Genomic DNA, 71090 nt, shown 5'->3' on the forward strand with positions numbered 1-71090 from the left:
GAGAGATGGAAAGTGACTGGACCTGAGTGCCACCTCTAAGAGCAACCAGGCAAGGAGTGGGGAGATGGGCGAGTGCTGAAGTCACTCAGATCCTGGGAGCTAAATGCCATGGAGGTGCAGCAGATTTCTGGGACGCTACAGTCCTGTTGACTTCCCTGAAACCCATCAAGGTAAAAAGATCCAAAAAGGAAATCCACTGACAATTAATTTGCCACTAACACTGGAGAGTACTGCCACGTTCCTGTGTCTGGGATCAGATGGGAGACTTGGGGGAACCTGCCCCACACGCCCTGGGCCAGGGGTGCGGTGCCAGTGAGGAAAGCAGGTGCAGAACATTACTCTTGGGGACGGCCTGGGTCTGACCCATCTCTCCGCCCACAGCTGTGAACACAGATTCTGGCCCCATTGGGGGCTGATGGATGTCGGGAAGGAAATGACTTGGAAAATATCTCTTGGTCACTCCTGGGTCAGACCCAGTGCAGAGACCCAGAAATGCATGGGTCCTGCTTGGCAGAACAGCTGAGCAAAGCTACAAGGCTGTGGTTCGAGGGACCTTGGTTATTGGTCATTTTGTCTCTGGGGGCCACACACAATTTGGCACATAGTAGGTCTACAAGAAATACCTGCGAGACAAAGGAAAGCATGGTGCCCATAGTTCAAGAAAAACTGAGGCTCAGGGAGGCCAAGCCACTTGTCCAGAGTTACAGCAGCCCCTCCAGGCAGGGCTGCAAGATGCAGCTGAGCTGAGACCTTGGGCTCCTCTCCATCTCCTGGCTTGGTATTGACCCCCTCCTGTGACCTTAGCCTAAAACCCTGACCTCTCTGGGCACCCAGAAGCAGCAACAAATGATATTTCTCCTTGTCCTGAATTCATTCCTTGGTTGGACGTCCATTTCTCTGAATGTCGTTTCCTGATTTGCATGGTGCCAGGAAACCCCCAGATTGCCCCCACATTCTGGGTCTTCTGCTGGCCCTGTCTGACTTTCCAGCCTCCTCGGACCCCATTCTGGACACTTCTCCATGCGTTTGCTCATGCCGGTTCCACTGCCTGCCAGTCCCTCCCTGATGCCTGATGCCGTGTGCAGATCCTGTTCATCCTTCAGAGTTCAGCTCAGATGCCACTTCCCTCCTTTCCTGCTTGCACTGTAGGGTCTCGCAGCACAATGCATGTCCTTCCTCCACTTTTTTCTTTAATGTATTGTTATTGAATATTTAATTTTCCATTTAATATTTACCATTCCAGGTGCTGGGAACATGGCATGCGACCAGTGAGATGCCATCTCTGCCCTCAGGAGGTCTGTAGAAGTCCAGTGGGAAACACAAACCCACAACCTGGTGATGGCAGCACCATGTGATGGGGGACTTCAGGGCAAGCTAGGAGTTAGAGAGGCACCTGGCCAAGTCAAGGGTGCAGGATGCAGAATAGGTTCCTGGAGGTGATGGCATATGACCTGAGACTGGTTGGTTGGAGCAGATGGGAGTGGGGCATGAGGGATGCAGTGGAACCTGGGGATGAGAGGTCTGGTACACTCACAAAATTGAAAATGTTCACATCTCATTTTACCCTAGAGAGACAAAGTGAGGGTTTGTTGTTGGAATAGGGAGAGGGAGCCAAGAAAGAAAACTGGAGAAGCTAATAAGGACCAGACTTTTGGCTGCAGCGAGGCATCTGGGACTAGGGAACTGGTTCTAAGCATGTGGGGAGGAAGTAATTTGGTTTGTTTAGCAGGATCCCTCTGATGTTGTGTAGGAAGCAGGTGGAGAGCTCAGAACAGAAGCAGAGAACGAAATCAGAAGAGATGTTGTAGTGGATTAAAATAGTGTCACTCAGAAATGCATGTCCACTTGGAACCTCAGAACATAACCTTGTTTGGAAATAGGGTCTTTATAGGTGTAATCAGATAAGGATGTCAAGATGAAATCACCCTGGGTGTTGCGCTCCTAAATGCTCGTGTCTAATGACTGGTGTCCTTATAAGGAGAGGAGAACACATACAGACACAAGGAGAAGTTAGTGTGAAGACACAAGAAGAGATTTGAATGATGCAGTCAAGGGAATTGGCAGCCACTAGAAGCTGGGACAGTGGGCACTGAGCTGCATTGTGGCCCTAGAACAAGACAAGCCTGGCTGCCGATGGCTGTGATGGGTTGGCACTGCCTCCTCCATCCCTCCTCAGTCCTCAGCCTGGTGCAGCCTGGGCCCAGAGCAGGGCCATGTTTTTGACATCCCATCTCTGGCGGGGCATCTCTGTTTCTGCAGAGGCGGGACATCAGCCCCTCTTCTGGACCCACTCCCAGGGGCTGGGACCCAGGGTTTCCCCCACCAAAACTCTGGGAACCTTTGCTGTCCTCTCTGGGATGGCCCAGGGGAGCCTGTTTGTGGGGTGTGGATGGAGCTTGAGCTTTGGGAACGGAGTGTCCATAATCCACCCTGGGTAAGAGCAAAGAAGTATGCTCAGAGAGTAAGGGGAGGGGCACCAGCCTCCTTTTGTATCCCTTCCCCTGCCCAGTTAGAGGCAGTCCTGTCACCTCTGTCTTCTGACTTAACCATCCTCTACAGCCCAGCTGGGAGGCCTCAGGGAAGATTTGGAGGCTGCATGTATTGCTGTGGGCTAATCTCAGAGAAGTTTCTGGAAGTCTCCCTAAGGCCGCTGCCTGACTCGGCCCCTGAGGATGGCCCCGCCTGCAACCTCCGCCCGCCCGCCTCCTCTGGGAAGCCTTTGGAATGCCACTGGAGTAGAGCTAGATAAAGTGCAGGTGCACCTCCCGCCCTGCCCACCCCACTTCTGAGCTCCCGGTGTTGAGTGTGAGTGAGGGGACCCAGGGCTTCCTCTGCGACGCCCCAAGAGCGCTCCTCGCAGCCGCCAACAGAGGCGAGTGTGAGCCCCTGGCTGCCTTCCTGGAGGAGGTGATGCGCGCGCGCGCGGGATGTGGGGAAGGACTGTAGGTAATAGTATTGGGGTGGATCTTGGGACCCAGAACCCGGCCCGAAGGAAGTGTGAAGCAAACAATGCCTGAGCAGAGGCCTCTAATTCCGGAATCGGGAATCGTGCCCTCGGGCTCCTGGTCCACGCGCCTCCCGTGCGCTTCCTGGCTGTCGCCGCAGATCTTAGGGTGAAGGTTGTCTGTCTGGGACACAGGCGTTATTCGTGGTCTTCCCGCTTCTGCTGCGTCCTGCTGTGAGAGCTACGTCTGCGTGCGCCTGCAGATGTGGCTGTGGTCGAGTGAGTCTGTCCCCGCGGCGGGGTCTCTGCATCTGTGTGAGCGCGCGGGCCCTAAGGCGGCCGCAGGTGCACGCCGGCCTCTGTGTGCATCGCTGGTGTGGGAGCTCTAGGCCGCTGCGCGCGTGGGGGCGGGGGGGGGGGAGCGGAATGCAGGGATGTAGAAGTGTGGAAACACATCCATATGCAGGTGTCTGTGAGACAAAGGGGCCCCCAGGTCCCAGTCTGCAAGAACTGGAGGCCGCCCACCCCAGAATGGAGCAGTGCTGAGGTGCCTCCTCTTCTGCTCTCACACACGCCTGGGCGGAGGCTCGGCGGCTGCCCTGGAAGCAGCGGGAAGGGTTAAGAGCAGGTGTCGGGGTTGCTCTTCCTCCCGGACCTCCCCTCTGGCACTGGGCACTCACTCTCTCCCTTTCTGGGGACAGGCTGGGCTGCATGCGAACCAGGGGAAGAGACATCGCAGAGGGAGAGAGGCCCGAGGACAGGCTCATTTCGCTTTCTAAAAAAAGGGAGGAGGCAATATTCACATAGCATAGAATTAACCATTTTGAAGTGTACAAATCAATGGCGTTTAGTGCTTTCACAATACTGTGCAACCATCACCCTTTCTAGTTGGAAAATATGTTCATCACCCTAAAAGGAAACACTGCCTTCATTAGTAGTCACTTCCCCATCACCACCAACACCCCCATCCATACCCAACCCCTCCCCCACCCCTAGTCTGCTTGTTGTGCCTATGAATTTGCATATTTTAGGTATTTCATGTTGATGGAGTCAGACCCTTTGGTTCAGACGACCTTTCGTGCCTGGCTTCCCCCCCCCTGCCCCCACATAGCATAATATTTTCAAGGTTCACTCATGTTGTAGCACATCTTCATACTTTGTTGTGCAAAAAACACATGACATAAAATTTATTATCTTCACCATTTTTAAGTATGCAGTTCAGTGGTTTCAAGTATACTCACAGTGTTGTGTAATAGATTTCAAGAACTCTTTCAGTCTTGCAAAACAGAAACTCTATACCCATTAAACGAAACTCCCCATTTCTCACTCCCTGTAGTCCTTGGCAGCCTTCATTCTACTTTCTGTTTCTATGAACTTGACTACTTTAGATACCTCACATAAGTGGGATCATACAAGATTCCTCCTCTTTGGGGACTGGCTGGTTCCACATAGCATAATGTTCTCAAGGTTCATGTGCTGTAGCATGTGACAGGATTGCCTTCCTTTTAAGGCTGAATGATATTCCATTGTATGGATATATCACATCTTGTTTATCCATTCATCCATCAGTGGCTATTTGGGTTGTTTCTATCTCTTGGGCTATTGTGACTCTTGATGTTGTGACCAGTGTGCAAATATGTCTTTGAGGCCCTGCTTTCGCCACTTTTGCATATAGATCCAGAAGTAGGATGGCTGAGTCATAGGTTGTTCTATTTTTAATTTTGGGGGGACCATTCATACTATTTTCCGTAACTGTTGCACCACTGTACAATCACTAGAGTTGTAATTGCACTAGAGTTCCAATTTCTCTACATCCTTGCCATTTTAAATGGCACAATGCAGTGTCATTTAAACATTCATAATGTTGTGCCACCAACACCTCTGTTTAGTTCCAAGATATTTCACCACCCTAGAAGGAAATCTGCTAACCCATTAATAGTTACTCTCCATTCTACCCTACTCCTATTCCCTGGCAACTGCTGATCTGCTTCCTGTTTTTTTAAAAAGACTTATTAAAATGAAGATTTTATTTATTTATTCATGAGAGACACATAGAGAGAGGCAGAGAGCCTCTGCATCAAGCCTGATGCAGGACTTGACCCCAGGACCCTGGGAACACACCCTGAGCTAAAGGCAGATGCTCAAACACTGAGCCACCCCAGTGTCCCCTGCTTTCTGCTTTGATCCATTTATCTATTCTGGATATTTCAAATAAATGAAATCATACATTACGTGGTCTTTGTGGCTAGCTTCTTTCACTCAGCTTAATCTCTTTAAGGTTTATCTGTGTCGTAGCGTGTGTCAGTACTTCATGATCTTGTATACCTAAATGATATTCTATTATATGATTATACCACTTTTTGTTTATCCATTCATCTGTTGACCCATTCCGCATTTTATTTTATTTTTTTAAATTTATTTTTTATTGGTGTTCAATTTACTAACATACAGAATAACCCCCAGTGCCCGTCACCCATTCACTCCCACCCCCCGCCCTCCTCCCCTTCTACCACCCCTAGTTCGTTTCCCAGAGTTAGCAGTCTTTACGTTCTGTCTCCCTTTCTGATATTTTAAAAGAAGATGTTGCATTTTAAAAAATATTTTATTTATTTATTTGAGAGAGAGAGAGAGAACATGAGTAGAGAGAGGAAGAGGGAGACGGGGAAGCCAACTCCTTGCTGAGCAAGAAACCTGGACACAGGGCTCAATCCCCAGGATCCTGAGATCATGACAGATGCAGGGCTTAATCCCAGGATCCTGGGCCTGAAGGCAGATGCTTAACGACGACGAAGCCACCCAGGTGCCCCAAGGTGTTGCTTTTTTGCAAGTCTGTTGGTGGCAGAGAGAGGAAGACAGAGAGACAGAGAAGCAACACCTGATGAAGCAGATGCTTAGGAGAGCTGTCCTCACAGGGAGCCAGGGCAGATGTGAGTCTGTTGCCCCTTAGGGAAGAACATGAGAGAACCCACAGCTGCGAGCCTTGGTTGCTCCACGAAGGAGGAGTTTGGGGATAGGAGAGTAGGTAGGGCTCAGGGAGAGGGAAGGAGATTCAGAGAATGGCACTGGTAAATACCAGAGATAGAGTGCCCAGCTGGGGTCAGACTCTGGTGATGCCTGTCACTGCCACATCCTTGTGAGCGACTCACTCATGTTAGACCACACAACAGCAAGAGTAGCTAAGAGCTGAATGTGCGTCACCTCACCTAGTGCCACGACAGCCCTGTGGAATAAGCATTATTATCCCATGTTCCCAGTGAGCTAGTAAGGGGTAATGCTGAAAATTAACCAGAGCCTGTATCCTCTCTACGTCACGCAAGAGAGGTGACCAACAGCTGAAGATAGCAATTAGGGAGTAGCTCGGACTTAAAATTCAGGAAGGATTTGGAATCACAGAGATGGAGAGAAACATGGAGTGATTAACATGCTCAAAGGCAGGAAAGCCAGGTGGTTGTATATGGAATCAATAATAGTAATAACAGTAGTTGTAATTCTTATCACCAGTATTATTTTTTACCGCGTTCTTGCTAATCACCAGGGCTACACTGTGCCCTTGAAGCGCATAATCTTCCCTGAACCTCAAGCAGCTCTGAGGAGCGCTGACAGTCATCATGAGCAGCGAGTGGCAGAGGAACTGGCCCAGAGTGGGGACCCCCCCACCCCAGGAAGTCCTCCAGGGCTGGGCTCAGCGCAGACCCGGAGCTCCTGCCCACCGGGCCACCTTCACTCTCTCCCCACTCAGGGATGGCTGCCACCTTGGGCCTAAACCACAGCTCTGTGTCTGAATTCATCCTCGTGGGCTTCTCCACCTTCCCGCCCCATCTCCTGCCTGCCTTCTTCCTGCTGTTCCTGCTCATGTACCTGTTCACGCTGCTGGGGAACCTGCTCATCATGGCCACTGTCTGGAGCGAGCGCGGCCTGCACACGCCCATGTACCTCTTCCTGTGCGCCCTGTCCATCTCCGAGATCCTCTACACTTTGGCCATCACCCCGCGCCTGCTGGCTGACCTGCTCTCCACCCGCCGCACCATCGCCTTTGCAGCCTGTACCAGCCAGATGTTCTTCTCTTTCACGTTCGGCTTCACCCACTCCTTCCTGCTCACGGTCATGGGCTACGACCGCTATGTGGCCATCTGCCACCCTCTGCGCTACAATGTGCTCATGAGCCCCCGTGGCTGCACCTACCTGGTGGCCTGGTCCTGGGCTGGTGGCTCGATCATAGGGCTGGTGGTGGCCACAGCTGTTTTCCACCTCACTTTCTGTGGACCCAATGAGATCCACCATTTTTTATGTCATGTGCCCCCTCTCTTGAAGCTGGCCTGTGGAACTGATGTACCAATAGTGGCCCTGGGCGTGGGGCTGGTGTGCATCACCGCCCTGCTGGGCTGCTTTCTCCTCATCCTCCTCTCCTATGCCTTTATCGTGGCTGCCATCTTGAGGATCCCCTCTGCTGAGGGCAGGCACAAAGCCTTCTCCACCTGTGCGTCCCACCTTATAGTGGTCATTGTGCACTATGGCTTTGCCTCTGTTATCTACCTCAAGCCCAAGGGTCTGCACTCCCAGGAAGGCAACACCTTGATGGCCATCACCTATACGGTCCTCACGCCCTTCCTCAGCCCCATCATCTTCAGTCTCAGGAATAAGGAGCTGAAGATCGCCATGAAGAAGACCTTCCTCAGTAAACTCTATCCCTCCAGCATCTAAGTGGCCAGTGTGGGGGTGGTCTTAGAATAAGGTAGAAGGATGACCATACCCTCATCTGTACAATGGGGTGAACAATGACTACCTAGTAAGATTGGTAAAAAGTGAACGAACAAGGGATGGTGGAAAGGGAGGTGTGCGGGGAGTGGGGGTGACTGGGTGACAAGCACTGAGGGGGGCACTTGATGGGATGAGCACTGGGTGTTATGCTATATGTTGGCAAATTGAACACCAATAAAAAAAAAAGTTTTTGAAACAACACCCATGACATAGCAGGTGCTCAATAAATGTGAACTTTACTTCTTTTTTCTCCCTTGGTTTGTGTCTTGGATATTAGTTTTATTTATAATCAAACAGTTTTATCAAGATATAATCCACATGCCATATAATTTCATATAATTTGCCTGTTTAAAGTACACAATTCGGGATCCCTGGGTGGCGCAGCGGTTTGGCGCCTGCCTTTGGCCCAGGGCGCGATCCTGGAGACCCGGGATCAAATCCCACACCGGGCTCCCGGTGCATGGAGCCTGCTTCTCCCTCTGCCTGTGTCTCTGCGTCTCTCTCTCTCTCTGTGACTATCATAAATAAATAAAAATTAAAAAAAAATAAAGTACACAATTCAGGTGGTCTTTAGTATATTCAGAGTTATGTGATCATCATCACAATCAATTTGAAACATTTTTGTCACCCAAAAAAGTAACCTCTACCCATTCAGTCCCCATTTCTTCCCCAACTCCCATAACCCCCAGCCCTAGGAAACCACTTTTTTTCTCAGAAAATATTGTTTAAAAATTTTTTAATTGAAGTATTGTTGCCACACGATGTTAGATTAGTTTCAATTATACAATATAGTGATTTGACCCCACACAATACTATTACAAATACCATTGACTACATTCCCTATGCTGTACGTTTCATCATTCCTGTGACTTACTCATTTCACTTTGCTTGTTCTGGATATTTCACATAAATGTAATTATACATCAGGTTGTCTTTTTGACTGAGTTCTTTCACTTAGCACAATGTGTTCAAGGTTCCATCATGTTGTAGATGTGTGAGGCCCATTCATTTTTATTGTCAAATACTATTCCATTGTATGGACATATTGTATTTCTTTTTTTTTAATTTAAATTCTAGTTAGTTAAGATTCAGTGTAATATTGGTTTCTGGAATAGAATTCAGAGGTTCATTGCTTAAATACGACACCCAGTGCCCATCACAAGTACGCTCCTTAATATTCATCACCTATCTAGCCCACTTCTCACTCACTTCCCTCCATCAACCTTCAGTTTGTTCTCCATCATTAAGAGTCTCTTATGGCAGTTTCCCTCTCTCCTTTATCCCCCCCTTCCATATGTTCATCTGTTTTGTTTCTTAAATTCCATATATGAGTGAAATCATATGGCATCAGTCTTTCTCTGAGTGATTTATTTTGCTTAGCACAATACCCTCTGGCTCCATCTACACTGTTACAAATAACAAGATTTCATTTTTTTTAAAGATTTATTTATTTATTCATTCATTCATGGTAGACATAGAGAGAGAGAGAGAGAGAGAGAGAGAGGCAGAGACACAGGCAGAGAGAGAAGCAGGCTCCACCAAGGGAGCCCGATGCGGGACCCGATCCTGGGATCATGCCCCGGGCCAAAGGCAGGCGCCGAACTGCTGAGCCACCCAGGGATTCCCCAAGATTTCATTTTTTTGATGGCTGAGTAATGATGTGATATATATATATATATATATATATCCATTCATCACTCGATGGACATTGGGGCTCTCTCCATAGTTTGGCTATTGATAATGGGACATACTGTATTTCATCTGTCTATTACTGAACTTCTCAGTGTTTCTACTTTTTGCTATGTTGAATAATGCCACTAGAAACATTTTGAGTACACATTTGAGTACACATTTTTCTTGAATATATGATTTCATACTGTTGCATGTATACTAAGGAGTGGATTTTTTGGATTCAAGGGTAACTTTATGTTCAATTTTTTTTTTTTTTTGCAAACACACAAGGGTTTATTACAAGCTCGAGCTTGGGTCCAAGTATACCCAACACAGCGGAGCAGGGACTTGGACCCCGAGACTAAGAGGCGTAGCAGCTTTATAGGGACCAGTGGCCAATGGGATACGCAGAAAGTTGCACAGTCATGATGGTCCACACGCAGGTGGCCGATTGAATTACTTTTTACCCTAAAGTATCCATTTGAACTGGCCTATCATTTAAAGAAAGTTCCATACTCTTTTCCAAAGTGGCTGCACCCTTATATATCCCCACTAGCAGTGTAGTAGGGTTCAAATTTCTCCACATCTTTGCCAACATTTGTTATTACCTGTCCTGTATCTTAGTGGTAAGAAGTGGCATCTCATGGTAGTTTTGATTTGAATTTCTCTAATAAGAAATGATATTGTGCATCTCATCACATGCTTGTTGGCCATTTCTATGTGTTCTTGGAGAAGTGCTGTTGAAACATTTCACCAATTTTTTTTAATAAATTTATTTTTTATTGGGGTTCAATTTACCAACATACAGAATAACACCCAGTGCTCATCCCGTCAAGTGCCCCCTCAGTGCCCGTCACCCATTCACCCCCACCCCCACACTCCTCCCCTTCCACCACCCCTAGTTCGTTTCCCAGAGTTAGGAGTCTTCCATGTTCTGTCTCCCTTTCTGATATTTCCCACACATTTCTTCTGCCTTCCCTTATATTCCCTTTCACTATTATTTATATTCCCCAAATGAATGAGAACATACACTGTTTGTACTTCTCCGATTGACTTACTTCACTCAGCATAATACCCTCCAGTTCCATCCATGTTGAAGCAAATGGTGGGTATTTGTCGTTTCTAATGGCTGAGTAATATTCCATTGTATACATAAACCACATCTTCTTTATCCATTCATCTTTCGATGGACACCGAGGCTCCTTCCACAGTTCGGCTATTGTGGACATTGCTGCTAGAAACATCGGGGTGCAGGTGTCCCGGCGTTTCATTGCATCTGTATCTTTGGGGTAAAACCCCAACAGTGCAATTGCTGGGTCATAGGGCAGGTCTATTTTTAACTCTTTGAGGAACCTCCACACAGTTTTCCAGAGTGGCTGCACCAGTTCACATTCCCACGAACAGTGTAAGAGGGTTCCCTTTTCTCCGCATCCTCTCCAACATTTGTTGTTTCCTGCCTTGTTAATTTTCCCCATTCTCACTGGTGTGAGGTGGTATCTCATTGTGGTTTTGATTTGTATTTCCCTGATGGCAAATTCCATGCTCATGGATTGGTAGAATTAATATTGTGAAAATGTCAATGTTACCCAGGGCAATTTACACGTTTAATGCAATCCCTATCAAAATACCATGGACTTTCTTCAGAGAGTTAGAACAAATTATTTTAAGATTTGTGTGGAATCAGAAAAGACCCCGAATAGCCAGGGGAATTTTGAAAAAGAAAACCATAGCTGGGGGCATCACAATGCCAGATTTCAGGTTGTACTACAAAGCTGTGGTCATCAAGACAGTGTGGTACTGGCACAAAAACAGACACATAGATCAATGGAACAGAATAGAGAACCCAGAAGTGGACCCTCAACTTTATGGTCAACTAATATTCGATAAAGGAGGAAAGACTATCCACTGGAGGAAAGACAGTCTCTTCAATAAATGGTGCTGGGAAAATTGGACATCCACCTGCAGAAGAATGAAACTAGACCACTCTCTTTCACCATACACAAAGATAAACTCAAAATGGATGAAAGATCTAAATGTGAGACAAGATTCCATCAAAATCCTAGAGGAGAATAGAGGCAACACCCTTTTTGAACTCGACCACAGTAACTTCTTGCAAGATACATCCACGAAGGCAAAAGAAACAAAAACAAAAGCAAAAATGAACTATTGGGACTTCATCAAGATAAGAAGATTTTGTGCAGCAAAGGATACAGTCAACAAAACTAAAAGACAACCTACAGAATGGGAGAAGATATTTGCAAATGACGTATCAGATAAAGGGCTAGTTTCCAAGATCTATAAAGAACTTATTAAACTCAACACCAAAGAAACAAACAATCCAATAATGAAATGGGCAAAAGACATGAAGAGAAATCTCACAGAGGAAGACATAGACATGGCCAACATGCACATGAGAAAATGCTCTGCATTTCACCAATTTTTTGTTTGTCTTTTTGCTAAGTTGAAATTATTCTTTATAGTTTCTAGTTACAAGGCCCTTATCAGATATGTGAGTCTCATATATTATCTCACGTTCTATGAGTTGTCTTTTCACTCTCTTGCTGTTATTCTTTGCAGTACAGAAGATTTTAGTTCTGATGACATCCAATTTATGTATTGGATTCTTTTGTTGCTAATGGTTTGGGTGTAATGTGTAAGAAATGATTACTTAATCCAAGGTGATGGAGATTCCTAGCAATGTTTTCCTCTAAGAACATGATAGTTTTAGCTCTTACATTTAGGTCTTTGATGGATTTTGAATTAATTTTGGTACATAGCATGGACTAGGGATCACGCCCTGAGCTGAAGGCAGACACTCCGTCACTGAGCCACACAGGTGTCCCTGGATGATTTCTTTATGACATTTTTGAGCTCCTTATACTGAAGGCTGAAAATGATTGGGCTGAGAAAGGGGGTGAAGACTGTAGGTGGTGGCCATCAGAGTGTTACTGTCCATAGAAATGGGTCCACGGGCTGAAACTAGATAGTGGAGGCAAAAACATATTGCACAATGACCACAGTGAGGTGGGAGACACAAGTGGAGATGGTCTTATGCCTGCCCTCAGCAGACGAGATCCTCAATACCATGGAGGCAATGAGGCATAAACAGCCCATCAGAGCTGTGACACACACCAGGACCCCTCTCAAGGTGACAGATGATGTCTCCTTCCCACAGGCCAAGCATGAGGCTGGAAAAATGGTGGATCACATTAGACCCACAGAAGGTGAGGTGAAAACCTGTCACGGTCACCATCTTCCCCATGATTGAGCCACCAGCCCAACATCAGAACACACAATGGCACAGCCATAGGGACTCATGAGCATGTTGTGGTGCTCTGGGTGGCAGATGGCCACATGCTGATCATTGCCCATGGTTATGAACAGAAAGGAGTGTTATATGTCCTCACAGCACTTTGCCTTCATTTACTCATTCATATAGTCAAGAAATGTTTTTGAAGACTTATTTTATATGGAAGTATTCTAGGTGCTGGGATCCAGCAATACCAAAGGCTAGATCTCTGTCCTCTCCTATCTATGCTATGGTCCACTGAGGGAAGCTGTCATATAACCAAGATGATAGCAGAGTGGTCACAGGTGTTTGGGGACAGCCTAGGGATCTGGAAAAGCTAAGTGTGGGTCACAGACACAACCTGGGAATTAGGAGACTTTGAAATTGGTGGTGTCTGCAGGAAAATCTGGAGGGTGAGTAGGTATGCTTCAGGTGAGACAGGCAGGTGGAAGAGACATTTGCAGACAGGCAGGAGAGTAGAACAAAGGCTCAGGGTGACAGAGATATGGTGCATTTGGCACAATGGTATGTTCAGTGTGCCCCAGAGAGTGTAGGTGGTTGGGGGAGGTCTGTAATGTGAAGGCAGACAAGTAGGAAGGGCAAGAGCATGCAAGACCATTGTGTCCACTTGAGGAGTTTGTTCTTTTTTTTTTTTTTTTTTTTTTTTTTGAGGAGTTTGTTCTAAGGGCCATGGGGACCCCCAAATTTTTTTTAAGATTTTATTTATTTATTCATGATAAAGAGAGAGAGAAGGAGAGGCAGAGACACAGGCAGAGGGAGAAGCAGGCTCCATGCAGGGAGCCCGACGCAGGACTCGATCCCAGGACTCCAGGATCACGCCCTGGGCGAAAGGCAGGCGCTAAACTGCTGAGCCACCAAGGGATCCCCCCTAAATGTTTTTTAAATGCATAGAAGAAAGATCTGTATTCCATTATATGAACATAGTCAAGAATGTTTCCTGGTGGGGCTTCCTGTGAACAGTGTTCTAATGACATATAGTACATGTCTTTTAGTAGATTAATACTTATGTGTTATGTTGGGACTGTAGTTAGCTGTGTAAATACCAACTCATAGGGCATACCTATGTTCAGCTTGAATAAATACCTCCACACAGTTTTCCAAAGTGTTTGTACCAAGAGGTACATTTTAGTCATAATCAGCATGGTCAGACTCCTGTTTGTAGAGACACCCCCTCCCCCGGTCTGGTGAGGGATGCAGGCTGCTGAGAGCAGATAAGGTGGGCAGATGCAGGAAGAGATGGGGAGAGGTGTTGGGGCACCCTGGATGGCATCCTGAGGTTGACTTCAGAGGTAGAATGAACAGTGTTGTTGACTGGACAGAGGGAGACAGGAAGTGAGCTGTGTCTACTTCTAACTCTCAAAACACCAAATGGGTGAGTTCTTTCCAAAGCAATGACCAAATCTCCAGCTACCCAGACACCACCTTGGTGTCCTATAATTCTGTTCAATACTGACACTTACTACCTCGAGATGCCAGTCGCAAGTATTGGGTGCCCAGGGTACTTGCACTTCTGTCTGAAATGGATACAAATGTGAGGATTTCCAAATTCCCCCTTTAAGTTTGGATACTTGACTAGAATGAGTTATAGAAATCAGGAAAATGCCACACTCACTCTCTCAGGTTTATTATGAAAGACACAACTCAGGAGCAGCCAAAAAGAGATGTATCCTGCAAGGTATAGAGGAAGGAGTGAGGAATCTCCATGCCCTCTCTGGACTTGCCACCCTCCTAGTACCTTCATGGGTTCATCAACTGCTAAGATCTCTGAATTCCATCATTCCGGAAGTTTTTATGGAGGTTAATACATGGACATGATTGATTAAATAATTGATTATCACTACCAGAGTATCAGTCTGTAACCCCTCTCTCGCCCCTGATGGTTCCAAGTCTCTAAACACTGCTTGGTAGCTCTGGTGAGCAGCCTCCTTCCTATAATTATCCTGTGCTACCAGCCACCACCCAATTCACTAGCAATCAAAAGCCACTCTATAAAACATACTGAAAGGGATTTTAGGGGAAAGGAGAGAAAATGGGTGGGAAAAATTAGAGAAAAAAATTAGAGACAAAACATGAGAGACTCCTAATTCTGGGAAATGAACAAGGGGTGGTGGAAGGGGAGGTGGGCGGAGAGATGGGGTGACAGCGTGACAGGCACTGAGGGGGGCACTTACGAGATGAGCACTGGGTGTTAAACTATATGTTGGCAAATCAAATATATATATATATAACTGACCACAAGGAGGGGTGGGGCTGGCTAATTGGCCAGAAGACACTGAACACTTCCATTGACCAAAAGACACCACTCTCTGAGACCCAGCTCTAAACTGCCCTTATTGAATATAAACAATAGTGAAAGGGAATATAAGGGAAGGGAGAAGAAATGTGTGGGAAATATCAGAAAGGGAGACAGAACATAAAGACTCCTAACTCTGGAAAACGAACTAGGGGTGGTGGAAGGGGAGGAGGGCGGGGGGTGGGGGGACTGGGTGGCGGGCACTGAGGAGGGCACTTGACGGGATGAACACTGGGTGTTATTCTGCATGTTGGTAAATTGAACACCAATAAAAAATAAATTTATTAAAAAAATAAAATAAAAATAAACTGCCCTTATTGTGAGAAGCCTCCACCTGCTTTGACCCCAAGACAAGGCCCTGGATTCTCACTCTGGGATGCTCAGCTCCTGTGTTCCCTCTGACCCTGTCTTGACCCAAGGGGGACTAATCCAGCATCTAATCAATTCAGTCCTGTCTCCACTAAGACTGGGAGTCCCTAGTCCCTAGTCCTCTGGGCAGAGAAAGATAGCAGGGAGCCTTGGTTGTGTTGGAGTGTTGGAGGAAGGTGTACAGGCAGCAGGCCCTGGAGGGCTTGTGATGATCCTTCTTGCCTCTCCAGACCCTGAGGGCAGCCCTTGCAGGTTGGTGTCCCAGGGAGCCCCTGGGGAGCAGCCTGCTGGGAAGCTACAGCCAGGTTAAAGCACACAGCATCAGTTCCAGGAGCCCTGAGGTCTGGCCCCACACCTGCCCCTGTGTGCTGCTGACAGCATCAGGCAGGAGAGCTTTTCTATTCTTCCCTGCTGGCTGCTTCCTGGAAGAGGCAGCCCAGGCTGAGGGGGACCAGGAGGAACAGGGTAGGTTGTAATATTTGACAGTTGTGGGGAGCAAGGCCAAGAAAGGATGGGGACAGGCCTGGGAGAAGAATCATAGGACAGGCTCTCAGCCTCAGACAATTTTTGGGAGTCTTTTAGGTTGTTCTTGGATTCTTCACCCAGCCTAGTGTCCTTACTGCTTCTAAATCAGCATTGGGTATTATGCTGAGTGAAGTCAATCGGAGAAGGACAAACATTATATGTTCTCATTCATTTGGAGAATATAAATAATAGTGAAAGGGAATATAAGGGAAGGGAGAAGAAGTGTGTAGGAAATATCAGAAAAGGAGACAGAACATAAAGACTCCTAACTCTGGGAAACGAACTAGGGGTGGTGGAAGGGGAGGAGGGCGGGGGGTGGGGGTGAATGGTTGACGGGCACTGAGGGGGGCACTTGATGGGATGAGCACTGGGTGTTATTCTGTATGTTGGTAAATTGAACACCAATAAAAAATAAATTTATTAAAAAATAAAATAAAATAAAATAAAATAAAATAAAATAAAATAAAATAAAATAAATAAAATAAAATAATAAATGACCAAAAAATAAATCAGCATTCTTGTTTGGGGCTGAATTGTCCTCTCCCTCCTGAAATGTTTCTATATGCCTGGAGGAACTTTTGGTTGTGACAGCTTATGGAGAGGGAAGAAATGCTCCTGGCATCTAGTGGGTTGAGCCCTGGGTGGCTGCTAAAAGTTGTCCAATCTGGTATTCTTGTGGTGCATTTGTCCTAATTGGTGAACAAATATTGATTCGTTATTATTAACTTGGCTCACAGGTTACATTAGGGTTCACTCTCTTTGTTGCACATTCTATGAGTTTTGACAGATGTAGAATGACATGTATGCACGATTACAATATCATCCAGAATAGTTTCAGGTGCTGTATTTTTCATGTGCCTAAGTAGAATTATGCTACAGTGTTCATGTGCTTTTGCTTCATTCACTCAAGACTGTTTTACAGGTTTATTTATGCTGCTGTGGGTGCATTGAACTGCTGCCTAGGGCTCCAGGGTTTGCTCCAGCCCATGTGACCTACTATCTTCCCAGTTATGGTGCCCAAGCAGGCTTGTCCATTTCTCCACTACAGGCAAATTTACAGAACCATCCTCTGATAGGTCCCTTGTGACAGATGTGAGCAATGGAGATAGATGCTGGAGCCCTGGGCTGGTGCACTTAGCAGATGAACTGTTAATTTTCCCCACCTGGCTCTCACAGGCAGTGCACAAATATTGCTTTCTCCCCAGATCCTGATCAGCACTGGGCACTTTCTAATTTGAGGCACTGAATAGGTTACACTGAATTCCCACTGCATTTCCCTTTCTTTCTCTCATTCCTTTCCTCCCTCTCTTTTTTTTCTATTTCTTTTTCTTTTTAATAAATTTATTTTTTATTGCTGTTCAATTTGTCAACATACAGAATAACACCCGGTGCTCATCCTGTCAAGTGCCCCCCTCATTGCCCGCCACCCAGTCACCCCCACCACCCACCCACTTCCCCTTCCACCCCTCCCCCCAGTTCGTTTCCCAGAGTTAGGAGTCTTTCATGTTCTGTCTCCCTTTCTGATATTTACCACTTATTTTTTCTCCTTTCCCCTTTATTCCCTTTCACTATTTTTTTTATTGGTGTTCAATCTGCCAACATACAGAATAACACCCAGCGCTCATCCCGTCAAGTGCCCCCCTCAGTGCCCGCCACCCAGTCACCCCCACCCCCCGCCCTTCTCCCCTTCCACCACCCCTAGTTCGTTTCCCAGAGTTAGGAGTCTTCCGTGTTCTGTCTCCCTTTCTGATATTTCCTATCCATTTCTTCTCCCTTCCCCTCTATTTCCTTTCACTATTATTTATATTCCCCAAATGAATGAAACCATATAATGTTTGTCCTTCTCCGATTGACTTATTTCACTCAGCATAATACCTTCCAGTTCCATCCACGTCGAAGCAAATGGTGGGTATTTGTCATTTCTAATGGCTGAGTAATATTCCATTGCATACATAAACCACATGTTCTTTATCCATTCATCTTTCGATGGACACCAAGGCTCCTTGTCAATGTTACCCAGGGCAATTTATACGTTTAATGCAATCCCTATCAAAATACCATGGACTTTCTTCAGAGAGTTGGAACAAATTATTTTAAGATTTGTGTGGAATCAGAAAAGACCCTGAATAGCCAGGGGAATTTTAACAAAGAAAACCATAGCTGAGGGCATCACAATGCCAGATTTCAGGTTGTACTACAAAGTTGTGGTCATCAAGACAGTGTGGTACTGGCACAAAAACAGACACATAGATCAATGGAACAGAATAGAGAACCCAGAAATGGACTGTCAACTCTATGGTCAACTAATATTCGACAAAGGAGGAAAGACTATCCACTGGAAAAAAGACAGTCTCTTCAATAAATGGTGTGGGGACAATTGGACAGCCACATGCAGAAGAATGAAACTAGACCACTCTCTTGCACCATACACAAAGATAAACTCAAAATGGATGAAAGATCTAAATGTGAGACAAGATTCCATCAAAATCCTAGAGGAGAACACAGGCAACACCCTTTTTGAACTCGGCCACAGCAACTTCTTGCAAGATACATCCATGAAGGCAAAAGAAACAAAAGCAAAAATGAGCTGTTGGGACTTCATCAAGATAAGAAGATTTTGTGCAGCAAAGGATACAGTCAACAAAACTAAAAGACAACCTACAGAATGAGAGAAGATATTTGCAAATGACGTATCAGATAAAGGGCTAGTTTCCAAGATCTATAAGGAACTTATTAAACTCAACAGCAAAGAAACAAATAATCCAATCATGAAATGGGCAAAAGAAATGAGCAGAAATCTCACAGAGGAAGACATAGACATGGCCAACATGCACATGAGAAAATGCTCTGCATCACTTGCCATCAGGGAAATACAAATCAAAATCACCATGAGACACTCCCTCATACCAGTGAGAATGGGGAAAATTAACAAGGCAGGAAACCACAAATGTTGGAGAGGATGCGGAGATAAGGGAACCCTCTTACACTGTTGGTGGGAATGTGAACTGGTGCCGCCACTCTGGAAAACTGTGTGGAGGTTCCTCAAAGAGTTAAAAATAGATCTGCCCTACGACCCAGCAATTGCACTTTTTTTTTCTTTTTAGTGTGTTTTCTTTTGCCTGTGCTACACCCTCTGTGAGTTCTCTGCTCACACCTTTGCTCATTTCTGTATTGAGCTTCCTACTTGTAGAGGTAACTGGCTTCTTCTACATCACATTCCCTGGTCAATTGTGGACCATTAAAATGATCTTTCCCCACCTTTCCATCTCCTGTTAACTGGATCCAGGATATCTTTTGTTGAACAAAACTGTTTGTGTTGGTGTTTTTGTTCCTTCACAATCAACCAGTGTTTGTGCTTCTTAAATTTAAGATGTTGTCTCCACTCCTAGGTCATCAAAATGATTCTCCTACACCTTCTTCTCCTATTAACTTTTCAATTCTATTTCAAATTCATTCTTGAATCCTGGAATCCCTGTTTGTGTGTGGTCTTAGACAGAAGTTCAGATGGACTTTGCTTCATGAAAGGACCAGTTTTCCCACCACAAACTCCTAGACAGACCACATTTTCCCTTTGATCTGTGGTCCCACCTTTATCACATGTTAAGCTGTGAATCATGCAGGGATATTTTCTGAGGTATCCAATCAATTTGATCAGTGTCTTTGTTCCAGGGTCACACTTAAAGATGACTATGATGTGTATTATACACATTATGTCTATAATAGGTCTGCATGCATACCATATCATTTCTTTCCTATTGATTCCATTTTTAGAAGAGTAGTATAGTTTTGCACTGACCTTATTTTTCTGAAGGACAAGCATAAGGAGGGCACGCGATGACACTCGGTGTTATACTATATGCGGCATATTGAAATTTAATTTAAAAATAAATAAACAAGAAAAAAGGAATTTAAGGAAACTTTTATGAAATGTACAGTTGATTCCCTGAAACTATAAATGTAGTTGACTGATGATATAATTTGAGGAAGAAGTGTCATCATTACCATATTTACTGATGCCAGCTGAGAGTATAGATTTTTCTCCATGTATTCAAATCTACTTATATTTTTAATAATGGTAAAAATTTCTGAATTTGTAGGTATTGCATGTGATTGAATCCTATATATTTTACAACAGAGGCTTCCTAAGTGTGATGGACAACTCTAGGGCCACAGAGACCCTTTCTGGGGACCATCAACTCCTCAGTTTTCCAATGAAGGTGAGGATATATTCCTCAAATGCTTAGAGTAAAACCACAAATTGCCACAGGGTGAATGAAGGAATAGATAAACTCTGTCTCGTGTCCCATCCAGTCAGCTTGACTGTATCCAAAACTGAATATTTTTACAGAATCTCAGTGTTAATTTCAAAGATGATAAACATGGGGAGTGAATAATGCACCCATACAAAAGTCCATTAGAGGCTCAAATTTTCTTGAGTACAAAGAAATCGCCGGACCAAGCGCTTGAGAATTGTTTCTTTCTACTTGGTGTCACTGTTGGGAATGGTATCTTACTTTATACTTAAAATTCATATTCTGAATGATTACTACTGTTGTAATTCTATGAGAAATAACTGGTTTTTGGAAGTGGATCTAATATTTGCAGCTCTGTGCTCTCTCTTGCTGTGATGTCTTATGTCTTTATTCTTTTCCTTTTCTGGATGGATGAGAGGGTCTCTTCCCTTCCAATGGTTACATACCTTCTTTCTTTTTTCTTTCCATATAGCACTGCTCACAGCTTTCAGTTCCATGCTAAAGAACAGTAGAAACAGTGAGTACCCTTGTCATTCACCCAGCCCAGTCCTAACACAATGCATCTAATATTTACCCATTTCACATATTTCCTATTGTCCAAACACAATATTGTTATATAGATTCATGATCTTTCTGCTGGTCCCCTCATTCCCTCTGTGATCTCAGCAGATGCAGCATCCGTGGCTGGCCAGAACTATAGCATCGTGTCTGAATTCATCCTCGTGGGCTTCTCCACCTTCCCACAGCATCTCCTGCCTGCCTTCTTTCTGTTCTACTTGCTGATGTACCTGTTCACGCTGTTGGGGAACCTGCTCATCATGGCTACTATCTGGAGTGAGCACAGCCTGCACACGCCCATGTACCTCTTCCTGTGTGCCCTGTCCACCTCTGAGATTCTGTTCACTGTTGCCGTCACCCCCCGCATGCTGGTTGACATGCTTTCCAGCCACCGTTCCATCACCTTTGTGGCCTGTGCCACCCAGATGTTCTTTTCCTTCACATTTGGCTTCACCCATTCCTTCTTGCTCATGATCATGGGTTATGACCGCTATGTGGCCATCTGCCACCCCCTGCGATACTACATGCTCATGAGCACCCGCACCTGTGCCCGTTTGGTGTCCTGGACCTGGGCTGGTGGCTCAGTCATGGGGATGATGGTGACTCTGATAGTTTTTCACCTCACCTTCTGTGGATCTAATGTGATCCACCATTTTGTCTGCCATGTGTTTTCCCTCTTAAAGTTGGCTTGCGGGAATGAGAATTCGTCTGTCACCTTGGGTGTGATCCTCATGTGTGTCTCAGCTCTGATGGGCTGTTTATTCCTCATCATCCTCTCCTACATCTTCATTGTGGCCGCCATATTGAGGATCCCCTCTGTTGAGGGAAGGCACAAGACCTTTTCAACCTGTGTGTCTCACCTCACTATTGTTATTGTGCACTACAGTTTTGCCTCCATTATCTACCTCAAGCCCAAGGGCTCTCATTCTATGGACAGTAACACTCTGATGGCCACCACCTATACAGTCTTCACCCCGTTTCTCAGCCCAATCATTTTTAGCCTCAGGAATAAGGAGCTCAAAAATGCCATAAAGAAAAGCTTCCAGAGAAAATTCAGTCCCCTAAACTCCTGATAGCCAGTTTGGTGGTGAGGAATATGATAGAATGGCTGGTGATAATAAAGTCTACTCCCATGGACTTTGAAAATATAGGTATTGTTGGATGCATGCAGGTGTTGGGGATATGCTAGGTATTTGTTTTTCTCCAATTTGTTTTCCTCTTTCTTGCGTAAGATCTAGTGATCATAATCTCTTAAGATCCCATGTGATGATCTGCATCCCATACCTGTGTCTAAGACTGTGCTATCTACCTATGGGCCAGAAAGGAGCATCACATGAATGTGTATGGCCACTGATCCCAATCATTCTACCTGATTGGAGAAGCAAGAGAAGACTTTGCCTCCTTCACCATAAGATAAACAGAAATAAGCATAATAAATGCCACCTGCATTGGGGCTTTTCTTTCAGGCATTTCCAGTGTTTTATAATTACCCTTTAATATGAAAATGTACAACAAGTAAATAAATTATTTGTCTCCAGGAAGGTAGTTGACTCTGTCTAGTTCCTTCTGTCTTTGGATGTGATAGACCCTAAGAGAATGTTTCTGTTGATCTGAGTTGAGTGAAGGATGTCAGAATATGAAGCGAAGAGAAAGAGAGAGAAAGGGATTGGAGGGGGCAAGTATAGGGCAGGAGAGGGTTCAATGTTAGGATACAAAAACAGAGAATGTTAAAAGTGTGTTGCTATCTGACATCTTCTGGAAATGCTTTTCCTTTTTTCCTCTTTCTTCCCATTACTTTCAGTAAACATTAATTTCTCATTCCTGTGTTTTACTTGAATCTATATGGGGGATGTGTTGGAGGGCACAGTGCTATCTCAAGATAGCATAAAAAGTAGTCAGGGTATGCGTACCCTGCTTAATAGATGAGAAATGTTGGTGGATGTTACACATGAATGAAGGAGTCACATGCAACTTTAGATCTGTCTGAGTCCCATGCTGGAGTTCAGCAACCCACATGTCTGAACATCCAAGAAGAGGGCCTTCCATTGGTGTAGGGTCATACTCTAAGGTGTGGCCAGATATTTGGGCTGCAGGCAGAAAATATTTTATTGTAATAAATGTAAGAATGGCTATCACATATGAGTGCTTGCTGTTTACCAAATGCTGTGGGAAAGATATCCTGTGTATTCGTTCACTCTTCTAAGATTCAAAATAAACTATTATTTTTGCACATTTAGATATGACCCACATCTATTACTATCCACATTTTTGAAATGCAGAAAATGCAAACCTGAGAGATTATTTGTCCGCAGCCACACAGCCCTGAAGTGCTGAAGCAGGAATCTATTACAATCTGCATTTGTGTGCAGTTGGTGATCAGGAATGCACCTCTCTCAAGCGCCTGCAGAGAGAAATATGGTTGTTACTGAGAGGAGAGGGTTGTCATTAGAAGGAATAGACAACTTTCGGGGAAGAGGGCAGGTACAGCCTGTGCACACAGCGGTTTCACACAGCCAGGGAGAAACATTGACTCCAGAGGAGTTACAGAGACACTTTGTCACATCAACACCGACATTGAGACCCTGGGGTTCCATTTCATTATTTTACAATTATTGGTGTTAATGACTCATGCCAATCCGTCCTACCTGAGATGCCCTTATCCAGAACCTGTGACCATGTTCCCTTCCCTGGCCAAAGGGACTGCAAGCAGATGAGATGCAGTTCAGGATCTGAGACGGGAGGTTACCCTGGATCACCCAGATGGGCCTGCTATGATTGCAAGTGTCCTTATAAAAGGAGGCAGGAAGGATCAGACACAGAGAAATAGAGGTTGTGAACACTGAAAGGAGGGATTGCAGTAGCTGAGGTGGGAACCTTGAGCCAAGGAATGCCTGCTGACTCTCCCAGCTGGGAAAGCAGGAGACAAATTCTCCCCTGGATCCTCCAAAGGATGCAGCCCTGCTCACACATTGACTCACACCTGGTGACCCTGACTTTGGCTTCTGGCCAAAGTGGTTTATGTGCTTTGTTACAGCAGCCCTAGAAAACTGACTCCTGAAATGGCATCCTGTCATTATATGTATGTGGTTTCATGATGAAATTCATTTCAAGCCAGATTCTTAGGCCATTCTTCTTTATGGAGAAGACTTAGGGCATTGAGATTGCTCAAGAGAAGGGCTGAGTATCTTTGGAAATCTGTTAGCAGAGGTGAAGGAGTCCCAACAGCCCAGCTGCAGGATTTGCTCATTGGTAGCAAGGTCCTCCAGTGTATAGCTGCAGGGTACCCAGCCCAGGGCCTGGAGAGCCCATCCTTCACATGTACTTATGACTCATATATGCTGAGACCTTCACTTCTATGGAATATGTGGCAAGTTGCTAAGTTTGACAGGAGGAAAAAAATGTAAAATCACAGCTCTTGACACTCTTAAAGCATTTTGCAGCCTTCACATGGTACTCTAGTCCCCCGTAAATCTCCCCATTAGATTGTAAGCTCCTCAGGGGCAAGGACTCTGTCTTGCTTACCATTGTAGCCTACTATGCTACTATGCTTGTTCTAATGCTATTACAATATATTACATATTATACTATGCTATAATTGTATTGTTCCACTATATAAAATGTGATATATATTAAGTTATATATAGTATGTATTATATACTATAATACTATATATAGTATATGTAACATATAGTATACCATATTAATATGGTACATATGTTAAAAAGGCATATAATATATAATATACTGCATATATTTTATATATGCTATGATATAAATTATATATCAATATACAAATATAATTAATATCATTCTATAGCACAATTATATTATAATAGTGATAAATATATAATAATATATTGTTATATATGAAAATATTATGTGTATAACCCCCAGTGCCCGTCACCCATTCACTAACAGGCCAACATCTATACAAATTTTAAAGGCATATAACCTTCAGAAGATCAGTTCTAGCAACTTATCTTGTATACAGTTACATTGTACATGAAGAAGTATGTAGAATATGTTAAAAAATGCAGGTCACTGGCGCACTAGCGGGTCTATGAAATAAATTTAGTGGATTCGGACCATAAGTTTTTAGAAAAATGAAACAGAACAGAATAGAATAGGAAGTATTAGAGTGCATTACATATAGCGAGGGTAAGAAGGGCTTTATTATTACATACATGTATATTATTACATATTATATTTGATAATCATTTATTATATTGAATTTTTATAAAACATAGAGTTTTATTTATTTATTTATTATTAATATTATTTTGAATCCTTGCAGGGAGCCTGTTTCTTCCTCTGCCTGTGTCTCTGCCTCTCTCTGTGTGTCTCTCATGAATAAATAAATAAAATCTTAAAAAGAAAAAGAAATCATCCGGAGAAAATTCAATCCCCTAATCTCCTGACAGCTGGAGGTAATACAATGGTGAGGAAATATGACAAAACTGCTGTGTCCCTAGAACTGTTCTATGGGTTTCAAGTATATGAAAACAGACACATCCACAGGAGATGGATGCATGCCTGATATTTGTTTTTCTCCAATTAGTTTGCCCTCCTTGCATGGGATCTAGTGGTTCTGATCTCTTGTTCTTGACCCCGAGTGATGAAGTCCATCCTATTAGCTGCATCACAGAACATATTATCTACCTGGGGACTGGAGGGCACCATCATGTGGGTGTGTCTTGTTAATGATGCACAGGGTTCCTCTTGAATGGGCAAACAATGGAAGACTTTCCTCTCTTCCACCATAAGGATAAACAAAAATAGCATAATATTAAATGCCACATTGGCCCTTTTCTTATCAAGCACTGTATCCAGGATTTCATAGTATTGTGTTTTAAATTATAATAAAGTATTTGTCTCATAGACCATGGTTTATTCTTTATAATTCCTCCCTGCTTTGAGAGATAGACCCTAAGGGAGGTTTTCTATGTTAAGAGTTTAGAAGGTGAAGGAGAGAGAGAGAAAGAGAACTAGTGGGATGGAGTCCTTTTAATTGATATGAACAGAAACTGCATACATTTGGATATGGGGCAAAACCTGGGAAAGGAATGAAGAAGGACAAGGAGGTTGGTAACAGGGCAATTTTCACAAAGGAAAGGGAAGAGTCAATGGAGAGGAAGGGATGAGAGATAGAAGGATAGAGACAAAAATGACAGCTGGAAGGGAGAAGGGGTTCACACTTGCTTTAGAACTTAAAGGATGGTAAAGAGGTGTTGCTGTCTGACATCTTATGGATATCCTTTACTCTTCCCCCCATATTACTTTCAGGAAAGTTTTAATTCTCATTCCTGTGTTTTACTTGAACTTATCTGGGGCATGTATTGTGGGCACAATGATATCTCAAGATGGCACAAGAGAGGTCAAGGTTGTAGGTACCCCTATCATGCAGATGAGATCTGTTGGTGGAGTTTACACAACACATGAGGGTAGGGGTCCCATGGAAATTTAGTTCTGGGTGACTCCGAGGCTGGGGTTTGCAAAAGCATCTGTCTGAGGATCAGGAAGGGGGCCTTGTGTGGATCCAAACTATTACTCAAAGGTGAGACCAGATATTGGAGTTGGAGGCAGATGTGTTGTTTCATTAAGGCCACAGGCACTAGTCATCTCAGGAGCATACAAAGACTCTCTGATCAGATGGTCATTAAACAGAGACAACACATAGACCAAAATGTGTTTAATTACATCCCAGAGAGGCATATGTTAATGTGGACTCTCTGGCTTGGACCACCAGGCCAACAGGGATAGGGAAGAACTGACCACAAGGAGAGGTGGGGCTGGACTGTTTGGCCACTTCCATTGAGCAAGAGACACCACTCTCTGAGACCCAGCTCTAAACTGCCCTTATTGTGGGAAGCCTTCTAGGGACCTTGACCTCAGGGCAGAGCCCTGGTTTCTCACTCTGGGATGCTCAGCTCCTGCCTTCCCTTGACCCTACCTTGACCCAAGGGGTACTAATCCAGCATCTAATCCACCCCTATCTCCCCCAAGACAGAGAGTCCCTAGTCTCTAGTCCTCTGGGCAGAGAGAGAGACAGCAGGGAACCTTTGTTGTGTTGGAGTGTTGGAGGAAGGTGTACAGGCAGTAGGTCCCTGGAGACCCTCTGATGATCTTTCTGGCCTCTCCAGACCCTGAGGGCAGCCCTTGCAGGTTGGTGTCCCAGGGAGCCCCTTGGGAGCAGCCTGCTGGGAAGCCACAGCCAGGTTAAAGCACACAGCATCAGTTCTAGGAGCCCTGAGGTCTGACCCCACACCTGCCCCTGTGTGCTGCTGACAGCATCAGGCAGGAGAGCTTTTTCTATTCTTCCCTGCTGGCTGCTTCCTGGAAGAGGCAGCCCAGGCTGAGGGGGGACCAGGAGGAACAGGGTAGGTTATAATATTTGACAGTTGTGGGGAGCAAGGCCAAGACAGGATGGGGACAAGTCCTGGAAGAATGATCATAGGACAAGCTCTCAGATTGGGAGTCTCTTCAGGTAGTGCATTCTGGGTCTTGGGTTCTTCACTCAACCTAGTGTCTTTTGCACCTTCTAAGTCTTCTTATTGGAGGCTGATTCTGTCCCCTATATAATGTTTGTACATGTGTGGAGGCCCTTTTGGTTTTCACAGCTCTTAGGGAGAGATGGGATGCTACTGGCATCTAGGGGGTGGAGGCTTGAGTTGCTGCTAAAGACTGTCCAATCTGGTATTCATGTGGTTCATTTGTCCCAGTTGGTGAACTAATATAAATTCATTATTATTAACTCAGCTCACAGGTTACATTAGGATTCACGTTCTGTATTGCACTTTCTATGAGTTTTGACAGATACAGAGTGACTTATATACACCATTACACCATCATCTACAATAGTTTCCAGTGCTCTGTGTTTCATGTACCCAAATGAGTTATGCTAGAGTGTTCATCTGCTTTTGCTTCATTCACTCAAGATCCTTTTACAGGTTTATTTATGCTACTGTGTGTGCATGGAACTGGTGTCTGGCACTCCAGTGTTTGCATCCAGCCCCTGTGACCTGCTCTCTTCCCTGTTATAGTCCCCAACTAAGCTTGTTCATAACCCCACTACAATGCTACTGAAACATCCTGTGACAGCTCCCTCAGACAGCTGTGAGCATTCAAAATAGATGGTCAGGAGCTCTGTGCTGGTACATATAGCTTGTAAAGTCTATCCTTCTCCATTCTCTCTTCTTTCCAACAGGCCCAAGGCTTAAGTTCTTTCTTCTATATTTTGACCTGCATTGGGCACTCTCTAGTCTAGGGAAATGAATGGGTGTACTGTGAAAGTGCAGGGTCATTTCCTCCACCCTCTCCTTGCCTTAAAACCATCCTTTCATGTGTCTGTGCACCTCCTCCTGTGACTTCTCTGCTCATATCCTTGTCTCATTTCTGTATTGAAGTCTCTCCTCCTTAATATAACTGGTTTCTTATTTATTCTAGATAATATTTCTTGGTCAATTTTCTGCAGTGCAAAGCTCAATAGCTAAATATTTCAAAGAATCTCAGTTTTATTTTTTATAATAAATTTATTTTTTATTCGTGTTCAATTTACCAACATACAGAATAACACCCAGTGCTCATCCTGTCAAGTGCCCCCTCAGTGCCCATCACCCATTCACCCCCACCCTCGCCCTCCTCCCCTTCCACCACCCCTAGTTCGTTTCCCAGAGTTAGGAGTCTTTATGTTCTGTCTCCCTTTCTAATATTTCCCACACATTTCTTCTCCCTTCCCTTATATTCCCTTTCACTATTATTTATATTCCCCAAATGAATGAGAACATATAATGTTTGTCCTTCTCTGATTGACTTATTTCACTCAGCATAATACCCTCCAGTTCCATCCACATTGAAGCAAACGGTGGGTATTTGTCGTTTCTAATGGCTGAGTAATATTCCATTGTATACATAAACCACATCAAGAATCTCAGTTTTAATAACTGACTGGAGAGTTACAACTTACTCAAACAAAAGCACTGTAAGGGGCTCAATAGTTTTTAGCATAAAGAAATCCCGGGTCAAAATGTGTAAGAGCTGTCTTGTTATAGTTGGTATCACTAATGGTCATGTTATCTTACTTTTTCCTTAAATTGTATGTTTTGCATGATTACTATGGGTGTAATTCTACAGGACATATTATGAGTTTGGGATGTTGATCTAATCTTCTGCAGCTTGAGTTCTATGTTTGCTCAAATATATTCCACCTTTATCCTTTTACCTTTCTAGGTAGATGATCACATCTCTTCCCTTCTGATCCTGATCATCCTTCTTTTCTTACCATCCTCAAGTAGCACTCCAGACTATCAGTTCCCAGCTAATGACCAGCAGAGACAGTGAGTAAGCTTGGCTTGTTCCTGATTCTAATATAATGCATTGTTAGTTTCCCACTTCATGTACTATTTGCCAGTTTTGTGGTATATATTCTTAGCTAGCCAAAAAAGCTTCAGTTAGTTTCGGGTTGAGAAGAAGCTTTTTTAAAATCTTCAAGGAGGGGATCCCTGGGTGGCTCAGTGGTTTAGTGCCTGCCTTTGGCCCAGGGTCCGATCCTGGAGTCCCCAGATCGAGTACCCAGATTGAGTCCCGTGTCGAGGTCCCGGCACTCCTGTGTCTCTGCCTCTGTCTCTCTCTCTCTCTCTCTCTGTCTATCATGAATAAATAAATTTTTAAAAAAATCTTCAAGGGATTCCTGGATGGCTCAGTGGGTTAGCATCTGTCTTTGGCCCAGGTCATGATCCCAGGGTCCTGGGATCAAGCCCCACATCAGGCTCTCTGTTCAGGGGGGAACTTGTTTCTCCCTCTCCCTCTGCCTGCCTGCCTCTCCCTGTGTTTGTGTGATCTCTTTCTCCTCTCTTTGTCAAATAAATAAATAAATAAATAAATCTTTAAGAAAATCTTCAAGATATGTACATATGTCAATTAGTATGTTACATATATAAAGCAATACGATGTTTTGTGTTAATTATATATAAATTTGTAAAATCATAAATAGACGTTGACTTTAGCAATCCGGATTGCTGCCTGAATGATATAATTACATAGAATTTCCTTTTTGGTTTATTCATGTGACTAATCACATGTAGGTTTTCTGATACTGTCTCATCCTTGTCCTTCATGGAATTAACCATGTATCTTCATATTCTTTCTGGCCTCAGCAGATGCAGCATCCGTGGCTGGTCAGAACTATAGCATCGTGTCTGAATTCATCCTCGTGGGCTTCTCCACCTTCCCACAGCATCTCTTGCCTGCCTTTTTTCTGTTCTACTTGCTGATGTACCTGTTCACGCTGCTGGGGAACCTGCTCATCATGGCTACTATTTGGAGTGAGCGCAGCCTGCACACACCCATGTACCTCTTCCTGTGTGCCCTGTCCACCTCTGAGATTCTCTTCACTGTTGCCATCACCCCCCGCATGCTGGTTGACATGCTCTCCAGCCACCACTCCATCACTTTTATGGACTGTGCCACCCAGATGTTCTTCTCCTTCACGTTTGGCTTCACCCATTCCTTCTTGCTCATGATCATGGGCTATGACCGCTATGTAGCCATCTGCCACCCCCTGCGCTACAACATGCTCATGAGCACCCGCACCTGTGCCCGTTTGGTGTCCTGGACCTGGGCTGGTGGCTCAGTCATGGGGATGATGGTGACCCTGATAGTTTTTCATCTCACCTTCTGTAAGTCTAATGTGATTCATCATTTTTTCTGCCATGTGCTTTCCCTCCTAAAGTTGTCTTGTGGGAATGAGAATTCCTCTGTCACCTTGAGTGTGATTCTGGTGTGTGTCTCAGCTCTGATGGGCTGCTTATTCCTCATCGTCCTCTCCTACATCTTCATTGTGGCCGCCATATTGAGGATCCCCTCTGCTGAGGGCAGACACAAGACATTCTCTACCTGTGTGTCCCACCTCACTATTGTTATTGTGCACTATGGTTTTGCCTCCATTATCTACCTCAAGCCCAAGGGCCCCCATTCTATGGACAGTAACACCCTGATGGCCACCACATATACAGTCTTCACCCCGTTTCTCAGCCCAATCATTTTCAGCCTCAGGAATAAGGAGCTCAAGAATGCCATAAAGAAAAGTTTCCAGAGAAAATTCAGTCCCCTAAGTTCCTGATGGCCAGTTTGGTGATGAAGAATATGATACATGACTGGGGGTATGATCATCTCCAGGGGACTGTTGTAGGTATTCAATATATGAAATACTAAATAGGTATTGTTGGATGCATCCATAGGTGTTGGAGCAGGCTACATATTAGTTTTTCCATATGTTTGTCCCCTCTCTCTTGCATAGGCTCTAGCAATCATCATCTCTTATTTTTGACCCTTTGTGATTAACACCATCCCATTACCTCTTTCCAACAATGTGTTATTTCTCTATGGGCTGGTAGAAAGAGTCACATGCATGTGCAGGCATTGATGAAGAGAGTTCTTCCTCAATAGACAAGCAAGGGAGGACTCTCACCTGCCTTTACCATAACATACATAAAGGTAACATAATAATAAATGCCACCAGCACTGGGGCTTTTCTCACCAGGCACTGTGTCCAGTGTTTTTATAAATGTTCTCTGAATTACAACAAATGCAGAAAGAAAATTAACTATTTTTCTCCAAGGAGATGGTTGAATGTAATAGTTCCTTCTGCCCTTGGGACAGATAGACCTGAAGGATGTTTCTATGTTGAACTTAGTTGAGTGATGGATGTCAGAATGTGACATGGAGAAAAGGAGAGAGATAGGGTGGCAAGGAGGGTTTAGTGCTGAGGTAAGAACATACAGAATGTTAAATGTGTGTTGCTTTCTGACATCTTATGGAAATCCTTTTCCCTTTTTCCCTACGTTGCTTTCAATAAAGTATCAATTCTCATTCCTGTGTTTTATGTAATCTATTTGGAGCACGTCTTGGAGGACACAATGCTATCTCAAGATGGCAAAAAGAGAGGTCAAGGGTGTGGGTACCCCTTTAATAGATGAGAAATGTTGGTGGAGGTCATACAACATGTAAATGAAGGGGTCACATACAACTTTAGGTCTGTTTGACTACCATGCTGGGGTTCAGAAAACCATATGTCTCAGGATCCAGGAAGGGGGACTTTTGTTGGGTAAGTTAATATTCAAAGTTGTGGCCAGATAATTGAGTTGCCAGAAAAAGACGTTTTTATAACAAAAATGTAAGAATTACTATCATATGTGAGTGCCTGCTGCTTGCCAAATGTAGGAAAGGTTTCCTATGCATTCATTCTTCTAAGACCCAAAATAAAGTATTACTTTTCCACATTTATTACCCACATCTGTTACTTCTCACATTTTTTTGAGAGAGTGAGAGAGAGAGAAAGAGAGTGAGCAGGATGGGGAGAGGAAGAAGGAGAGAGAGAATCTCAAGCAGACCCTATGTGGTGCTCGATCCCAGGACCCTAAGATCGTGACCTGAGCCTAAATGAAGAGTGGGATGCTTAACCAAAAGAGCCACCCAAGCACCCAAATTGTTCACATTTTTGAAATGCATCTGCCTGCAGATGAGATGCAGTTCAGGATCTGAGACAGGAGGTTACCCAGGATCACCCAGATGGGCCTGCTATGATTGCAAGTGTCCTTATAAAAGGGGGCAAGAGGGTTAAGACTCAGAGAGAAGTCTAGGGGTTGTGACACAGGAAGGAGGGATTGGAGTAACTGAGGCGGGAACTTGAGCCAAGGAATGCCTGCTGACTCTCACTGCTGGGAAAGCAGGAGACAGATTCTCCCCTGATTCCCCCAAAGGACACAGCCCTGCTCACACATTGACTCACACCTGGTGACCCTGACTTTGGCTTCTGGCCTCCAACATGGAGGAGGAGAGATGTGTATGGTTTTAAATCACTGGTTTATGTGCTTACAGCAGCCCTAGAAAACTGACTCCTGAAATGGCATCCTGTCATTATATGTTATGTGATTTCATGACAAAATTCATTTCAAGCCAGATTCTTAGGCCATTCTTCTTTATGGAGAAGACTTAGGGCATTGAGATTCCTTAAGGGAAGGGCTGAGTATCTTTGGAAATCCATTAGCAGAGGTGAAGGAGTCCCAACAGCCCGGCTGCAGGATTTGCTCATTGGCTGCAAAGCCCTCAGGTGTGATGTGAGGACACACATGACTGTATAGCTGTAGGGCACCCAGCCCAGGGCCTATGGTCTCCACCCAACAAACTCGGTAGACTAGAAACTGGAGGGCACCAGGAACATTCTCCGTGCTCCGTGTGGACTGCATGAGTCAGAGGAGATGCTAAAACTCCTGAGTGATGAGGCCTCTGCATTACAAGGATACATGGACACGCACATCGTCAGAGAGAACGCTGAATTGCAGGGGCCTGACCTGGTGGAGAAACTTACATGAAGCAAAACCCACCAGGGATCCGGAGATCTGGAACTCATCTCTTTAGCTGGAAAGGGGACATTTCTACAAGGCGTTTTACCTTTTGAGTTTTTTTGTATTTGAGTTCCTCAGAGAGAAAGAAAAACCTACGTTTAATTGGGGTTCCCGAGGGCGCCGAAAGGGACAGAGGGCCAGAATATGTATTTGAACAAATTCTAGCTGAAAACTTTCCTAATCTGGGAAGGGAAACAGGCATTCAGATCCAGGAAATAGAGAGATCCCCCCCTAAAATCAATAAAAACCGTTCAACACCTCGACATTTAATTGTGAAGCTTGCAAATTCCAAAGATAAAGAGAAGATCCTTAAAGCAGCAAGAGACAAGAAATCCCTGACTTTTATGGGGAGGAGTATTAGGGTAACAGCAGACCTCTCCACAGAGACCTGGCAGGCCAGAAAGGGCTGGCAGGATATATTCAGGGTCCTAAATGAGAAGAACATGCAACCAAGAATACTTTATCCAGCAAGGCTCTCATTCAAAATGGAAGGAGAGATAAAGAGCTTCCAAGACAGGCAGCAACTAAAAGAATATGTGACCTCCAAACCAGCTCTGCAAGAAATTTTAAGGGGGACTCTTAAAATTCCCCTTTAAGAAGAAGTTCAGTGGAACAGTCCACAAAAACAAGGACTGAATAGATATCATGATGACACTAAACTCATATCTCTCAATAGTAACTCTGAATGTGAACGGGCTTAATGACCCCATCAAAAGGCGCAGGGTTTCAGACTGGATAAAAAAGCAGGACCCATCTATTTGCTGTCTACAAGAGACTCATTTTAGACAGAAGGACACCTACAGCCTGAAAATAAAAGGTTGGAGAACCATTTACCATTCGAATGGTCCTCAAAAGAAAGCAGGGGTAGCCATCCTTATATCCGATAAACTAAAATTTACCCCAAAGACTGTAGTGAGAGATGAAGAGGGACACTATATCATACTTAAAGGATCTATTCAACAAGAGGACTTAACAATCCTCAATATATATGCCCCGAATGTGGGAGCTGCCAAATATATAAATCAATTATTAACCAAAGTGAAGAAATACTTAGATAATAATACACTTATTCTTGGTGACTTCAATCTAGCTCTTTCTATACTCGATAGGTCTTCTAAGCACAACATCTCCAAAGAAACGAGAGCTTTAAATGATACACTGGACCAGATGGATTTCACAGATATCTACAGAACTTTACATCCAAACTCAACTGAATACACATTCTTCTCAAGCGCACATGGAACTTTCTCCAGAATAGACCACATATTGGGTCACAAATCGGGTCTGAACTGATACCAAAAGATTGGGATTGTCCCCTGCATATTCTCAGACCATAATGCCTTGAAATTAGAACTAAATCACAACAAGAAGTTTGGAAGGACCTCAAACACGTGGAGGTTAAGGACCATCCTGCTAAAAGATAAAAGGGTCAACCAGGAAATTAAGGAAGAATTAAAAAGATTCATGGAAACTAATGAGAATGAAGATACAACCGTTCAAAATCTTTGGGATGCAGCAAAAGCAGTCCTAAGGGGGAAATGAGTTCCTCAGAGAAAGAGAACTATCAGGATGGATGTGTAAACATATACTTGTGTATATATATATATATACACGGGTGTGTATATGTCATATAACATATTTAATGTTACAATATGTTTTGAATTCATCTGTTTATTGCTTGTGGCTGTCTCAGACCCTTAAGTACATCTCATCTGCATGCAGTCCCTTTGACCAGGAAAGGGAACATAGTCACAGGCTCTGGATAAGGGCATCTCAGGTAGAACAGATTGGCATGAGTCATTAACACCAATAATTGTAAAATAATAAAATGGAACCCCAGGGTCTCATTGTCAGTGTTGATGTGTACAAAGTGTCTCTGTAACTCCTCTGGAGTCAGTGTTTCTCTCTGGCTGTGTGAAAGAGCTGTGTGCCCAGGCTGTACCTGCCCTCTTCCCTGAAAGGTGTCTATTCCTTGTAATGACAGCCCTCTCCTCCTGGTCACAACCACACTTCTCTCTGCAGGCACGGGAGAGAGAGGTGCATTCCTGATCACCAACTGCACACACATGCAGATTGTAATAGATTCCTGCTTCAGCACTTCAGGACACTGTGGCTGGGGACAAATAATCTCTTGCATTTTCTACTTTTCAAAAATGTGAATAGTAATAGATGTGGGTCATATCTAAATGTGCAGAAATAATAATTTGAGGGTAGAAAAGTGAGTGCACAGGAAACCCTTCCCACAACATTTGGCAAACAGCAGGCCCTCATATGTGATAGCCATTCTTAGGTTTATTATTATAGAACATATGCTGCTTGCAACTCAAATATCTGGCCACAACTTTTAGTAAGAATTTATACTTACATATACATATATATATACATATACATATATATATACACACATATACAGATGTATACAATGTAGATGAGAAATGTTGGAATGAAGGAGTCGCATGGAGATCTGTCTGACTCAAATCCTAAGGTTCTGGAAACCATATATTTATTTATACACACACACACACATACATATATATACACATAAACATATATACACATATGTATACACATATATGTGTATATTTGTATGTGTGTATGTATGCACAAGTGTATATGCATACATTTGTATATATGTGTGTGTGTGTGTGTGTGTGTGTGTGTGTGTGTGTGTGTGTGTATAGTTTCCAGAACCTCAGGATTGGAGTCAGACAGATCTCCATGCGACTCCTTCATACCAACATTTCTCATCTGCATTAAGGGTGTGATCTTCACATAGCCATCTCTCTCTGTGCCATCTTCACATAGCACTGTACCCTCCAACACATCCCCCATATAGAGTCAAGTAAAACACAGGAACGAGAAATTGATGTTTTACTGAAAGTAATGTGAGGCAATAGGAAAAAGAATTTCCATAAGTTATCAGAATGCGATACCCTTTTAACATTCTGTATGTTCTTAGGTAAACACTGAACCTTCTCCCCTACCCCATCTCTGTCTCTGTTCCTCTGTCTCTCTCTTTCTCCACTTTGCATTTTAGACATCTGTCACTCAACTCATATCAACATTGAAAACTGCCTAGGGTCTATCTCCTTCAAAGACAGTGCGAAACTATAAACAGTCAACCATCTCCTTGGAGACAAATAGTTTATGTTCTTTTGTGCATTTGTTATAATTAAAAGATAATACTTATAAAACACTGGACACATGATGGGATTAGCACTGGGTGTTATGCTATACGTTGGCAAATTGAACTCCAATTAAAAAATGAAATAAAATAAAAATAAAACATTGGACACAGTGCCTGATAAGAAAAGCCTCAATGCTGGTGGTATTTATTATTTTTTAAAAAGATTTTTATTTATTTAATCATGAAAGACACAGAGAGAGAGGCAGAGACACAGGCAGAGGGAGAAGTAGGTCCCCTGTGGGGAGCCTGATGAGCAATGCAATCCCAGGACCCCTGGGACTTGTATTGACCTGAGCCAAACACAGAGGCTCAACCACTGAGTCACCCAGGTGCCCTATGGTGCTATTTATTATTATGCTTATTTTTGTTTATTCTTTTCATGGCAGAGAGGAAGGTCCTTCTTTGCTTCTTCACTCAAGAAGAACCATTGACATTAGTGCCCAGACACATCCATGTGATGCCCCTACCAGTCCATAGGTAGATAACACATTCTTAGAAAGAAGTAATATGAGGGGGTTCATCACATGGGGTCAAGAATAAGAGATAATGATTGCTAGAACCTATGCAAGAGTGAGGAAAACCGTGGTAGAAAAACAAATACCTAGCCTGCTCCAACACCTATGGATGCATCCAGCAATACCTATGCAGTATTTTCATATACTGATCCCTACAAAACTCCTATGGAATCAGTCCTTATTATTCGCAGCACTTCTGTCATATTTCCTCACCACAATATTTCCTCTAGCTGTCAGGAGCTAAGGGGACTGAATTTTCTCTGGAAGCTTTTCTTTATGGCATTCTTGAGCTCCTTATTCCTGAGGCTGAAAATGATTGGGCTGAGAAACGGGGTGAAGACTATATAGGTGGTGGCCATTAGAGTGTTACTGTCCGTAGAATGGGGGCCCTTGGGCTTGAGGTAGATAATGGAGGCAAAACCATAGTGCACAATGACCACAGTGAGGTGGGACACACAGGTGGAGAAGGTCTTGTGTCTGCCCTCAGCAGACGGGATCCTCAAGATGGCAGCCACGATGAAGACATAAGAGAGGACGATGAGGGATAAGCAGCCCATCAGAGCTGAGACACACACCAGAATCACTCCCAAGGTGACAGAGAATGTCTCCTTCCCACAGGCCAACTGTAGGAGGGAAAGCACATGGCAGGCAAAATGGTGGATCACGTTAGACCCACAGAAGGTGAGATGAAAAACTATCAGGGTCACCATCATCCCCATGACTGAGCCACCAGCCCAGGTCCAGGACACGAGGCGGGCACATCCACGGGGGCTCATGAGCACGTTGTAGCGCAGGGGGTGGCAGATGGCCACGTAGCGGTCATAGCCCATGATCATGAGCAAGAAGGAATGGGTGAAGCCAAACGTGAAGGAGAAGAACATCTGGGTGGCACAGGCCACAAAGGTGATGGAGCGGTGGCTGGAGAGCATGTCAACCAGCATGCGGGGGGTGAGGGTAACAGTGAACAGAATCTCAGAGATGGACAGGGCACACAGGAAGAGGTACATGGGCGTGTGCAGGCTGCGCTCACTCCAGACAGTAGCCATGATGAGCAGGTTCCCCAGCAGCGTGAACAGGTACATCAGCAAGTAGAACAGAAAGAAGACAGGCAGGAGATGCTGTGGGAAGGTGGAGAAGCCCACGAGGATGAATTCAGACACCATGCTATAGTTCTGACCAGCCACGGAAGCTGCATCTGCTGAGGCCAGAAAGGATATGAAGATACATGGTTTATTCCATGAAGGACAAGGATGAGACAGTGTCAGAAAACCTACATGTGATTAGTCACATGAATAAACCAAAAAGGAAATGCCATGAATTATATCAATCCAGGCAGCAATCCTGGATTACCAAATTTCAGTTCCTATTTATGATTTGAAAGTTGATAGATAATTGACATGTAACATTGTATTATTTTAGATAAATAGCATGATGATTAATATATGTATATATCTTAAAGATTTTTTTAAAGGATTTTATTTATTTATTCATGAGAGACACAGAGAGGCAGAGACACAGGCAGAGGGAGAAGCAGGCTCCATGCAGGGAGCCCAATGTGGGACTCGATCCCGGGACTCCGGGATCACACCCTGAGCCAAAGGCAGACGCTCAACCGCTGAGCCACCCAGGGAACCCTTAAAGATTTTTAAAAAGCTTTTTCTAAACCTGAAACCGACTGAGACTTTCTTAACTAAGAATATATACTACAAAACTATCAAATAGTATATGATGTGGGAATTTATCAATGCATTATTTCAGAATCAGGAATAAGCAAGGCCACTCACTGTCTCTGCTGCTCATTAGGTGGGCACTGAAAGCCTGGAACAGTACTTGAGGAAAGATATAAAAAGAAGGAGTATCTGGATTGGAAGGGAAGAGGCGTGATCACCTATCTAGAAAAGTAAAAGAATGAAGGCACAATATATTAAAACAAAGAAAGAACACAAGCTGAAGAAGACTAGATCATCTTCCCAAACTCATAGCATTTCTCATAGAATTATACCAACAATAATCATGCAAAACATAGAATTTAAGGAAAAAGTAAGATAACATTACCATTAGTGACACAAACTATAAGGAGACAGCTCTCAAATATTTTGGCCTGAGGATTTTTCTTTTCTTTTCCTTTTTAACAAAGACTTTTGTTTATTTATTTATTTCAGTGAGAGAATGAGAGACAGCCTGATTTGGGGAAGGGCAGAGGGAGAGGGAGAAACAGACTCCCCACTGAACTGGGAGTCCAACGTGGGGTTCAATCCCAGGGATCATGATCTGAGCCAAAGGCAGACACTTAACCAACTAAGCTATCCAGGAGCCCCTGGCTTCAGGATTTCTTTATGCTAGAAAACTATTGAGTCCACTAGAAAGCTTTTGTTTGAATAAGTTATAACACTCCATTCTTACCGTATTAGAATTAAAACAGATTTTTTGAAAATATTTAGTTATTAACACATTTTACAGAACAATAACCAACATTTGATTCAACCTAAAGGAACAGTGTAATGTCAATATAATTAACATTTTAGGAAAGTAATTCCATCTTTTAAAAGATTTTATTTGTTTGTTTGACACAGAGAGAGAGAGTACAAGCAGAGGGAGTGACAGGCGGAGGGAGAAGGAGAAGCAAGCTCTGCACTGAGCAGGGGGCTCAATCCTAGGACACCCAGAACTAGACCTGAGCTGAAGGTAGACACTTAACCGACTGAGCCACCCAGGCACCCCAGAAAGTAACTGCATTTAAAAAACTCATTTAGTGAGAGTGTGGCTTTGTTTTATATTTTAACAAGTTTGTCCAATGCTGGCTGGGTGGGACACAAGACAATGTCTGTATCTATTCCTTCATTCAGCCTGTGGCTATATGCAGTTTTTAGTTGAACATATGACAAAAACACAGCCTCACCTTCATTGGAAAAGTGAGGACCTAATGGCCCCTAGAAAGGGTCTCTGGGACCCCAGGGTCCTCATATCACACTTTGAAAACCTCTGTTATAAAATATCTAGGAATTAGCCAAACACATGCAATATCTCCAAGGATAGAAGTTTTACCACTGATAGATATGTAGAAGACGGTCTGGATACATGAAAAACATGAAAGCCAATGTGCTCTCTTGGATGGGATGAGTTAATGTAACAATTATGTCAGTTCTTCCTCCATATTATACCCAGTGCAACTGCATTTACAATTTAAGAAGTTAGGGACGTCTGGGTGGCTCAGCAGTTGAGCCACTGCCTTCGGCTCAGGGCGTGTCCTGGGGTCCTGGGATCGAGTCCCACATCGGGCTCCTTGCAGGGAGCCTGCTTCTCCCTCTGTTATGTCTTCACCTCTCTCTGTCTTTCATGAATAAATAAATAAAATCTTAAAAAAAAAACAATTTGGGGATCCCTGGGTGGCGCAGCGGTTTGGCGCCTGCCTTTGGCCCAGGGCGGGATCCTGGAGTCCCGGGATCGAATCCCACGTCGGGCTCCCGGTGCATGGGGCCTGCTTCTCCCTCTGCCTATGTCTCTGCCTCTCTCTCTCTCTGTGTGACTATCATAAATAAATAAGTAAATAAATAAATAAATAAACAATTTAAGAAGTTAAATTTAAGGGGTATCTGGGTTGTGCTTGTCTCCTTCCCTCTGCACCTCGCCCACTCATGCACACACACACTCTCTCTCTCTCAAATAAATAAATTTGATAAATAAATAAATAAATAAATAAATAATAAATAAAAATGGAATACACAAGAGAGATACAAAGATATCTATCCTCATATTGAGACTCACTTATAGACTCAGAATAATTTTAAAAATTGTGAGCCTAGGGATGTCTGGGTGGCGCAGTTGGTTAAGTGTGTCAGCCTTACGCTGGGGTCATGATACCACGGTGCTGGGGTCCAGCTCGCTGCTCAGTAACTCCTGCTTCTCCCCTGCTTGTGCTCTCTTACTCTCTCTCTGTCAAATAAATAAAATCTTCAAAAAAAAAACAATTATGAGCCTAGAACAAACATGTATCATATGTATGATACTGGATAACGCTGGTTGGATGCCTCAGAGATATCCCTGCCTAATTCAAAACCCAATAAGTGGTAAAGGTGGCAGCACAATCAAACAGAAAAAATGGATTGTTTACTGGTTTGTGGTGGGAAAATGGTGATTTTGTGAAACGGTGTAAACCTGAGTTTGTGATTGTACACAAAGGTAGAATCCAGATGGATTTCACCCATAGAAGGGAATATGAGGTATGTAGGAGAAGGTGCAGGAGAACAACTTTGTGAACTAAGAGTGATGAAGTACTTTTAAGCAAACCTCAAAAACACAGATGGGAAGGTGATTTTAAAAAGACAAGAAAAAAATTTTAAATAAATAAATAAATAAAAAGACAAGAAATGGGTATATGAAGGTTTTATATATATGTCATTCATATATATATGAAGGTTTGTATATAAAGAAAGCATTTGAATTTTATAAGCATATCTTCTGTAAGAGCTGATGCCATTCTCACTAGTAAATGTTACTGATTGGAAAATGAAACAGAAATGAACTTCCCCAAAGAATTTGATCAAAAAAGGATGTCCCAGATCCATGAACAGGTATGTGGAAATTAGGAAAAGAGCATTTGTGTTGCTGAAAAGTGTCCTGGGAATACTATCTAAAATAAATATGAAACCAGTAACACTAAGGAGACCTCAATACAGAAATGAGCCAAGGACATGAGCAGAAAACTCACAGAAGGAGGCACACAGACACGTGAAAGGATGGTTTTCAGGTAAGGAAAGAGCTGAGGAAACGACCCTTGACTTTCACTATATACCTCTTCATTTCCCTGGATTAGAAAATGCCCAATGCAGGTGGAAATATGTGGAGAAAGCACTTCTCAGGGATGCTGGTGAGAACCGAGAATGGAGAAGCATAGACCACATGGGCTGTGTGCACCAGACATGTGCTTGGGACCATCTATCTCCATTGTCCCACCTGTCTGAAGGGAGCAAGTCGGAGGATGGTTCTGTAGCATTGCCTGTAGTGGGGAAATGGACAAGCCTGTCTGGGAATCGAAATTGGGAAGAGGGCAAGTCACGTGGGCTGAATGCAAACAGCAGAGCCCCAGGCAGCAGTTCAATGCACACATGGCAGCATAAATGAACCTGTAAAATGATCTTCAGTGAATGAAGCAAAAGCAGATGAACACTCCAGGGTAATTCCATTTGGGCACATGACAACTAGAGCACCTGAAATTATTCTAGATGATGCTGTAACAGTATCTACATGTCACTATACATTTGTCCAAACCCACAGATTATGCAACACAGACAGTGAACTCCTAATGTAACCTGTGGGCTGAGTTAATAATAATTAACTGGTTTACCAACTGGGACAAATGCACCACACCGATACCAGATTGGACAACCTTTAGCAGGCCTCAACCCACCAGATGCCAGTAGCATCCCTTCCCTCTCCATGAGATGTGACATCCAAAAGTTCCTCCACACATATAGAAACACTTCAGGAGAGCGGGGACAGATTCAGGCCCAAACAAGAATGCTGACTTAGAAGATTCAAAGGGCAGTAGGCTGGGTGAAGAATCCAAGCCCCAGAATGCACAACCTGAGAAGACCCCACTCCCACCTCCCCCACACACAGCAGCTGCCCAAGGCTGAGAGCTTGTCTAGTGACCCTTCTTCTAAACCCTGTCCCCATCCTGAGATGGGCCTTGCTCCCCACAACTCCAAGTATTGCCACCTACCCTGTAGCCTCCTGGTCCCCTCAGCCTGGGCTGCCTGTTCCAGGAAGCAGCCAGTGGGGGAGAACAGAAGAAGCTCTCCTGCCTGATGCTGTCAGCAGCACACAGGGGCAGGTGTGGGGCCAGACCTCAGGGCTCCTGGAACTGATGCTGTGTGCTTTAACCTGGCTGTAGCTTCCCAGCAGGCTGCTCCCCAGGGGCTCCCTGGGACACCAACCTGCAAGAGTTGCCCTCAGGGTCTGGAGGGGCCAGGAGGATCATCAGAGGGCCTCCAGGGACCTGCTGCCTCTACTCCTTCCTCCAACACTCCAACACAACCAAGGTTCCCTGCTGTCTCGCTCTGCCCAGAGAGCCCCAGCCCCCACTGAGGACTGGGACTCCCAGTCTTGGGGAAGATAGGGGTGAATTAGATGCTGGATTAATCCCCTTTGGGTCAAAGTAGGGTCAAAGGGAAGGCAGGAGCTGAGCATCCCAGAGTGAGAAACCAGGACTCTGCCCAGGGGTCAAAGCCGCTAGAAGGCTTCCCACAATAAGGGCAGTTTAGAGCTGGGTCTCAGAGAGTGGTGTCTCTTGCTCAATGGAAGTGACCAAACAGTCCAGCCCTACCTCTCCTTGTGGTCAGTTCTTCCCTATCCCTGTTGGCCTGGTGGTCCAAGCCGGAGAGTCCACATTAACATATGCCTCTCTGGGATGTAATTAAACACATTTTGGTCTATGTGTTGTCTCTGTTTAATGACCATCTGATCAGAGAGCTTTGTATGCTCCTGAGATGACTAGTGCCTGTGGCCTTAACGAAACAACACATCTGCCTCCAACTCCAATATCTGGTCTCACCTTTGAGTAATAGTTTGGATCCACAGAGGGCCCCCTTTCCTGATCCTCAGACAGATGCCTTCCCAAACCCCAGCCTGGGAGTCACTCAGAACTAAATTTCCATGGGACCCCTACCTTCATGTGTTGTGCAACCTCCACCAACAGATCTCATCTGCACGATAGGGGTACCTACAACCTTGACCTCTCTTGTGCCATCTTGAGATATCATTGTGCCCACAATACCTGCCCCAGATAAGTTCAAGTAAAACACAGGAATGAGAATTGATGCTTTCCTGAAAGTAATATGGGGGGAAGAGTAAAGGATATCCATAAGATGTCAGACAGCAACACCTCTTTACCATCCTTTAAGTTCTAAAACAAGCGTGAACCCTTTCTCCCTTCCAGCTGTCATTTCTGTCTCTATCCTTCTATCTCTCATCCCTTCTTCTCTCATTGTCTCTTCCCTATTCTTTTGTGAAAATTGCCCTGTTACCAACCTCCTTGTCCTTCTTCATTCATTTCCCAGATTTTGCCCCATATCCAATTTTAGGCAGTTTCTGTTCATATCAATTAAAAGGACTCCATCCCACTAGTTCTCTTCCTCTCTCTCTCCTTCAACTTCTAAACTCTTAACATAGAAAACCTCCCTGAGGGTCTATCCCTCCCAAAGCAGGAAGGAATTATGAACAGTAAACCATCTTCTGAGGCAAATACTTTATTTTCTTTTGTGCTTTGCTATAATTTAGAAGACAATATTATGAAATACTGGATACAGTGTTTGATTTAAAAAGGGCCAATGCATGTGGCATTTGATATTATGCTATTTTTGTTTATCCTTATGGTGGAAGAGAGGAAAGTTTTCCATTGTTTGCCCATTCAAGAGGAACCCTGTGCATCATTAACAAGACATACCCACATGATGCTGCCCTCCAGTCCCCAGGTAGATAGGATGGACTTCATCACACGGGGTCAAGAACAAGAGATCAGAACCACTAGATCCCATGCAAGGAGGGCAAACTAATTGGAGAAAAACAAATACCAAGCATGCATCCATCTCCTGTGGATGTGTCTGTTTTCATATACTTGAAACCCTAGAACAGTTCTAGGGACACAGCAGTTTTGTCACATTTCCTCACCATTGTATCACCTCCAGTTGTCAGAAGATTAGGGGATTGAATTTTCTCTGGATGATTTCTTTTTCTTTTTAAGATTTTATTTATTTAGTCATGAGAGACACACAGAGAGAGAGGCAGAGACACAGGCAGAAGAAGAAACAGGCTCCCTGCAAGGATTCAAAATAATATTAATAATTATTATAACTACTATTTTAAAATCCCAGTGGAAGGAGCTCAGGGTCTGTGTTCACCCACACCCAGGTTGAATCTTGCTTCAGAGCTTGTCAGTGCCTCCAGCCACTTTTCTAAGGAAGAATGGAAAATTCAGAAAAAACAAACCTAGTCTTTCCTTAAAAATTTTTTATTGCGATCTCTAATCAAAAATTTGAATTGGAACGATCTGGTGCTGGTTGACATCTCATCTTTGAAAGGATAATGCAAATCTCACATCACTATGTCCAGTAGGCTTGCATCAACTCTGAGCTGTGTGCAAGCCTTAGTAAGTATTACGTGGTGGTTTTCTTCCTTTTTGTACAAAACTCTACCATGTTATCTGCATGAGTTAAATAAATAGGAGAAATGGTTTTAAAGCACTGCTCAAAAAAGCCACAAATAATATTGTTTTGGTTCCTGATTCTTCCTATAAGTCTCTATATCTACTGATATTATAATGTAATATTATATGCAATGTATTATATTTCATAATATTAGTATTATATTACATATTATAATCACATTAATATTTAATTATACTCATTATGAAAATATATACTGTGTCACTATTGTATGTTATATTAATAATTATATATTATCATTGCATTTATAATAATTAAATTATATTATATATAACAACTATGTTTTATAAAAATTCAATGTAATAAATTATTATCAAATATAATATGTAATAATATACATGTATGTAATAATATACACATAATATATTCATATATATCAATTTATTATTTATTTATCACTATTATAATACAATTGTACTAGAGAATGATATTAATTATATTTATATATTGGTATATAACTTATATCAATATATATAAAATATATGCGGTATATTATATATTATATGCCTTATTAACATATCTACCATATTAATATGGTATATTATATATTACATATACTATATATATAGTATCATAGTATATAATACATGCTATATATAACTTAATATATATTACATTTTATATAGTGGAACAATACAATTCTAGCATACTATATATAATATGTAATATATTATAATAGCATTAGAACAAGTATAGTAGCATAGTAGGCTACAAAGGTAAGCAAGACACAGTCCTTGCCTCTGAGGAGCTTACAACTTAATGGGGAGATTTACGGGGGACTGGAGTACCAATGTGTACTGTACAGTAATCATGCTATTCAAAAATGATTCATATAAACCGCAATGAAGTACAGATAGCAAGATCTCCGCACCATGTGAAGGCTGCAAAATGCTCTAAGAGTGTCAAGAGCTGTAATTTTACATTTTTTTCCTCCTGGCAAACTTAGCAACTTGCTACATATTTCATAGAAGTGAAGGACTCAGCATATATGAGTCATAAGTACATGTGAAGGATGGGCTCCCCAGGCCCTGGGCTGGGTACCCTGCAGCTATACACCCGAGGACCTTGCTGCCAACAAGCATCCTGCAGCCAGGCTGTTGGGACTCCTTCACCTCTGCTAACGGATTACCAAAGATACTCAACCCTTCTCTTGAGCAATCTCAATGCCCTACGTCTTCTCCATAAAAAAGAATGGCCTAAGAATCTGGCTTAAAATGAATTTCATCATGAAACCACATAACATATAATGACAGGATGCCATTTCAGGAGTCAGTTTTCTAGGGCTGCTGTAACAAACCACATAAACCAGTGACTTAAAACCACACACGTCTTTCCTCTTCCATGTTGAAGGCCAGAAGCCAAAGTCAGGGTCACCAGGTGTGAGTGTACATGTGAGCGGGGCTGCGTCATTTTGGGGATTCAGGGAAGAATCTGTCTCCTGGTTTCCCAGCTGTAAGTCAGCAGACATTCCTTGGCCCAGGGTTCCTGCTTCAGCTACTCCAATCCCTCCTTCCAGTGTCACAACCCCTATTCTCTCTGTGGGTGACCTCTCTTGCCCCCTTTTATAAGGACACTTGCAATCATAGCAGGCCCATCTGGGTGATCCAGGGTAACCTCCCGTCTCAGATCCTGAACTGCATCTCATCTGCATGCAGTCCCTTTGGCCAGGGAAGGGAACATAGTCACAGGTTCTGGATAAGGGCATCTCAGGTAGGACGGATTGGCATGAGTCATTAACACCAATAATTGTAAAATAATGAAATGGAACCCCAGGGTCTCATTGTAGTGTTGATGTGACAAAGTGTCTCTGTAACTCCTCTGGAGTCAGTGTTTCTCCCTGGCTGTGTGAAACGGCTGTGTGCACAGGCTGTACCTGCCCTCTTCCCCGAAAGTTGTCTATTCCTTCTAATGACAACCCTCTCCTCTCAGTAACAACCATATTTCTCTCTGCAGGCGCTTGAGAGAGGTGCATTCCTGATCACCAACTGCACACAAATGCAGATTGTAATAGATTCCTGCTTCAGCACTTCAGGGCTGTGTGGCTGCGGACAAATAATCTTTCAGGTTTGCATTTTCTGCATTTCAAAAATGTGGATAGTAATAGATGTGGGTCATATCTAAATGTGCAAAAATAATAGTTTATTTTGAATCTTAGAAGAGTAAACAAATACACAGGATATCTTTCCCACAGCATTTGGTAAACAGCAAGCACTCATATGTGATAGCCATTATTACATTTATTATGATAAAATATTTTCTGCCTGCGGCCCAAATATCTGGCCACACCTTAGAGTATGACCCTACACCAATGGAAGGCCCTCTTCTTGGATGTTCAGACATGTGGTTTTGCTGACCTCCAGCATGGGACTCAGACAGATCTAAAGTTGCATGTGACTCCTTCATTCATGTGTAACATCCACCAACATTTCTCATCTATTAAAGAGGGTACGCATACCCTGACTACTTTTTATGCTATCTTGAGATAGCACTGTGCCCTCCAACACATCCCCCATATAGATTCAAGTAAAACACAGGAATGAGAAATTAATGTTTTACCGAAAGTAATGGGAGGAAAGAGGAAAAAGGGAAAGCATTTCTCGAAGATGTCAGATAGCAACACATTTTTAACATTCTCTGTTTTTGTATCCTAACATTGAACCCTCTCCTGCCCTATACTTGCCCCCTCCAATCCTTTTCTCTCTCTTTCTCTTCGCTTCATATTCTGACATCCTTCACTCAACTCAGATCAACAGAAACATTCTCTCAAGGTCTATCACATCCAAAGACAGAAGGAACTAGACAGAGTCAACTACCTTCTTGGAGACAAATAATTTATTTACTTGTACATTTTCATATTAAAGGGTAATTATAAAACACTGGAAATGCCTGAAAGAAAAGCCCCAATGAGGGGGCATTTATTATGCTTATTTCTGTTTATCTTACGGTGCAGGAAGTAAGGTCAATGATTTGGATCAGTGGCCGTACACATTCCTGTGATGCTCCTTTCTGGCCCATAAGTAGATAACACAGTCTTAGACACAGGTATGGGATGGAGCTCATCACAACGGATCTTAAATAAGAGACTGTGATCACTAAATCTTATGCAAGAGAGGAGAAAACAAATTAGATAAAACAAATACCTAGCATATCTCCAACACCTGGATGCATCCAACAATACCTTATTTTCTTATGTCCATAGGAGTAGACTTAATTCCCACAAGTCATTCTATCATATTCCTCACCACCAAACTGGCCATCAGGAGCGTAAGGGACTGAATTTTCTCTGGAAGCTTTTCTTTATGGCATTCTTGAGCTCCTTATTCCTGAGGCTGAAAATGATTGGGCTGAGAAACGGGGTAAAGACTGTATAGGTGGTGGCCATCAGGGTGTTACTGTCCATAGAATGGGGGCCCTTCGGCTTGAGGTAGATAATGGAGGCAAAACTGTAGTGCACAATAACAATAGTGAGGTGGGACACACAGGTGGAGAAGGTCTTGTGCCTTCCCTCAACAGAGGGGATCCTCAATATGGCCGCCACGATGAAGATATAGGAGAGGATGATGAGGAATAAACAGCCCATCAGAGCTGAGACACACACAAGGATCACACCCAAGGTGACTGAGGAATTCTCATTCCCACAAGCCAACTTTAAGAGGGAAAACACATGGCAGAGAAAATGATGAATCACATTAGACCCACAGAAGGTGAGGTGAAAAACTATCAGGGTCACCATCATCCCCATGACTGAGCCACCAGCCCAGGTCCAGGACACCAAACGGGCACAGGTGCGGATGCTCATGAGCACGTTGTAGCGTAGGGGGTGGCAGATGGCCACGTAGCGGTCATAACCCATGATCATAAGCAAGAAGGAATGGGTGAAGCCAAACGTGAAGGAGAAGAACATCTGGGTGGCACAGGCCACAAAGGTGATGGAACGGTGGCTGGAGAGCATGTCAACCAGCATGCGGGGGGTGACAGCAACAGTGAACAGAATCTCAGAGGTGGACAGGGCACACAGGAAGAGGTACATGGGCGTGTGCAGGCTGCGCTCACTCCAGACAGTAGCCATGATGAGCAGGTTCCCCAGCAGCGTGAACAGGTACATCAGCAAGTAGAACAGAAAGAAGACAGGCAGGAGATGCTGTGGGAAGGTGGAGAAGCCCACGAGGATGAATTCAGACACCATGCTATAGTTCTGGCCAGCCACGGATGCTGCATCTGCTGAGATCACAGAGGGAATGAGGGGACCGGCAGAAAGATCATGAATCTATATAACAATATTGTGTTTGAACAATAGGAAATATGTGAAATGGGTAAACTTTAGATGTATTGAGTTAGGACAGGGAGAATGACCAGGGTACTCACTGTTTCTGCTGTTCTTTAGCATGGAACTGAAAGCTGTGAGCGGTGCTATAAGGAAAGAAAGAGAAAGTAGGTGTGTAACCATTGGAAGGGAAGAGACCTGCTCATCCATCTAGAAAAGGAAAAGAATAAAGACATAGCATATCACAGCGAGAGAGAGCACAGAGCTGCAAATATTAGATCCACGTCCAAAAGCCAGTTATTTCTCATAGAATTACAACAGTAGTAATCATTCAGAATATGAATTTTAAGTAAAAAGGAAGTTACCTTTCTTAATAGTGACACAAAGTATAAAGAAACAATTCTTAAGCACTTGGCCCGGCGATTTCTTTGTACTCAAGAAAATTTGAGTCTCTAATGGGCTTTTGTATGGGTACATTATTCACTCCCCATGTTTACCATCTTAGCAATTAACCCTGAGATTCTGTGAAAATATTCAGTTTTGGATACAGTCAAGCTGACTGGGTGGGACACAAAACAGAGTTTATCTACTCCTTCATTCACCCTGTGGTAATTTGTGGTTTTAGTCAAAGCATTTGAGGAACATATCCTCACCTTCATTGGAAAACTGAGGAGTTGATGGTCCCCAGAAAGAGTCTCTGAGGCCCTAGAGTTGTCCACACAAGTCTTCCACACTTTGGAAGCCTCTGTTATAAAGCATCTAGGATTCAATCACATGAAATACCTACAAATTCAGAAATTTTAACCATTAATAAAAATATAAGTGGATTTGATTACATGGAGAAAAATGCATACTCTAGATGGCAACAGCAAATATGGTAATGATGACACTTCTTCTTCAAATTATATCATCAGTCAACTACATTCATAGTTTCAGAGAATCAATTGTACATTTCATAAAAGTTTCCTAAAATTCCTTTTTTCCTTCTTTATTTTTGTAAATTAAATTTTAATATGCCACATATAATATAGCACTGACTGCTCATCACATCACGTGCCTTTCTTAATGCTTGTCCTTCAGAAAAATAAGGTCAGTGCAATACTATACTGCTCTTCTAAAAATGGAATCAATAGGAAAGAAATGATATGGTAGGTATGCAGACCTATTATACACATTATACACATCATAGTCATCTCTCATTGTGACCCTGGAACAGAAAAAGACACTGATCAAATTGATTGGATACTCAGAAAATATCCCTGCATGATTCACAGCTTAACATGTGATAAAGGTGGTGGGAGCACAGATCAAAGGGAAAAGGTGGACTGTCTAGGAGTTTGTGGTGGGAAAACTGGTCCTTTCATGAAGCAAAGTCAATCTGAACTTCTGCGTAAGACCACACACAAACAGGGATTCCAGGATTCAAGAATGAATTTGAAATAGGACTGAGAAGTTAATAGGAGAAGGTGTAGGAGAATCATTTTGATGACCTAGGAGTGGAGACGACATCTTAAACTTAAGAAGCACAAACACTGGTTGATTGTGAAGGAACAAAAACACCAACACAAAGAGTTTTTGTTCAACAAAAGATATCCTGGATCCAGTTAACAGGAGATGGAAAGGTGGGGAAAGATCATTTTAATGGTCCACAATTGACCAGGGAATGTGATGTAGAAGAAGCCAGTTACCTCTACAAGTAGGAAGCTCAATACAGAAATGAGCAAAGGTGTGAGCAGAGAACTCACAGAGGGTGTAGCACAGGCAAAGAAAACACGCTAATAAGAAAAAAAAAAGAGAGAGGGAGGAAAGGAATGAGAGAAAGAAAGGGAAATGCAGTGGGAATTCAGTGTAGACCTATTCAATGCCCCAAATTAGAAAGTGCCCAGTGCTGATCAGGATCTGGGGAGAAAGCAATATTTGTGCACTGCCTGTGAGAGCCAGGTGGGGAAAATTAACAGTTCATCTGCTAAGTGCACCAGCACAGGGCTCCAGCATCTATCTCCATTGCTCACATCTGTCAGAAGGGACCTATCAGAGGATGGTTCCGTAACTGCCTGTAGTGGAGAAATGGACAAGGCTGCTTGGGCACCATAACTGGGAAGATGGCAGGTCACATGGGCTGGAGCAAACCCTGGAGCCCTGGCAGCAGTTCAATGCACCCACAGCAGCATAAATAAACCTGTAAAACGGTCTTGAGTGAATGAAGCAAAAGCACATGAACACTGTAGCATAATTCTACTTAGGCACATGAAAAATACAGCACCTGAAACTATTCTGGATGATATTAATGGTGCATACATGTCACTCTACAGCTGTCAAAATTCATAGAATGCGCAACAAAGAGAGTGAACCCTAATGTAACCTGTGAGCCAAGTTAATAATAACGAATCAATATTGGTTCACCAACTGGGACAAATGCACCCCAAGAATACCAGATTGGACAACTTTTAGCAGCCACCCAGGCCTCAACCCACTAGATGCCAGTAGAATTTCTTCCCTCTCCATAAGCTGTCACAACCAAAAGTTCCTCCAGGCATATAGAAACATTTCAGGAGGGAGAAGGTAGATTCAGCCCCAAACAAGAATGCTGATTTAGAAGCAGTAGGACACTAGGCTGGGTGAAGAAGACCCTAAATGGACAACCTGAAAAGACTCCCAACAATTGCCCGAGGCTGAGAGCCTGTCCTATGATTCTTCTCCCAGGACCTGTCCCCACCCTCTCTTGGCCTTGCTCTCCACAACTGTCAAATATTACAGCCTACCCTATTCTTACTGTTCCCCCTCAGCCTGGGCTGCCTCTTCCAGGAAGCAGCCAGCAGGGAAGAATAGAAAAGCTCTCCTGCCTGATGCTGTCAGCAGCACACAGGGGCAGGCGTGGGGCCAGACCTCAGGGCTCCTGGAACTGATGCTGTGTGCTTTAACCTGGCTGTAGCTTCCCAGCAGGCTGCTCCCCAGGGGCTCCCTGGGACACCAACCTGCAAGGGCTGCCCTCAGGGTCTGGAGAGGCCAGAAGGATCATCACAAGGCCTCCAGGGACCTGCTGCCTGTATACCTTCCTCCAACACTCCAACACAACCAAGGTTCCCTGCTGTCTCTCTCTGCCCAGAGGACTAGGGACTAGGGACTCCCAGTCTTGGTGAAGACAGGACTGGATTAGATGCTGGATTAGTCCCCCTTGGGTCAAGGCAGGGTCAGAGGGAAGACAGGAGCTGAGCACCCCAGAGTCAGAATCCAGGACTCTGCCCTGAGTCTAGGCATCTGGAAGGCTTCCCACAATAAGGGTAGTTTAGAGCTGGGTCTCAGAGAGTGGTGACTTTTGGTCAATGGAAGCGTTCAGTGTCTTCTGGCCAATTGGCCAGCCCCACCCCTCCCTGTGGTCAGTTTTTCCCTATCCCTGGTGGCCTGGTGGTCCAAGCCAGAGAGTCTACATTAGTCTGTTCATCCTTGGTTTATAATAACACATTTGGTCTTTGTCCAGTCCCTGAGACACAGCCCTTAAGCCCTTGTCTCTGGAGTGATACTAGTGGCTTTTTAAATATATATGTAATATTCATATATATTGTATTGGAGTTTGATTTGCCAACATATAGTATAACACCCAGTGTTCATCTCGTAAGTGCCCCCTTCAGTGTCTGTCATCCCGTTACCCCATCTCTCTGTCCACCTCCCCTTCCATCACCCCTTGTTCATTTCCCAGAATTAGGAGACTCTCATGTTTTGTCACCCTCTCTAATTTTTCCCACCCATTTTCTCTCCTTTCCCCTATAATCCCTTTCACTATGTTTTATATAGGGGCTTTTGATTTTTAGTGAATTGGGTGGTGGCTGGTAGCCCAGGATAACTTTAGGAAGGAGGCTGCTCTCCAGAGCTACCACGCAGTGATCAGAGACTTGGAACCACCAGGGAGGAGAAAGGGGTTACAGATTGATACTCTAGTAGTGATGATCAATTATTTAATCAATCATGACCATGTATTAACCTCCATAAAAACTTCCTAAACGAAAGATTTCAGAGATCATAGCAGTTGATGAACCCATGGAGGTACTAAGAGGGTGGCAAGTCCAGAGAGGGCATGGAGATTCCTCACTCCTTCCTCTATACCTTGCAGGATGCATCTCTTTTATGGCTGTTCCTGAGTTGTCTTTCATAATAAACCTGAGACAGTAAGTGTGGCATTTTCCTGATTTCTATAACTCATTGTAGTCAAGTATCCAAACTTAAAGGGGGAATTTGGAAATCCTCACATTTGTATCCATTTCAGACAGAAGTGCAGGTACCCTGGGCACCCAATACTTGTGACTGGCATCTCGAGGTAGTTAGTGTCAGCATTGAGCTGAATTATAGGACACCAAGGTGGTGTCTGGGTAGCTGGAGATTTGGTCATTGCTTTGGAAAGAACTCACCCATTTGCTGTTTTGAGAGTTAGCTTCTTCTCAACCCAAAACTGACTGAGACTTTTTTGGCTAGCTAAGAATATATACCACAAAACTGGCAAATAGTACATGAAGTGGGAAACTAACAATGCATAATTTTAGAATCAGGAACAAGCCAAGTCTTGTTGAACAAGACTCACTGTCTCTGCTGGTCATTAGCTGGGAACTGATAGTCTGGAATGGTACTTGAGGATGGTAAGAAAAGAAGGATGATCAGGATCAGAAGGGAAGAGATGTGATCATCTACCTAGAAAGAAGAAAGGGTGAAGGTGGAATATATTTGAGCAAACATAGAACTCAAGCTGCAGAAGATTAGATCAACATCCCAAACTCATAATATGTCCTGTAGAATTACACCCATAGTAATCATGCAAAACATACAATTTAAGGAAAAAGTAAGATAACATGACCATTAGTGATACCAACTATAACAAGACAGCTCTTACACATTTTGACCCGGGATTTCTTTATGCTAAAAAACTATTGAGCCCCTTACAGTGCTTTTGTTTGAGTAAGTTGTAACTCTCCAGTCAGTTATTAAACTGGAGAGTCTTTGAAATATTTAGTTATTGAGGTTTGCACTGCAGAAAATTGACCAAGGAATATTGTCTAGAATAAATAAGAAACCAGTTATATTAAGGAGGAGAGACTTCAATACAGAAATGAGACAAGGATATGAGCAGAGAAGTCACAGGAGGAGGTGCACAGACACATGAAAGGATGGTTTTAAGGCAAGGAGAGGGTGGAGGAAATGACCCTGCACTTTCACTGTACACCCATTCATTTCCCTAGACTAGAGAGTGCCCAATGAGGGTCAAAATATGGGAGAAAGCACTTAAGCCTTGGGCCTGTTGGCAAGAACCAAGAATGGAGAAGGATAGACTTTACAAGCTATATGTACCAGCACAGAGCTCCTGACCATCTATCTTGAATGCTCACAGCTGTCTGAGGGAGCTGTCACAGGATGTTTCAGTAGCATTGTAGTGGGGTTATGAACAAGCTTAGTTGGGCACTATAACAGGGAAGAGAGCAGGTCACAGGGGCTGGATGCAAACACTGGAGTGCCAGACACCAGTTCCATGCACACACAGTAGCATAAATAAACCTGTAAAAGGATCTTGAGTGAATGAAGCAAAAGCAGATGAACACTCTAGCATAACTCATTTGGGTACATGAAACACAGAGCACTGGGAACTATTGTAGATGATGCTGTAATGGTATATATAAGTCACTCTACATCTGTCAAAACGTGTAGAAAGTGCAATACAGAACGTGAATCCTAATGTAACCTGTGAGCTGAGTTAATAATAATGAATTTATATTAGTTCACCAACTGGGACAAATGAACCACATGAATACCAGATTGGACAGTCTTTAGCAGCAACTCAAGCCTCCACCCCCTAGATGCCAGTAGCATCCCATCTCTCCCTAAGAGCTGTGAAAACCAAAAGGGCCTCCACACATGTACAAACATTATATAGGGGACAGAATCAGCCTCCAACAAGAAGACTTAGAAGGTGCGAAAGACACTAGGTTGAGTGAAGAACCCAAGACCCAGAATGCACTACCTGAAGAGACTCCCAATCTAAGAGCCTGTCCTATGATCATTCTCCCAGGACTTGTCCCCATCCTGTCTCGGCCTTGCTCCCCACAACTGTCAAATATTAAAACCTACCCTGTTCCTCCTGGTCCTCCTCAGCCTGAGCTGCCTCTTCCAGGAAGCAGTCAGCAGGGAAGAATAGAAAAGCTCTCCTGCCTGATGCTGTCAGCAGCACACAGGGGCAGGTGTGGGGCCAGACCTCAGGGCTCCTGGAACTGATGCTGTGTGCTTTAACCTGGCTGTAGCTTCCCAGCAGGCTGCTCCCCAGGGGCTCCCTGGGACATCAACCTGCAAGGGCTGCCCTCAGGGTCTGGAGAGGAGAAAGATCATCAGAGGGCCTCCGGGGACCTGTTGCCTGTACACCTTCCTCCAACACTCCAACACAACCAAGGTTCCCTGCTGTCTCTCTGCCCAGAGGATTAGAGACTAGGGACTCTCTGTCTTGGGGGAGATAGGGGTGGATTAGATGCTGGATTAGTACCCCTTGGGTCAAGGTAGGGTCAGAGGGAAGGCAAGAGCTGAGCATCCCAGAGTGAGAAACCAGGACTCTGCCCTGAGGTCAAGGTCCCTAGAAGGCTTCCCACAATAAGGGCAGTTTAGAGCTGGGTCTCAGAGAGTGGTGTCTCTTGCTCAATGGAAGTGGCCAAACAGTCCAGCCCCACCTCTCCTTGTGGTCAGTTCTTCCCTATCCCTGTTGGCCTGGTGGTCCAAGCCGGAGAGTCCACATTAACATATGCCTCTCTGGGATGTAATTAAACACATTTTGGTCTATGTGTTGTCTCTGTTTAATGACCATCTGATCAGAGAGTCTTTGTATGCTCCTGAGATGACTAGTGCCTGTGGCCTTAACGAAACAACACATCTGCCTCCAACTCCAATATCTGGTCTCACCTTTGAGTAATAGTTTGGATCCATACAAGGCCCCCTTCCTGATCCTCAGACAGATGCTTTTGCAAACCCCAGCCTCAGAGTCACCCAGAACTAAATTTCCATGGGACCCCTTCCCTCATGTGTTGTGTAACCTCCACCAACAGATCTCATCTGCATGATAAGGGTACCTACAACCTTGACCTCTCTTGTGCCATCTTGAGATATCATTGTGCCCACAATACATGCCCCAGATAAGTTCAAGTAAAACACAGGAATGAGAATTGATGCTTTCCTGAAAGTAATATGGGGGGAAGAGTAAAGGATATCCATAAGATGTCAGACAGCAACACCCCTTTACCATCCTTTAAGTTCTAAAGCAAGCGTGAACCCCTTCTCCCTTCCAGCTGTCATTTCTGTCTCTATCCTTCTATCTCTCATCCCTTCCTCTCTCATTGACTCTTCCCTTTTCTTTTGTGAAAATTGCCCTGTTACCAACCTCCTTGTCCTTCTTCATTCCTTTCCCAGATTTTGCCCCATATCCAATTTTAGGCAGTTTCTGTTCATATCAATTAAATGAACAGTTCTCTTTCTCTCTCTCTCCTTCACCTTCTAAACTCTTAACATAGAAAACCTGCCTTAGGGTCTATCCCTCCCAAATCAGGGAGGAATTATAAAGAACAAACCATCTTCTATGAGACAAATACTTTATTATAATTTAAAACACAGTACTATGAAACACTGGATACAGTGTTTAATAAGAAAAGGGCCAATGCTTGTGGCATTTAAAATTATGCTTATTTTTCTGCTGGAGATTTATCCCAAAGATACAGATGCAGTGAAACACCGGGACACCTGCACCCCAATGTTTATAGCTGCAGTGTCCACAATAGCCAAACTGTGGAAGGAGCCTCGGTGTCCATTGAAAGATGAATGGATAAAGAAGATGTGGTCCATATAAACAATGGAATATTACTCAGCCATTAGAAATGACAAATCAGGCACCCCGGGTGGCTCTGTGGTTTAGTGCCACCTTCAGCCCAGGGCGTAATCCTGGAGACCCGGGTTCGAGTCCCTCATCGGGCTCCCTGCATGGAGCCTGCTTCTCCCTCTGCCTGTGTCTCTGTCTCTCTCTCTCTCTCTCTCTCTCTCTCTCCCTGCATGAATAAATAAAACCTAAAAAAAAAAGAAGAAAAGGAAGGAAGGAAAGAAAGAAAGAAAGAAAGAAAGAAAGAAAGAAAGAAAGAAAGAAAGAAAGAAAGAAAAAGAAAGAAAGAAAGAAAAAGAAAGAAAGAAAGAAAAGAAAGAAAGAAAGAAAGAAAGAAAGAAAGAAAGAAAGAAAGAAAGAAAGAAAGAAAGAAAGAAAGAAAGGACAAATACCCACCATTTGCTTTGACGTGGATGGAACTGGAGGGTATTATGCTGAGTGAAGTAAGCCAATCGGAGAAGGACAAACATTATATGGTCTCATTCATTCAGGGAATATAAAAAATAGTGAAAGGGAATAAAGGGGAAAGGAGAGAAAATGAGTGGGTAATATCAATGAGGGTGACAAAACATGAGAGACACCTAACTCTGGGAAATGAATAAGAGGTAGTGGAAGGGGGAGCGGGCGGGGTATGGGGTGCCTGGGTGACGGGCACTGAGGGGGGCACTTGATGGGATGAGCACTGGGTATTTTGCTATATGTTGGCAAATCGAACTCCAATAAAAAATATACAGAAAAACCCATTATGCTTATTTTTGTTTATCCTTACGGTGAAAGAGAGGAAAGTTCCATTGCTTGTCCATTCAAGAGGAACCCTGTGCATCATTAACAAGACAAGCCCACGTGATGCTGCCCTCCAGTCCTCAGGTAGATAACATGTCCTGTGATGGAGCTAATGGGATGGACTTCATCATACGGGGTCAAGAACAAGAGATCATGACAACTATCCCATGTAAGGAGGGCAAACAATTTGGAGGAAAACAAACACCAAGCATGCAACCATCTCTTGTGGGTGTGGATATTTTCATATACTTGAAACCCTGGAACAGTCCGAGGGACACAGGAGTTCAGTCACATTTCCTCACCATCATAATTCCTCCAACTGTCAGGTGATTAGGAGATCGAATTTTCTCTGGATGATTTCTTTAAGGCATACTAGAGCTCCTTATATTGAAGGCTGAAAAACATTGGGCTGAGAAAGGGGGTGAAGACTGTAGGTGGTGGCCATCAGAGTGTTACTGTCCATAGAAATGGGTCCACGGGCTGGAGCTAGATAGTGGAGGCAAAAACATATTGCACAATGACCACAGTGAGGTGGGAGACACAAGTGGAGATGGTCTTATGCCTGCCCTCAGCAGACGGAGTCCTAAATACCATGGGCACGATGAAGACACAGGAGAGGACAATGAGGCATAAACAGCCCATCACGGCTGTGACACACACCAGGGCCACTCCCAAGGTGACAGATGATGTCTCCTTCCCACAGGCCAACTTTAGGAGGGAAAGCATGAAGCTGGAAAAATGGTGGATCACATTAGACCAACAGAAGGTGAGGTGAAAACCTGTCAGGGTCACCATCATCCCCATGATTGAGCCACCAGCCCAACATCAGAACACACAATGGCACAGCCATGAGGACTCATGAGCATGTTGTGGTGCTCTGGGTGGCAGATGGCCACATGCTGATCATTGCCCATGGTTATGAACAGAAAGGAGTGCTATACGTCCTCAAAGCACTTTGCCGTCATTTACTCATTCATATAGTCAAGAAATGTTTTGAAGACTTATTTTATATGGAAATATTCTAGGTGCTGGGATCCAGCAATACCCAAGGCTAGATCTCTGTCCTCTCCTATCTATGCTATGGTCCACTAAGGGAAGCTGTCATATAACCAAGATGATAGCAGAGTGGTCACAGGTGTTTGGGGACAGCCTAGGGATCTGGAAAAGCTAAGTGTGGGTCACAGACACAACCTGGGATTAGGAGACTTTGAAATTGGTGGTGTCTGCAGGAAAATCTGGAGGTTGAGTAGGTATGCTTCAGGTGAGATAGGCAGGTGGAAGAGACATTTGCAGACAGGTGGGAGAGCAGAACAAAGGCTCAGGGTGACAGAGATATGGTGCATTTGGCACAATGATATGTTCAGTGTGCCCTAGAGAGGGTAGGTGGCTGAGGCAGGTCTGTAATATGAAGGCAGACAAGTAGGAAGGGCAAGAGCATGCAAGACCATTGTGTCCACTTGAGGAGTTTGTTCTAAGGGCCATGGGGACCCCTAAATGTTTTTTAAATGCATGGAAGAAAGATCTGTATTCCATTGTATGAACATAGTTAAGAATGTTTCCTGTTGGGGCTTCCTGTGAATGGTGCTCTTATGACATGTAGTCCTTGTCTTTTAGTGGATTAATACTTATGTGTTATGTTGGGACTGTAGTTAGCTGTGTAAATACCAACTCATAGGGCATACCTATGTTCAGCTTGAATAAATACCTCCACACAGTTTTCCAAAGTGTTTGTACCAAGAGGTACATTTTAGTCATAGTCAGCATGGTCAGACTCCTGTTTGTATAGACACCCCCGCCCCGTCTGGTGAGGGATGCAGGCTGCTGAGAGCAGGTAAGGTGGGCAGATGCAGGAAGAGATGGGGAGAGGTGTTGGGGCACCCTGGATGGCATCCTGAGGTTGACTTCAGAGGTAGAATGAACAGTGTTGTTGACTGGACAGAGGGAGACAGGAAGTGAGCTGTGTCTACTTCTAACTCTCAAAACACCAAGTGGATGAGTTCTTTCCAAAGCAATGACCAAATCTCCAGCTACCCAGACACCACCTTGGTGTCCTATAATTCTGTTCAATACTGACACTTACTACCTCGAGATGCCAGTCACAAGTATTGGGTGCCCAGGGTACTTGCACTTCTGTCTGAAATGGATACAAATGTGAGGATTTCCAAATTCCCTCTTTCAGTTTGGATACTTGACTAGAATGAGTTACAGAAATCAGGAAAATGTCACACTTACTCTCTCAGGTTTATTATGAAAGACAACTCAGGAACGGCCAGAAGAGAGATGCATCCTGCAAGGTATAGAGGAAGGAGTGAGGAATCTCCATGCCCTCTTTGGACATGCCACCCTCCTAGCACCTCCATGTGTTCAGCAACTGCTAAGGTCTCTGAATTCCATCTTCAGGGAGTTTTTTTTATAGAGGTTTTATTACACAGATGTAATTGATTAAATCATTGGTCATGAGTTTTGAATATTGATCTGTAGTCCCTCTCCCCTCCTAATCACTCCTTGTTAGATCTGGTGAGCAGCCTCCTTTCTAAAATTATCCTGGGCTCCCAGCCACCTCTCATCTCATTAGAATACAAAAGCCACTATTATCACTCCTGAGTCAAGGGCTCAGGGGCTGTGTCTCAGGAACTGGACTAAGACCAAGTGTTTTGTTATAGCCCAAGGATGAACAGACTAATGTGGGCTCTCTGGCTTGGACCACCAGGCCAACAGGGATAGGGAAGAACTGACCACAAGGAGAGGCGGGGCTGGACTGTTTGGCCACTTCCATTGAGCAAGAGACACCACTCTCTGAGACCCAGCTCTAAACTGCCCTTATTGCGGGAAGCCTTCCAGCTGCCTTGACCTCAGGGCAGAGTCCTGGTTTCTCACTCTGGGATGCTCAGCTCCTGCCTTCCCTCTGACCCTGCCTTGACCCAAGGGGGACTAATCCAGCATCTAATCCACCTCTACCTCCCCCAAGACTGAGAGTCCCTAGTCTCTAATCCTCTGGGCAGAGAGAGACAGCAGGGAACCTTGGCTGTGTTGGAGTGTTGGAGGAAGGTGTACAGGCAGCAGGTCCCTGGAGGCCTTGTGATGATCCTTCTGGCCTCTCCAGACCCTGAGGGCAGCCCTTGCAGGTTGGTGTCCCAGAGATCCCCTGGGGAGCAGCCTGCTGGGAAGCTACAGCCAGGTTAAAGCACACAGCATCAGTTCCAGGAGCCCTGAGGTCTGGCCCCACACCTGCCCCTGTGTGCTGCTGACAGCATCAGGCAGGAGAGCTTTTCTATTCTTCCCTGCTGGCTGCTTCCTGGAAGAGGCAGCCCAGGCTGAGGGGGACCAGGAAGCAAAGGGTAGGTTGTAATACTTCGACAGTCGTGGGGATTCAGACCCAAACTGGGGGAGGAGACAGGATGTGGGACAAAGGACAGAAGACAGGATCTTAGTCTAGGGTTGTTGGGACATCTTCTCAGGGTGCCCACTCTGGGTCTTGAGTTCTTCACCTAGCCTAGTGTCCTTGCAGCCTCTATATCAATGGCTCTTAGCCCAGGCTGAACATGTACTACAGGAAACATGTGCACATCACTGGAGACAGTTTTGGTTGTCATGACTCAGGTGGGGTACGGGTGTACTGGCATCTGGTGGGATGAGGCCAGGGATGCTGTTGACCATTGTTAAATGCACAGGACAGCCATCATCCCCAGAGAATGATCTGGTCCAAATGCAGCATGTATACAAATACTGAAGATCAAAAATATTGCTCCTGGTGTGTATCTTGTCTGTGCTATTGTGTCCTGACTTAGGTGAAGGTGGCATTTGCTGACCTGGAGAGTATCCTTGTGGGGAGGCACAAGAGTGAGTGCAGTGGATGCACACCTGTGTGTGAGCTCAGCCCCTGTGTGTGAGCCATCAGCCCCTGTGTGTGAGCCATCCTCTGTGACACCAGAGAAGACAGAACTGTCTCCTGCACCTGTCAGAGGAGATGGGGGAGCCAGCGCAGAGCACTGCTGCCACTCTGCCGAGCAGGACGTGGGAAGACAGACTCTAAGGGTGAGGCAGGGGCTAGGTGAGAGGGTGGAGGTTGGACCAACCATTCCTGGAATTGTGTTGTCAGGTTACCAGAGGTAGTAAGGGCTCCTCTGGGGCCAGAGACCATGAGTTTAGAATGGAGCCAACTGGTGTCACGTGGAACAGATGGATGACATCCACGCACCTTGGAAAAGATGTCAAATTCAGTGATAACTACTCAGATTAGGTAAACATGGGGCCCCTTCTGTGAATCCTCGTGGACCTTCTAAAGACAGGGCTCCGCTTACTCCCATGTTTCATTTAAGGAGAGGAGGCTCAGAGCTGGAACCTTCTTTCTCAGAAACACACAGAAAAGCTGGGACTTGAAGCCTCGCTCTGATGACTGCACACTGGGTGCGTGTTTTAGACAATTGTCTCTGGAAGCCCAAGTGGAGTGGGAGCAGAGGAGGAGCCCGGGGAAGTGAGCAGTGCAGGGGAGGGAGGTGGAGCCACACAGATGGAGAGAAACAGGGCCCAGGGGCAGCTATTTATGCCACCCTGTTTCCCTCTAGTTTCAACAACCATTCTAACACACTGAAAGCACGCTCTTTGATAGGTATATGCTCTTGTAGAGAGGTGTTGTTTCTCTGTGCATCTGTATGTTGTAAATTCTCTTCTTCCTTTTTTACTTTCATAGAAAATTGGTTAATTTTGGATCTTATAGAAAAGTTTTAGGTTGACCGAAAAACACATACCTCCTTTTCCCTGCATACTGCTTCCTCTTTTACCTTTTGTGTTACTGTGGTGCATTTGTCCCAGTTGGGAACCAATATGGATACATTATTATGAACTCAGCCCACAGGTTATTTTAGCTGACTGTGTCGCACATTCTGTAGGTTTTGACAAATGTATAGTGACATGCATATACTGTTGCAGCATCATCCAGAATAGTTTCAGGTGCTCTATATTCCATGTGCCCAAGTAGAATTATGCTAGAGCGCTCATCTGGTTTTTGCTTCATTCACTCACTATTATTTTAAGAGTCATTTATGGTCTCATTCATTTGGGGAATATAAATAATAGTGAAAGGGAATATAAGGGAAGGGAGAAGAAATAGGTAGGAAATATCAGAAAGGGAGACAGAACATGGAAGACTCCTAACTCTGGGAAACGAACTAAAGGTGGTGGAAGGGGAGGAGGGCGGGGGGTGGGGGTGACTGGGTGGCGGGCACTGAGGGGGGCACTTGACGGGATGAGCACTGGGTGTTATTCTGTATGTTGGCAAATTGAACACCAATAAAAAAATAAATTTATTATTTTTTTAAAGAGTCATTTATGCTGCTGCGAGTGCATGAAACTAGTACCTGGGGCTCCAGGGTTTGCTCCAGCCCATGTGACCTGCCATCTTCCCAGTTATGGTGCCCAAGCAGCCTTGTCCATTTCTCCACTACAGGCAGTTACGGAACCATCCTCTGATAGGTCCCTTCTGACAGATGTGAGCAATGGAGATAGATGCTGGAGCCCTGTGCTGGTGCACTTAGCAGATGAACTGTTAATTTTCCCCACCTGGCTCTCACAGGCAGTGCACAAATATTGCTTTCTCCCCAGATCCTGATCAGCACTGGGCACTTTCTAATTTGGGGCATTGAATAGGTCTACACTGAATTCCCACTGCATTTCCCTTTCTTTCTCTCATTCCTTTCCTCCCTCTCTTTTTTTTTCTTATTAGCGTGTTTTCTTTGCCTGTGCTACACCCTCTGTGAGTTCTCTGCTCACACCTTTGCTCATTTCTGTATTGAGCTTCCTACTTGTAGAGGTAACTGGCTTCTTCTACATCACATTCCCTGGTCAATTGTGGACCATTAAAATGATCTTTCCCCACCTTTCCATCTCCTGTTAACTGAATCCAGGGTATCTTTCGTTGAACAAAAACTCTTTGTGTTGGTGTTTTTGTTCCTTCACAATCAACCAGTGTTTGTGCTTCTTAAGTTTAAGATGTCATCTCCACTCCTAGGTCATCAAAATGATTTTCCTACACCTTCTCCTATTAACTTCTCAGTCCTATTTCAAATTCATTCTTGAATCCTGGAATCCTTGTTTGTGTGTGGTCTTAGGCAGAAGTTCAGATTGACTTTGCTTCATGAAAGGACAGTTTTCCCACCACAAACTCCTAGACAGTCCACCTATTCCCTTTGATCTGTGCTCCCACCTTTATCACATGTTAAGCTGTGAATCATGCAGGGATATTTTCTGAGTATCCAATCAATTTGGTCAGTGTCTTTTCTGTTTCAGGGTCACACTGAGAGATGACTATGATGTGTATAATGCCTGTAATGAGTCTTATATCTGCCAGAACATTTCTCTCCCATTGACTTCATTTTTAGAAGAGTAGTATAGTTTTGCAGTAACTTTGCTTTTCAGAAGGAATTTAAGGAAACTTTTGTGAAATGTACACTTGATTCCCTGGAACTGTAAAGGCAGCTGCCTGATGATATAATTTGAGGAAGAAGTGTCATCATTACCATATTCGCTGACCACATCTGAGAGTATAGATTTTTCTCCATGTATTCAAATCAACTTCTAAATTTTTATTAATGGTTAAATTTTCTGAATTTGGAAGTACTGTATGTGATTGATTGAATCCTAGATATTTTATAACAGAGACTTCCAAAGTGTGAGGGAGGACCCTGTCGTCCCAGAGATCCTTTCTGGGGACCATCAGGTCCTCAGTTTTCCAATGAAGATGAGGATGTATTTTTGTCATATCCTTCAACTAAAATCCCGTGTTGCCACAGGCTGAGTACATATAAACATTGTCTTGTGTTCCAGCCAGCCAGCTTGACTGCACCTAAAATCGCATATTTTCAGAGAATCTCAGGGTTAATTTCTAAGATGGTAAACATGGGGAGTGATAATGCACCCAAACAAAAGTTCATTAGAGGCTCAAATTTTCTTGAGTACAAAGATATTGCCAGACCAAATGCTAGAGAATGTTTCTTTATACTTTGTGTCACTATTGGGAATGGTATCTTCCTTACTTAAAATTCATATTCTGAATGATTACTACTGTTGTAATTCTATGAGAAATAACTGGTTTTTGGAAGTGGATCTAATATTTGCAGCTCTGTGCTCTCTCTTGCTGTGATATGTTATGTCTTTATTCTTTTCCTTTTCTAGATGGATGAGCAGGTCTCTTCCCTTCCAATGGTTACACACCTACTTTCTCTTTCTTTCCTTATAACACCGCTCACAGCTTTCGGTTCCATGCTAAAGAACAGCAGAAACAGTGAGTACCCTTGTCATTCACCCAGCCCAGTCCTAACACAATGCATCTTTTTTTTTTTTTTCTTTTTTTTTTTTTTTTTTATTGGTGTTCAATTTACTAACATACAGAATAATACCCAGTGCCCGTCACCCATTCACTCCCACCCCCCGCCCTCCTCCCCTTCTACCACCCCTAGTTCGTTTCCCAGAGTTAGCAGTCTTTACGTTCTGTCTCCCTTTCTGATATTTCCCACACATTTCTTCTCCCTTCCCTTATTTTCCCTTTCACTATTATTTATATTCCCCAAATGAATGAGAACATATAATGTTTGTCCTTCTCCGACTGACTTACTTCACTCAGCATAATACCCTCCAGTTCCATCCACGTTGAAGCAAATGGTGGGTATTTGTCATTTCTAATAGCTGAGTAATATTCCATTGTATACATAAACCACATCTTCTTTATCCATTCATCTTTCGTTGGACACCGAGGCTCCTTCCACAGTTTGGCTATAGTGGCCATTGCTGCTAGAAACATCGGGGTGCAGGTGTCCCGGCGTTTCATTGCATTTGTATCTTTGGGGTAAATCCCCAACAGTGCAATTGCTGGGTCGTAGGGCAGGTATATTTTTAACTGTTTGAGGAACCTCCACACAGTTTTCCAGAGTGGCTGCACCAGTTCACATTCCCACCAACAGTGCAAGAGGGTTCCCTTTTCTCCGCATCCTCTCCAACATTTGTTGTTTCCTGCCTTGTTAATTTTCCCCATTCTCACTGGTGTGAGGTGGTATCTCATTGTAGTTTTGATTTGTATTTCCCTGATGGCAAGTGATGCAGAGCATTTTCTCATATGCATGTTGGCCATGTCTATGTCTTCCTCTGTGAGATTTCTGTTCATGTCTTTTGCCCATTTCATGATTGGATTGTTTGTTTCTTTGGTGTTGAGTTTAATAAGTTCTTTATAGATCTTGGAAACTAGCCCTTTATCTGATATGTCATTTGCAAATATCTTCTCCCATTCTGTAGGTTGTCTTTGAGTTTTGTTGACTGTATCCTTTGCTGTACAAAAGCTTCTTATCTTGATGAAGTCCCAATAGTTCATTTTTGCTTTTGTTTCTTTTGCCTTTGTGGATGTATCTTGCAAGAAGTTACTATGGCCGAGTTCAAAAAGGGTGTTGCCTGTGTTCTTCTCTAGGATTTTGATGGAATCTTGTCTCACATTTAGATCTTTCATCCATTTTGAGTTTATCTTTGTGTATGGTGAAAGAGAGTGGTCTAGTTTCATTCTTCTGCATGTGGATGTCCAATTTTCCCAGCACCATTTATTGAAGAGACTGTCTTTCTTCCAATGGATAGTCTTTCCTCCTTTATCGAATATTAGTTGCCCATAAAGTTCAGGGTCCACTTCTGGATTCTCTATTCTGTTCCACTGATCTATGTGTCTGTTTTTGTGCCAGTACCACACTGTCTTGATGACCACAGCTTTGTAGTACAACCTGAAATCTGGCATTGTGATGCCCCCAGATATGGTTTTCTTTTTTAAAATTCCCCTGGCTATTCGGGGTCTTTTCTGATTCCACACAAATCTTAAAATAATTTGTTCTAACTCTCTGAAGAAAGTCCATGGTATTTTGATAGGGATTGCATTAAACGTGTATATTGCCCTGGGTAACATTGACATTTTCACAATATTAATTCTGCCAATCCATGAGCATGGAATATTTTTCCATCTCTTTGTGTCTTCCTCAATTTCTTTCAGAAGTGTTCTATAGTTTTGAGGGTATAGATCCTTTACATCTTTGGTGAGGTTTATTCCTAGGTATCTTATGCTTTTGGGTGCAATTGTAAATGGGATTGACTCCTTAATTTCTCTTTCTTCAGTCTCATTGTTAGTGTATAGAAATGCCACTGACTTCTGGGCATTGATTTTGTATCCTGCCACGCTACCGAATTGCTGTATGAGTTCTAGCAATCTTGGGGTGGAGACTTTTGGGTTTTCTATGTAGAGTATCATGTCATCGGCGAAGAGAGAGAGTTTGACTTCTTCTTTGCCAATTTGAATGCCTTTAATGTCTTTTTGTTGTCTGATTGCTGAGGCTAGGACTTCCAGTACTATGTTGAATAGCAGTGGTGAGAGTGGACATCCCTGTCTTGTTCCTGATCTTAGGGGAAAGGCTCCCAGTGCTTCCCCATTGAGAATGATATTTGCTGTGGGCTTTTCATAGATGGCTTTTAAGATGTCGAGGAATGTTCCCTCTATCCCTACACTCTGAAGAGTTTTAATCAGGAATGGATGCTGTATTTTGTCAAATGCTTTCTCTGCATCCAATGAGAGGATCATATGGTTCTTGGTTTTTCTCTTGCTGATATGATGAATCACATTGATTGTTTTACGGGTGTTGAACCAGCCTTGTGTCCCAGGGATAAATCCTACTTGGTCATGGTGAATAATTTTCTTAATGTACTGTTGGATCCTATTGGCCAGTATCTTGTTGAGAATTTTTGCATCCATGTTCATCAGGGATATTGGTCTGTAATTCTCCTTTTTGGCGGGGTCTTTGTCTGGCTTTGGAATTAAGGTGATGCTGGCTTCATAGAACGAATTTGGAAGTACTCCATCTCTTTCTATCTTTCCAAACAGCTTTAGGAGAATAGGTATGATTTCTTCTTTAAACGTTTGATAAAATTCTCCTGGGAAGCCATCTGGCCCTGGACTCTTGTGTCTTGGGAGGTTTTTGATGACTGCTTCAATTTCCTCCCTGGTTATTGGCCTGTTCAGGTTTTCTATTTCTTCCTGTTCCAGTTTTGGTAGTTTGTGGCTTTCCAGGAATGCGTCCATTTCTTCTAGATTGCCTAATTTATTGGCGTATAGCTGTTCATAATATGTTTTTAAAATCGTTTGTATTTCCTTGGTGTTGGTAGTGATCTCTCCTTTCTCATTCATGATTTTATTAATTTGAGTCTTCTCTCTCTTCTTTTTAATAAGGCTGGCTAATGGTTTATCTATCTTATTAATTCTTTCAAAGAACCAACTCCTGGTTCTGTTGATCTGTTCCACAGTTCTTCTGGTCTCGATTTCGTTGAGTTCTGCTCGAATCTTTATTAACTCCCTTCTTCTCTTGGGTGTAGGATCTATTTGCTGTTTTTTCTCTAGCTCCTTTATGTGTAAGGTTAGCTTTTGTATTTGAGTTCTTTCCAGTTTTTGAATGGATGCTTGTATTGCGATGTATTTCCCCCTTAGGACTGCTTTTGCTGCATCCCAAAGATTTTGAACGGTTGTATCTTCATTCTCATTAGTTTCCATGAATCTTTTTAATTCTTCCTTAATTTCCTGGTTGACCCTTTTATCTTTTAGCAGGATGGTCCTTAACCTCCATGTGTTTGAGGTCCTTCCAAACTTCTTGTTGTGATTTAGTTCTAATTTCAAGGCATTATGGTCCGAGAATATGCAGGGGACAATCCCAATCTTTTGGTATCGGTTCAGACCCGATTTGTGACCCAATATGTGGTCTATTCTGGAGAAAGTTCCGTGTGCGCTTGAGAAGAATGTGTATTCAGTTGAGTTTGGATGTAAAGTTCTGTAGATATCTGTGAAATCCATCTGGTCCAGTGTATCATTTAAAGCTCTCGTTTCTTTGGAGATGTTTTGCTTAGAAGACCTATCGAGTATAGAAAGAGCTAGATTGAAGTCACCAAGTATAAGTGTATTATTATCTAAGTATTTCTTCACTTTGGTTAATAATTGATTTATATATTTGGCAGCTCCCACATTCGGAGCATATATATTGAGGATTGTTAAGTCCTCTTGTTGAATAGATCCTTTAAGTATGATATAGTGTCCCTCTTCATCTCTCACTACAGTCTTTGGGGTAAATTTTAGTTTATCTGATATAAGGATGGCTACCCCTGCTTTCTTTTGAGGACCATTCGAATGGTAAATGGTTCTCCAACCTTTTATTTTCAGGCTGTAGGTGTCCTTCTGTCTAAAATGAGTCTCTTGTAGACAGCAAATAGATGGGTCCTGCTTTTTTATCCAGTCTGAAACCCTGCGCCTTTTGATGGGGTCATTAAGCCCGTTCACATTCAGAGTTACTATTGAGAGATATGAGTTTAGTGTCATCATGATATCTATTCAGTCTTTGTTTTTGTGGACTGTTCCACTGAACTTCTTCTTAAAGGGGAATTTTAAGAGTCCCCCTTAAAATTTCTTGCAGAGCTGGTTTGGAGGTCACATATTCTTTTAGTTGCTGCCTGTCTTGGAAGCTCTTTATCTCTCCTTCCATTTTGAATGAGAGCCTTGCTGGATAAAGTATTCTTGGTTGCATGTTCTTCTCATTTAGGACCCTGAATATATCCTGCCAGCCCTTTCTGGCCTGCCAGGTCTCTGTGGAGAGGTCTGCTGTTACCCTAATACTCCTCCCCATAAAAGTCAGGGATTTCTTGTCTCTTGCTGCTTTAAGGATCTTCTCCTTATCTTTGGAATTTGCAAGCTTCACAATTAAATGTCGAGGTGTTGAACGGTTTTTATTGATTTTAGGGGGGGATCTCTCTATTTCCTGGATCTGAATGCCTGTTTCCCTTCCCAGATTAGGAAAGTTTTCAGCTAGAATTTGTTCAAATACATATTCTGGCCCTCTGTCCCTTTCGGCGCCCTCGGGAACCCCAATTAAACGTAGGTTTTTCTTCCTCAGGCTGTCGTTTATTTCCCTTAATCTATCTTCATGGTCTTTTAATTGTTTGTCTCTTTTTTCCTCAGTTTCCCTCTTTGCTATCAACTTGTCTTCTAGGTCACTCACTCGTTCTTCCACCTCGTTAACCCTCGTCGTTAGGACTTCTAGTTTGGATTGCATCTCATTCAATTGATTTTTAATTTCTGCCTGATTAGCTCTAAATTCTGCAGTCATGAAGTCTCTTGAGTCCTTTATACTTTTTTCTAGAGCCACCAGTAGCTGTATAATAGTGCTTCTGAATTGGCTTTCTGACATTGAATTGTAATCCAGATTTTGTAACTCTGTGGGAGAGAGGACTGTTTCTGATTCTTTCTTTTGAGGTGAGGTTTTCCTTCTAGTCATTTTGCTCAGTGCAGAGTGGCCAAAAGCAAGTTGTATTGGGAAAAAGAGAAAAAGAGAGGAGAGAAAGAAGGAAAGAAAAGAGAAAGAGAAAAAAAAAAGGGGAAGAAAAAGAAAAAAAAAACGAAAAAAAAAAAAAAGAAGAAAAAGAGAAAGAAAAAGAAAGGAGAAAAAAAGGGGGTGGGGGAAGGAAACAAATCAAAAAGCAAAACAAAACAAAAACAAAAACAAACAAACAAAAAAAGAACCACCGGGGAGTATCTTCTGATTCTGTGTACTTTAAGTCCCTTGGCTTCTCCTGGAAGTTGTCAGTCTAGCTGGTGTTCTGGGGGAGGGGCCTGTTGTGCTGATTTTCAGGTGTTAGCAGTTGGGGGAGTTGCTGTGCCCCTGCCTGGTGCAGGGCTCGGTGGGGGTTGTTTACCCCGTGAGGCCGCAGGAGGAACAGCCCCAGTGGCGGGGCAGCTCTGGAAACCTGGATTCAGCTCCGGCAGGAACTCCGTCTGCAGGGCCTGGAGGCTCCGGGGCGGGGCCGCTGATCTGCTCAGCTGGGGCAGGAGCGTCCTTGCTGTCCTGGGCCCTCCCGGCCTCTGCCTGTCCCGGGGGAGGCCGGATCCTGGGCTGTGTCCCGGCGCCCTGTGCTCCGGAGCCTGCGCTGTTGGATTCGCGCTCCCGGGCCGCGCAGCCCCCTCCGTGGAGCCGCCGCCCGAGCCCCTCCGAGCTGCTCCTGGAACCGCGCAGCCCCCTCCGCACGGAGCCTCTTCCTCTGCCCGAGCCCCTCCGAGCTGCTCCCGGGGCCGCGCAGCCCCCTCCGCGGAGCCGCCGC

General features: G+C 43.8%; 6 protein-coding genes and 2 pseudogenes across 6 annotated transcripts in view; 4 read left to right on the top strand and 4 right to left on the bottom strand.

The window, feature by feature from the left end:
* The first annotated feature begins 6685 nt into the window (after window positions 1-6685).
* LOC140611343 (olfactory receptor 10H2-like) lies at window positions 6686-7751 on the top strand. Its single transcript, XM_072788131.1, has one exon. It carries the CDS (start codon window positions 6686-6688, stop codon window positions 7643-7645), a length of 960 nt encoding a protein of 319 aa, XP_072644232.1. The 3' UTR covers window positions 7646-7751.
* Window positions 7752-12193: 4442 nt separating this feature from the next.
* Window positions 12194-12760, bottom strand: LOC140611405 (olfactory receptor 10H3-like; annotated as a pseudogene).
* Window positions 12761-20021: 7261 nt separating this feature from the next.
* LOC140611406 (olfactory receptor 10H3-like) lies at window positions 20022-21754 on the top strand. Its single transcript, XM_072788173.1, has 2 exons — window positions 20022-20087; window positions 20744-21754. The coding sequence occupies exons 1-2, from the start codon at window positions 20022-20024 to the stop codon at window positions 21752-21754; spliced, it is 1077 nt and encodes a 358-aa protein (XP_072644274.1).
* Window positions 21755-26028: 4274 nt separating this feature from the next.
* Window positions 26029-31161, top strand: LOC140611407 (olfactory receptor 10H4-like). Its single transcript, XM_072788174.1, has 2 exons — window positions 26029-26122; window positions 29834-31161. The coding sequence occupies exons 1-2, from the start codon at window positions 26029-26031 to the stop codon at window positions 30796-30798; spliced, it is 1059 nt and encodes a 352-aa protein (XP_072644275.1). The 3' UTR covers window positions 30799-31161.
* A 5856-nt stretch (window positions 31162-37017) lies between these two features.
* Window positions 37018-43545, bottom strand: LOC140611408 (olfactory receptor 10H3-like). The gene is made up of 2 exons (XM_072788175.1): window positions 43452-43545; window positions 37018-37982 (listed from the first exon to the last, which is right to left on the bottom strand). The coding sequence occupies exons 1-2, from the start codon at window positions 43543-43545 to the stop codon at window positions 37018-37020; spliced, it is 1059 nt and encodes a 352-aa protein (XP_072644276.1).
* A 4717-nt stretch (window positions 43546-48262) lies between these two features.
* On the bottom strand, window positions 48263-53654 carry LOC140611409 (olfactory receptor 10H3-like). The gene is made up of 2 exons (XM_072788176.1): window positions 53564-53654; window positions 48263-49227 (listed from the first exon to the last, which is right to left on the bottom strand). Exons 1-2 carry the CDS (start codon window positions 53652-53654, stop codon window positions 48263-48265), a joined length of 1056 nt encoding a protein of 351 aa, XP_072644277.1.
* A 4669-nt stretch (window positions 53655-58323) lies between these two features.
* On the bottom strand, window positions 58324-61598 carry LOC140611410 (olfactory receptor 10H3-like; annotated as a pseudogene).
* A 3600-nt stretch (window positions 61599-65198) lies between these two features.
* LOC140611411 (olfactory receptor 10H3-like) overlaps window positions 65199-71090 on the top strand; it is a 7455-nt gene continuing 1563 nt past the window's right edge. Inside the window, exon 1 of the mRNA XM_072788177.1 lies at window positions 65199-65220. Coding sequence (XP_072644278.1) covers window positions 65199-65220 — 22 coding nt within the window. The remainder of the gene's footprint in view (window positions 65221-71090) is intronic.

Source organism: Canis lupus, chromosome 19, assembly GCF_048164855.1.
Source record: "Canis lupus baileyi chromosome 19, mCanLup2.hap1, whole genome shotgun sequence".
NCBI lineage: Eukaryota > Metazoa > Chordata > Mammalia > Carnivora > Canidae > Canis > Canis lupus.

Excerpts from the sequence above, each read along its gene's own strand:
- LOC140611343 (XM_072788131.1), top strand. The coding sequence starts at position 6,686 with ATGGCTGCCACCTTGGGCCTAAACCACAGCTCTGTGTCTGAATTCATC.
- LOC140611408 (XM_072788175.1), bottom strand. The coding sequence starts at position 43,545 with ATGATATCTCAAGATGGCACAAGAGAGGTCAAGGTTGTAGGTACCCCT. Across the intron at positions 37,983-43,451 it reads AGGTTGCACAACACATGAAG|CAGATGCAGCTTCCGTGGCT; the intron begins GTAGGGGTCCCA and ends TTCTGGCCTCAG.
- LOC140611407 (XM_072788174.1), top strand. The coding sequence starts at position 26,029 with ATGATATCTCAAGATGGCACAAGAGAGGTCAAGGTTGTAGGTACCCCT. Across the intron at positions 26,123-29,833 it reads AGTTTACACAACACATGAGG|CAGATGCAGCATCCGTGGCT; the intron begins GTAGGGGTCCCA and ends TTCTGGCCTCAG.
- LOC140611409 (XM_072788176.1), bottom strand. The coding sequence starts at position 53,654 with ATGACCAAATCTCCAGCTACCCAGACACCACCTTGGTGTCCTATAATT. Across the intron at positions 49,228-53,563 it reads CCTCGAGATGCCAGTCACAA|CAGATGCAGCATCCGTGGCT; the intron begins GTATTGGGTGCC and ends CTGTGATCTCAG.
- LOC140611406 (XM_072788173.1), top strand. The coding sequence starts at position 20,022 with ATGGACAACTCTAGGGCCACAGAGACCCTTTCTGGGGACCATCAACTC. Across the intron at positions 20,088-20,743 it reads TCCTCAGTTTTCCAATGAAG|ATTCATGATCTTTCTGCTGG; the intron begins GTGAGGATATAT and ends ATTGTTATATAG.